This window comes from Parasteatoda tepidariorum, chromosome 6 (assembly GCF_982258835.1).
Source record: "Parasteatoda tepidariorum strain Cologne lab strain chromosome 6, Ptep-v5.0, whole genome shotgun sequence".
Lineage (NCBI taxonomy): Eukaryota > Metazoa > Arthropoda > Arachnida > Araneae > Theridiidae > Parasteatoda > Parasteatoda tepidariorum.
Window position 1 is genome coordinate 74,553,004 of NC_141760.1, and position 69,634 is coordinate 74,622,637.

The following is a 69,634-nucleotide window of genomic DNA, read 5'->3' on the forward strand; positions in this document are numbered from 1 at the left end:
ACTTAGTTTCGCCCCACATATTCAAAAAATACGGAGATACATTCATTACGGTTCCCTCTATACAGTCTTTCTACAAAACTATTGCATTGGAGCTCTGTTACAATGGTTTCTATTCTCAAAATTTATAGGTAGAGTTTGCATGACGTGAACTTAGTAAACTTCAATAAATAATCAAATTATTTAGTATAATTTGAGAATTTTTTAATTTTTATTCTTATGTGTGTGCAGACAATACAGTTAAAGGAATTTCGATTTATTATTTAAAAATTTTTGGATAATTTTTTCTTTCAAAATCTGATAGTTAAAGTTTCCAGATTATGTAAATTAGAGACTAAATCTTAATAATTAATTTTTTGATTTACTGACCTAATGCTATAGCGCCTTTAAATTGCACAAAAGAGAATAAAGAGAAACCTCATGATAGTGACTTGACTATATCTTAAACTAGTTATAGAAATTGTAAACTCCCCTTTAACAAGAAATTTTTTATAAGACACATGTCAGCTGAAAGTACTGGTTAAACTATAGCATGTATCTTTAGGAAACCACGAAGGGGATAAAATCAATAAAAAAGATTGCAATTAGGTACTTGCACTTCAAGAAGAAGACCTCCCGTACCCACACATGTGGCCCATGACGTCAGCTCCAGCTAATCTTAATCAGAAAAATATCATATTAAAGTTGAGCTAAGTTTCTCTACATAAGTTAGAATGTTAGCTAACGATAAATTAATTAAATACGCAGCCGTATCGTATATCGAATTAGTTGACATATAATTCTTTCTATCCAGAATATTCCCCCGTGCTTCCCTAAAAATATAGACTGATGGTAGCAGAGGTGAGGGAGGAATTTCCGGTAGTGGAGTGTATATTCCAACTCCTATGGGTGCCATTGAATACAAGATCAAAAATCCCAACAACAGTTCAGTTTTTAGGTCTGAGCTTATTGCTATCAGAAAGGGCTTGAAAATTTGCTGCTCGGGCAGATTATTTTCAAGATATTTGGATATTGACTGATAGTCGTGCCTCAATCCAGCATATCTCTAATTGGGATATTATTGGAGATCAGACCAGCCTTGATATTTTAGACCTAATTGACAGACCAATTCATCCAACCATTCTATACACTTTCAGTGGATTCCCTCACATGTTGGGGTTGATGGGAATGAGAAGGCTGACTTCCTGGCCAAATCCGCTGCCTGCCGAAGAAGACACTGATCATTGTGGGAAGCTTACCTTTAGTGAAATTTTTTCCTTGGCAAAAATGAAATTAAACAAGACCATAAGAACTCCTCCCAACCACTCTTGGTATTTTGCAAAAAAACCGGGAGAATCTTTCAATCTTAGACCGAGAAACCATCAAACTGCCTCTTCACGCTTCTTGAGTGGCCACACTAGATCCAAATTTCGAGTGTCGGGTTCTAGATTTGGTTCCTAGGTGACGCACAAGGTGTATTTAATAAATCTACATGTACACCCCTGCTGGAAGCCATTTTTATGTACTTTTGAAAGAGTTGCATCACAAAAGATATTTTCACGCTACGTAAGTACTTTTTTTGGTATTAGAATATTATATTGTGACAAAGTAATTATGTTTAAACAAATAAAAATTATTAACCAAATATGTAAGTGGACACCTAAATTAACATTTCAATAAAAAAGAATTAGTTTTGTTAATTAACTAGCAATGTTGTTAACAAATGAAGCTGAAATGGCGTCTTGGGGACGATTGTAGCAATAAGTAAATGGACGATTGTAACAGCTAAAAATAAATAATCTTATGTTTACAAACCATTACTTAACTCTTTAAGAACCACCAATAGTTTCCTATATCATTTATATTATGTTGCATGTGCATTTTTTTATTTGTCACCTTTCACAGCATAAATTAAAATTTTTAACCCCTTAAAGTTAAAAGCTTAACCCTTTAGGTCTCTGCTCATTATTATTTTTACTCCTAAAATATCACTACTATTTTGATCAATAAAAAAATATATCACAACTATGATAATGTGTATAATTAACTATGTTTTAGTTGAATTTATGAACTGTTACAATGGACCTCGTAAGTGGGGACAATTGTAACAAGTGCACGACTCAAAAATTGTTAATAACTAATATAATAACATTTAAAATAAGGTATTTATTTTTTTTCTGGTAGAGGATAGTCTACTTTACTCGTCTGTCAACTAATACTAATAATATATTGGATTTTTTGTTAGTTAAAAATAATTAAGTAAAAAATGTTACAATTGACCCCACTCTCCCCTACTTCTAATTATCAAAATTACCTGAATTCTATGTAATGTTACGTTTTCACGTCATTATTGTCTAGAATTGCATTAAAATAAGTTCAGAAGCAGCTATTTCATCAAAATTTATTGATTTGGTGACTAAATTGACGAGCTAGACAATTGCAAGGGAAATTTTGAATCACATTCGGCAAATTTGTGCAAAAAAAACAAAACATTTTAAGTGAAAATTTCGTAAATATCCGAAAAATACAAATATTCCGTTTTAGGAAATAAATTACCATAACAAAAATTGCTCTTTTTGCTACAAATACATTATTTTAAAAATGTTATTCGTTCAGTTTGGCAAGCTTCATAATGAGTCAAGGAAAAAAAATCAGAACAGCGCTTTCAAGAAAGGCAATCAAAAAAGTGCATATACCAGAGAATTCTTTTAAAAAAAGTTAGAGACAAACTAAAAAAGTATGATTTACACGACCTAACAGCAAATTTTGTAGCAAAATAATTATAAAATAAATTATTTTTAATTTCAGAACTGCTTTGTATAAAACAGAATATTTTCACAGTTTTCAGTAATTTTATTGACTGAACATTGAACAACTCATAACAGTTAATTGACCAATACATATAGAAATTTTTTATATTACAGTTGCATGGAGAAAATAACCAGTATTAATTGATAAGTAAAATTGTTAATTGAGTTTCTTGTTCTTAAAATGACAGAATTTCTCATAAGTACTGAATCTTGCTGGTAAGGCTATATGGCTGAGCCATTTATTTAATTAGTGGAAACCTTGAAACCGGGAAGATGAAGAACTAAACAGTTTTATGAAAAATTGCCTACAAAAATTTGACGATGATCGATAAAATTAGAATTTCGTTCTGTATATAAATTCAGACAATAAAACATTACACATATTAACACATGTTGATTTAAATTTATTTTAACATACTTTTGATGTTGTACTTTAATTTAATTATACATGCTTTGCTGCACATGAGTGCATGAAAGCTAGGTTCTAGAAGAATTATTCATTTTCAGGTGCAATAATATAAACTTGTGAACAATGTTGAAGAAAACTCAAATTTTAGAAAGGCTAATAATGATCAATGTTGAAAACTAAATAATCTGGAAAACTAAGTTTCATAGGATCAAGCGGATTTCTATTTTTGGATTTTATTTTGGATGCTTGAATTAGATGTCTATTTTCTTCCCTTTCCTGAAAAATACAAAAAGAGAGGTTTGTTACTTAAATATAATAAGGATAATGAAAAATAATATAACATAAAATATATTTTTTTTAAAAAGTATATTTTTAACTGTTCTGTTTATTTATATGATTTGATACTCTCAGTTTCTTATGAAACATTTTTAAGTAATAAATATCAAAAGAGCTTTTATTAGATCTTCATAAGAAACTGCAACTGCAGTTGAGAGAAGCTTAACCATGTTAATTAATAATTAAAATTAAGAGTGATTTGATAAAAAAAGCATAATAATTAAAAACAAAAATGCTTTTCTAAAACTAAAAAGGATGATCGTAGATCTCTTCTGTCTACCGATACAAGTGTAGGGCTAATAATCCTGCGTGTCCCAGAGGCTTGTGCCATTGAGTTAAAAATTTCTTGAACTCTCGTGCAATTGCTGTTGTAAAGACGCGTTAAATGTTTTAGAATACTTTAATCTGGTTGTATGAGTTAACTAATGTATTAAACCAAGAGGAACGTATGGCAGAATTCATCAAAAGTTTGTTGATTAGAAGCAACCTTAGACGTTAAAATCTTTAATAAACCTTATTTTCGAATGGTCAGTGAATTAAAACTATTTCAACTTACCACATGCTTTCTCACATTCTTCTTCAGTGTTGAATTTATTTCCATTTCCTCCACATCCACCATAAACAAATTGTTTGCATTTTCCTAAGTCTGCATCGTAGGCATATTTATGAAAAAGGGCCATGCACATTCCTGTCTCTGCTGGTAAACTGCACACATCCTCTTCACTTTTAGCTGTCAATAGAAGTAGAAAAATAAAACCTCATGTTTAGATTAAAGAACAGTAGCTAATTTCGCTTAAATATGTCAATACATGATGATTGGATTCGGGGCCCCCCTCTGATGCAGGGGCATACTGGGCAGTTGCCTGAGCCCCTACATCAGAGGGGGGCCCCAAATCGAATATAAAGTTTATTTTACGTTTCCTTCCTCAATGAACTTTTTTTACAAAAAAAAAATATCAGTACCGTGTAAAATCCGTCAGGTTTATGTTAGCTTCTTCATTAATCTATTGTATGAACACAATCTATCTGTCGTAAATCCATGGCTTTCCAGGGCTGAATTCAGCTAAGATTTCGGAATTACGATGAACAAATTTAGCCAACCAAAAGCCTGTATTTCTACATATTGCAAAATACGATATGTTTACAAAAATACAGGCTTCTGATTGGCTTCATTGAGCCATTGTAATAGCGAAAATGTAGCTGAATTCCGCCCTGATGTCAGCAATGATATGAATTTTTCGCAGCTAGATGACAATTTTAACAATTAGTAAACTACATTCAGCATGATGGACGTAGAATTGTCAGAAAATCAATAAAATGGATAAAATGATATTTCGTCTGACCTTTGGAGGGTGGGGACTTTATACCTATTTTGGGTTCTAGTCAATTTTCTTGTTATCTATAATGAGAAGATAAATGTAAATACCTCCATAAAGTTCGGTTCTTTATTAACTGAAGGGGTGAAGCAGTGGGGGTCCCCACAGAAGTTTTTGCCTCGGGCCCCAATAAGGCTAAGTCGGGCCCGGCTTCCTGGTTATGAATTCTTTTATTGTATTATTCTCAAACTGGATTATACTGTGTCTAATCAACCACTGAATTTATGCAAAACTTACGCCGATTATTGAAAGTACTCGTATTCGTGAGAACAATCATAGAAGGTACTTCACTGTGAATCGTCACTGAAGATGAATTTATATACAATAAGAGACTTTAATGTCACAAATTGAGACGTAAAAAAAGAAAAAAAAAAGGCAAAAAACCCGACTTTTTTTAGTCTATTTTTCTTTAATATGAGAAAAACAAACTATTAAGTTTGAACTTTGAAGAAAAAATGTGAGACGAATAATTTGTATTAAGAATTGCATTCATAGTTAAATAAATACTTAAATTTGTTCTTTTAATAAATTGGAAAATTTGAAATTGTGGAAAATTTGAATTGTGAAAATTTGAATTTGTGGAAATTATTGTGGAAAATTTGAAAACGATTGCAAAAATTAATCAGTGATCATTTGCCAAGAAATCTTAAATTTTCCTCGCTATTATATAAATGAATTTTTTTTGTTTATTATTATTCAGTATAATTAGTATAATTATTATTCAGTGTTTAATATTATATAGCTTATAAAAATAGCTTCAGTGACAAATTTTAAGCATATTTCTCATTGAATTCACATTAACGAAAAATCTACTTGTAATCTTACTATTAATCTAATGCGTCCAACATTGCTCCGCGTTTACCTGCTAAAAAAATTCATATTCGGGATGAAAATTAAACTTTAAAAATATCTATAATAAAAAAAAATCCTCTTTTTATTTTTTAGCCTTGAAGTTTAAAATTTCGTAACTGATGAGTGACACTTGTGGTGCATTCCTTGCGGGCTCGTGTCATTCCGTCTGACACAAAAATGTCAATTAAAACAATCATGCACCCTTAATAGTTATGCCAATAAACTAAGATTAGTTATAAGATAACAGGCATTTTTTACACACAGTAATGCACTTATTTAATTTTTATCTATCACAAAATGATTTAAAATTTAAAGCTATTGTAAAAATTTTGATTTGATGTAAACATTTCTGATTTTTTTTCTTTTTCACCTCCTATTAAAAAGAAAGCTTCAATAGGATTTTGTAAATAAAAAAAGATCTTTTTTAACATCTTTTACTGCCTTAAAATTCGGAAATTTTGAAGTATTATTATTGCAATTGCATTAAAATACCAGTCTGAAGTTTTTAATAGGAGGGAGCATAACCAAATACTTTATACTTCAACGGTTAGCAAAAATTTAAATGTTTTTTTTAATTTTTATTTCAAATTTTTGGCCTATAAATGCTTTTTTAAATTTTCAGTTCACGCTTTTTAAAATCATAAAATTTCCTGAAAAGGGCAATCGTTTGTAAAAAAAAAAGCACTTATGCATTTCGTAATAAATTAATTAATTAATCATCACACGTTTCCTTAATTGCTATAATTACAAAGAGGAAAAAAATAGATATTTTGCAATCTGAAAAGTGCATGATATTGTTCTATCATCCCCAAATATATTTTGGTGTTTATTAAAGTCAAAGACGACTTCTATTATAGCTCTATAAAAAGATATTTAATGTGTTGGAACTTTTATCAGTTAATAGTCGGTGAAAAAAAGGATTGTTTGTGCACACATAAGACGTTTGTTTCCATAGATGTTTCTGGAATAAGTAAGCGAAACTTTATTTACACTGTGATGCAAAGATCTTCTCAAGTTTCAATGCCGTCTTAAAAAGCGAGCATTCATGAAATGTTCATCCTATCCATTGCAAGCCATCAATTTTAACTGTAACTTTTTAATTGACGAACAGTTGATTACTTAAAAGTGCAACATAAACAGTTTGATTGCATGTCTACAGCGGTTTTAAATCATGAACATTTCACCGACCAAAATAAATTAAAATCGAGGTTATGAAAACTGGGTTATACTTCTTTACATGAATTGATGACAAACTGTTGCAAATAAGAGATGAATATCTTTTAAATTAATAGTTAATGTGGGCTATTATAGAAAATTGTCTCTGATGCAACGTATTTTAGAGAAAACATGATAGTTTTATTTTATTTATTTTGGTAAAAAAAACGTAACTAATAATTATCCATATTTAGTAGCTATATTTCATCTTGGAAATTAAAAATTTTAATTATTTAAAAACTTTAATTATTTAAAAAAAAAAAAATTCATATTTACATATTTTAAAATTATTTCCTAGTTTATGTCAATTTTGTTTCGGAAATATAAGAGAAAAAAGTAAAAGTTTTTTTTCTATGCTACTCTGGATTAAAGAAATTTATTTGATCAATCACTTACTTTCGGAACCATTTATTTAACATTCAAACTTTTAATAAAGTTTAAATTGCAAAAAAATAACTACTTGGTTTTAGTGCCAAACATTTTGTATTTGCTTTTTAATGACATTTCACTTAAAAATTTAATCTAAGGTTGCATTTAAATTTTTTTAAAATTAAAAATCACAAATCTTCTTACCAAAGGCAAAGAGTGCTACACAACAGATAAGTACAAAAACCTTCATGGTGATTTTTTTTAATTCTATAACTTACCAGAGAAAGAAGCTATATTTATACTACCCTTTAGAGCTCGAAGCACTCGTAAAAAATTTATTTATCATGTATAAACAAGAGCTATATGATTTGAAGCATTCTCTAAAGAAGAAGAATTCAACGTAAAATTAGATTTTGTTTTGTTTTGTTTGTATTTTTATGTTCTTACGTTATCTACAATAAAAATCTTGATTTATTGATGGTTGAGTAAAGATCATATTTTTTAAAATACTTGATCAGTTGCTACTTAATAAAATAATGATTTGCATAAGTTATAATAAATTATATTTCTGGTAAATTTGGATGCAAAAGAGTGGATGTATTTGAGAGTTTATCTTTTTAGGGGCAAGACAATTTAATACGATCTTATTAGAGAAAAAAAAATCCACATTAAAGCAAATACCTTTCGGAGATGAAATAGCATTAAATAACAAGTAATGACTGTAAGAAAAAGCTTACAATTTTTATGAAGATTAACCAGATATAGTTTATAATATTGCAAATAAAAAACTACGTAAGTGTAATGTAAGTATTATATTTTTGTCTCTATTTGCAATTAAAAAAGAACTAAAGGGGAAGTATGCTGTCTCAGGAAAACCGATTTTCAATATGTTAATGCAATGAAATAAAACTGATTTCTCACAAAAATATTTTGAATGTGCATACAGCATTTGTCTCCATTTGCAATTTAAAAAAAAACTAAAGGGAATCATAATTAAAAAAATAACGCATACAGTCTCAGAATAACTGATAAATTAATGCAATGAAATAAGACTGATTTTTTACAAAAATATTTTAAATGCGCATACAGCATTATATTTTTGTCTCTATTTGCAATTAAAAAAAAAAAAAACTAAAGGGAATCATAATTAAAAAAATAACGCATACAGTCTCAGAATAACTGATAAATTAATGCAATGAAATAAGACTGATTTTTTACAAAAATATTTTAAATGCGCATACAGCATTATATTTTTGTCTCTATTTGCAATTAAAAAAAAAAAAAACTAAAGGGAATCATAATTAAAAAAATAACGCATACAGTCTCAGAATAACTGATAAATTAATGCAATGAAATAAGACTGATTTTTTAAAAAAATATTTTAAATGCGCATACAGCATTATATTTTTGTCTCTATTTGCAATTAAAAAAAAAAAACTAAAGGGAATCATAATTAAAAAAATAACGCATACAGTCTCAGAATAACTGATAAATTAATGCAATGAAATAAGACTGATTTTTTACAAAAATATTTTAAATGCGCATACAGCATTATATTTTTGTCTCTATTTGCAATTAAAAAAAAAAAAAAACTAAAGGGAATCATAATTAAAAAAATAACGCATACAGTCTCAGAATAACTGATAAATTAATGCAATGAAATAAGACTGATTTTTTACAAAAATATTTTAAATGCGCATACAGCATTATATTTTTGTCTCTATTTGCAATTAAAAAAACAAAAAACTAAAGGGAATCATAATTAAAAAAATAACGCATACAGTCCCAGAATAACTGATTTTGAGTAAGTTAATGCAACTGATTTTTTTACAAAAATATTTTAAAAGAGGCTGCGGCAGAAGATATTTTTGTCTCCATTTGCAATTTAAAAAAAAAAAAAAAACTACATGTGACTCTGCAGTGTCATAATAATGGTTTCCATACAAAATAATACAATCTGATCAGTATTTGTTAATTGGCTATAAGGCATAAAATACCCTATTAATATTTTTTTATTTGCTTGTCAGGGATTTTGCAAGTTTTAGAGATATTCTAATATGCTTACAAAGAGAAGATAAATTCATTGATGTAAGTGAAAATGAGAAAACTATAAACACAAAACATGTAGTTACTTGTAATGTTTTGAGGCAGTCACTTGATCATTTAAATTTCAAGAATATCCATATGAAAATGAACTTAGTAATTTCACGTGTTCAGAAATGAAAAATGCCTTTCTTTACTTCTAATAAAAAGTTTACAGGTCTTTCTAATGAAGATAAAACAACGTGAGGAAATTTTTATTCTTCTAAAAACTCTTTCCTGCAGTTATTTGTATTTAAACAATTATCCATATTTAAAAACAGTGAACTTTTTACAGACAATATAATTTTTATCCGAAAATGTGATTAATATATAGAGCCCTGAAACACTAACCTGAGATTTAATACCTACTATTTATGCTTTGTTTTAAAGTTGATTAGTTTCATAAATATTTCAGAGGTCAAAGTTACTAGAAAAAAGTGCATCAAAGGTATATTATAATAACAAACTAATATATATTTGTTAATAATCTTTACAATTTGGCCTTTTTTATCCATGCAAAGCTTTTGCTTATCTTTAAAAACCATACCTCACATTCAGGGCCGGATTAACCTATAGGCACACTAGGCACGTGCCTAGGGCCTACGAAAAACTTGGGAGAAAAAAATTTGTTGACAAAAATAATTTAGCTTTAAAAACAACAAGTGCATTTTGCACAAAATTAAGAAGATACAAATAAATATATAATATTTTTCGATAATAAATTATTTTGCAGAATCTTATGATCTAATATATTACTTTTTTGCGAAATCTTGTATTATGCTGTCGAATTCCAAACTACGCAAAATGTCGTATTCAATAGACATAAGTGCGAGCGATGCCAAACGATCTTGATTCATTGTTGAACGCAAATAATTTTTTATCAATTTTAATCTGGAGAAAGATCTTTCTTCTTCTGCATTTGATCCAAGAATCGACAAATATATTCTTAATGCAATGTGTGAACGTTAGGAAAAGTATTCACTAGTTTACTTTAACATAGTTATCAATCGAACTAATCATAATGGTATTATCGATATCAACTGCAATATCGGCAGTATGTCGGTATTGCAGATAAAGTTCGATAAACAAATTTGTAAATTAAAATCCATATTAATAAAAATGTAAAAAAAAATATGCAAGGAAATTTCAGCATATATTTTGAAAAGAGGGGAGGAGTGGGGGAAGGAGGGGAGGGCCCAAAAACGGCTATGCCTAGGGCCCACGAAAGGTATAATCCGACTCTGTGCCTAGGGCCTACGAAAGGTATAATCCGGCTCTGCTCACATTCATTTCAATAATAATGAAAAGAAATACCATTCTATGCTTGAGAATTGCATTAAGGAAAATATAAATTTATTTTTATCATAGCCAATATTTTAGCCATTGCAAGATATGTCATACGGTAGAAAAATATCGACGGAAACTAATAGTTAACTGCAATATCATAACTAAAGGACACGTATTTAGATAGCATTATCCCCACCGGTAAAATAATAGGCTTTATACAACTGACTATGAGCAAGAATCACAAGTAGTATTCATGCTACAGAATTTCAAATTGAAGCGACAAATAGCTACACTTCAATAGACTAAATATCCCAAATTGGATTATTTCAGAAGAATTTTTGGGTTCATACTTTTAAAAAGACGTTTGCTCCTTAAAATACAGTCAAATTCATTCCTTTTTTTTTTCAGGTATGATTCATATATAATCAAATTGAAAGATTTCTTACATCGGAGCCACATTTTTTAAATTTTTTTTCATTTCCTATGAGCTGCACAATCAGTTTTCCCGATGAGCAGACCTAGTGCGCTCTCCAGAAGTGGTATGCACTCTTTCAGGACCACCACAATGGGTGAGATACCGTTGGCCATGTTAATTTGGACGTCTAGTTTCAGCCACACTAGATGGCAGCACCGAGACCCTATTACATTTTTTAAACTTAAATTAGCGTTATTAACGTTCAATTATATTAAACGTGGGTTCGCTGAGGTTAACCTGCCATCCACACTTGGATACTCGTTTTGCATTTTTTCCTTAATTTATTTTCTCTATGTGTCCAAACCATTGATAAAATAAAATTGTAAAGTATCGAAAAACTTTAATCATCATAATGACAAACAAACACTTATGAGACGAAATGTTAGCCTTACATCTTCTTGGAAAGTTTGAGTAAATCAAGTTTGTATGTTGTTATTTTTAATTTCATGCATGATTCCCAGAGCCCATTAATAGGACGACTTCTTCAATTTACTCATGATAAGGATTCATGCTTGAAAACGTTTGCTCGCATGAATATGTAGATCTGAATATGGAAAGAGCAGCATGCTCTAGTTTTTTTCAACTAATGGGATACCTGCAAGTGATCTCGATCCTGATTGGTTGTTGAAACATGGCATTTCTTTACGCTAGCAACTGTTTTACGTTTTCATGTTGCGTTTACGTTACGTTTCAGGCCGATGGCATTTCGTAAAGGAGTTGAAATGTCTATGGGGAGGAGGATAGTGGAAGAAGCACTTGAAGCCTTATTCCCTGGTGGTCTGTAAGAATTCCTAGAAAGTTCGAATAGTTTATTCATTACATTGAGGAATCAACAGACTTTTGAATGGCTGATGAGGTTCCTCTGTTTATTTCTCAGGTGGTTTTTATGGCGGACTGTCAAAATCTTTCAACATGCCAGAGTAATGTGGGAAAACTGGGGAAAATTAATGTGGGTAAACTGTATCCTACCATGTGATTTTCCGGCGAATAAAACTGCACCAATAACAATGGCAAACTGCGACGCCATCACTAGATATTTATACATAGTAAGAAACATACCTTTTTCTTTCAACGAATTTAGATTTTTGGTCATCAAAATATGAGAAGGGGGAGGGACACAGCATCAATTGAAAAAAATATGGTCCCGAAAGTTTAGAAAGTTTCAGCCCTTTAATGATAATTTCACTTTTTTTGCTGATTTCTTTGCTCATTTCTCCATAAATCGAGAAATTTTTAAGTGAGTTTTAAGTAAAGTTCATTTATTCAAAAATGATTTTTTGTAAAAAATAATTTTTAATTTTTATTTATTACTTTTTATTACTGTATTTCATAAGGTTCGAAAAAAAATTATAATTCCCAGGTATATAAGATTCACACCCTTTTAAACTATACAATTTTAAAGGACAAAATCCAAAATTTTTAAATCGTTTTAAAACCCCAGATTTCGATAGCTCTCCCGATTAAACTATTGGGACCACATTTTCCATATTGCGACTACCTCCATATTTAGTCGACAAAAATCCATACGAGTCTAAAAATGGTATTGATTGATGGATGTAAACTTTTGGTTCAAGAGCCAAGGTTTGGCTATACCGCACCCTAAACTAGGTTAAAATTACTGTAACTTGGTTAAAATCGGAACAACTATGTTAAAATGAGCAACTTGTCTCAAATTAAAATATCTAGTTTAAAATTTATCAACTCGGTTATAACTAGAACTAAAGGAAATTGCAAAAACCGATAAGGTAGAGTTTTAAGTTTCGATGAGGTGCGTCTCCAATTAAAAATGATAAAATCGTCTTTTAGATTTATATTTCATACACTGAGTCAGAAAGTGTTTTACTGTAAGAGACGTTTTGCAATAATTGAATTGTGGAGGTGCTTCATTTGAAATTAAATATTTGTGTGTCAAGCGGGTATGCCCCAATGCGTAGTCAGTTGATAAGAACCTGCTTTTTCATATTGTAGTTAGTGAATGGTGCAATTGGCTTAATATCTGGTTTGATCACATACAATTTGCTGTTTAGTTCAGTATTTCAGTTGATCTATTTGAGATGGGTAATAGAGTCAGTCACTAAATTTTGAATGTCAGGTAAACAGTGTGGCTTATTTGTAAGATTGTGTGTCGATTTGGCTATTGAGTCTGCTGTTTCGTTACCCTTAATACCCATATGTCCAGGAATCCAAACATATATTATTTCGTAGTTATTGTTAGTGAGTTCAATGCATTACTTTAAAATATGAGGGATAATAGAGTGAGGCTTACTGTTGGAATTTCTTATATCATCCATATAGCTTTTTGAATCAGAAAAGATAAACCATTTTTAATGCATTTGTTTTGAAAGAAATTGTAGAGCAAGAAGAATAGCGCAATATTCCGATTAAAATGCCGAAAAATTTGAAGGTAGGTTTCTCTGATATCACTCCCATGGAAAATTATACTGTTTGAAATGATGTAAAAAATTGTGCACCTTACAATTCAAAATTAATAAACAAAATAATAAAGAATGAAATCATTTTCCAATAGTTATTTTTTGGATGGTATTACCTTTGGATAAACGAATTTTATGTTTGTGAGCTAAAGATTTTTAATTTCGTTAAAAAGTCCTAGAGATGTAGCGTAATACGCAAAAAATTAAATTAAAATTAAACGATCCAAACTTTGGACCGCACTCCTGAACAGCCTATTGGAGCCGTTTTTCCCAGATTTTGGGGGTCACATATCCGAATCCGTCTATAAAAAAGGTATATTTATTCAGAGAAAGTACGTTTTTGTTTCTGATTACGTAATTTAATTAATAGTTAGAGCTAATTAACTGCATATTTGAGGTGTTTTGAACCATTAAAATTGATACTTAGTCGGTGAAAATCCGATTATTAGAAGAAAAGTTATTTAGGGTTATATAGTTTTATTTTGAGCACTGAACATCATTTTAACTTATTTCCGACTTAGAATTGTAAGCCTTTGTATTTAAAAAACAAATAGTCCATCAGGCAAGTTATCTTCCTCCTTGCAAGAGAATAATTCTTCTGATATTTTTAAGATGAAAGTTAAGCAAAGAAGATAAAGCTCCATAAAGGGAAAAGGACCGTCACAGCCTGGCTGGTAGGGCATTGGACGTCCGAAAAGTAGTGAGCTCAATCCCCGCTGGTCGAAGACTCCCTGTGTACAAAATGGTGACCGGTGCAAGCTAAATACGTGGGGATCACAAATCCCCAGGGCTCGAAAAACCACCCGTCCGCCCGTCCTCGGCGGTCAAAAATTCCCTGCGGACAACAAATTTCTCGAATCCGACGTCCGCGCGGACGGCCATTTTCCCGTTAATATTAGTGATACATTTTCAATTTTTTTTACCTTACAAGAGTCTAGCGCCTCACTTCTAAAGTGACCCTCTAATCTTGAAATACAGCAACATACTGCGCTCTTTGGAATTGATGTTTTCTCTGTCTGGGAGTACTGCAGTGGTTGAAAGATTTTCAGCAATGAGCTTACAAAAAAACACATTACGTACTGGTCTTAAACAAGAAGCGTTAAACGCAATTATGAACATCCACCTAAATGGAAAACCCCTTTCATATTTCTGTGCAGAAACCTCTGTAAATCATTGACTTGATTGTGGAACTGGCTAACGTCATATTTGTTTCATTTAAAAAACGAAGTACCCTCTGATAAATTGACATTCCAGATAACTTGACCATTGTCATTTAAATTATTTCATTAAAGAAATACTAGGTTTTGCTATTAGTAACCTAGTATTTGTAATCCTAGTAACTACCAATTCATTGTTTAATCTATATAAATGTTTGTAATAAATAAGAGAAAATTATATTTTTATTTAGTTAGAAGCTACGGGTTAGTTTCAAAGGAGGACGGGTACATTGTTGGACAAGCCGTCCTCGGGGACGGGTAAAATTTCTGACTTTCTTCGAGCCCTGCAAATCCCCCTAAGTTCCCATAACAAATTAATTCCTCTTGGGGATACTGGAACGGAGATTGATCGTTCAGGTCAAAATTACGATCTGCGGATGGATGGATTGTGTGTGAATGTGTCCTCTGTAAAACCGGATATGACGTATGTATGTTCTCTCCAGATCATCCTCAGGGATGTTTTTCCAGATCGTCGCCAATAACCCAATGTGCAGCTCGAGTGAGACATAAATAAAAGTACTGTACCGTACTATGGAGGAAAAAACGATTTTGTTTAATAGAATATATTTTTCTGAAAAGTAATATTTATACGGATATTTGGCGATAATGCAGACAATTGTGGATTATGCAGTTCTTCGCATCTTTGCGCAGTTTATAGAACCCTAATTGATAATTCTTAAATAAAAATATTTTTGCTCGAAATCATTTTTTTAAAGAGTTTTAGAATTACGAGCAAGTGTGAAATGAACATTAAGAGCTCTAATCTTTCAATGTAGTCAGCACAAATTAAATAGCATGCTTAACCATCTCATTCACATGGGCCTCATATGATGATATATGTATATTTTTCGCTTCGCAATGCTATTCAGGATCACATTTACGCTGTAATCTGAATGTAGCCCTCATTTGGAGATTTCAAACAGTTTTTGGCCAGTCATCTGGAACACCAGATGGCAGGCAATTCAAGGAAATTAAAAAAATGTGTTCTCATCGGAAGTCAATGGAAGATTCAAGAAAAAAATTGGAAATTTAATACGAATAAAAGGAAATTTAATTCAATTTAAATATTTTGGAGGATATATTACAGTACTGGAAAGGCTAGCATTATTTTACGTTTTCTTATAACTTATAACTGAAGTTTGAACATTAAGTTTTTGCATGATTAAAATATATTATTTATAAAATATACCACAACAACATATGTCATCACTTGGACACGAAAGCACCAATTTCTGACCATGTGGGACAAAAATTTCCAATCCTGAGATACTAAATGGGTTTGTAGCAGATCTAAATATCTTTCATAATTCGTATGAAAAATTCATGCATGATAGGGTAAAATCAACTCCTCGTCATCATTTAGATTGCATTTTAATCTTTTAGTTCAAAAGCTAATTTGCACTATGTTTATAATAATAAAAATCATTAAAAAAAGTCAGTGACAATTGTCTTTATTGACATTCATAACACTTTTTTTACACAAACTTTTTCTTCTAAATTTTATCATCCAATGACAAAAAAATTCTTCTTTTCTTTCCTGTTGACGCATTTAAGCTGTAAAAGAAAATTTAAGCAAATATAGGAATAAGTTGTAAAACTTACAAGTTAAGCAAAATTCGCGAAAGAAGTAATTTAGTTAAAAATAACCACAGGTTTTTAATACAAAAGTGTAAATTTTCTTTATTGATTCACTCAAAGTATGCAATAAATGTATGAAGTATGTATGGATTATGTATGAAATGCATGAAATAATATTTTGCGTAATGAAGGGGCTTTTCTGTTATATATACACTTTGTCGAAATATTTAATGACAGCTTTGCATAAATATGGCTGAATTTCGTTTATACAGTTCTCAATTCCATTTTTCAAAGCATGGTTGGTCATGAACTTGTTGACATCAACCTTATACTTAAAGAATAGCATTAAATTGCATGATCTGGGCGGTTAATTCTGATCTCAAAAACGGACAATTATACAACCACTCAATGGTGAGAACATGTTATTCTTCAGTGTAGCATTTCATTTATGATATTACACTGATTAATCATGATGGCTCAGGGGATTGAGCGCTTGCATCTTGATAAGGTGGCCTGGTTTCGAATTGCAATGATGATTGGCTGATATTAAATTCTTTTCCCGGCTCACACCTACGGATAGTAAACGGATCATGGGTCAGAATCCCCTTGTCATCGGGCTAACTGTGCTAGGTTTTCGTGACACAAAAATGTGGGTTAGTGTCCACCAAAAGCATTCCATGAAAGCTAGCTCATCGCTCTTTCATGGAAAGCTCGCGTATGGGAATCGCATGCGGAGAAAATGAAACCCAAAAGGGTCATTCTCTTTGCATGCACGAAAAAAAAATCGCGTATGCGAATTCGGAGATGCGAAAGAGAACATGACTGTTGAGTTTTTCACCTGTAAATATATTTTACTAATCAAGTTCTCGTTCGTATTACTGAATTCGCAAATATTTAGCATATAGTGTAAACTAAAGATGCAGTGCAGTCCATAAATATCAACAAATTCATATCTACCAAATCATTCCCACTGTCAGCATTTTTTTTGCATGCGGAAAAAATTAGTATGCGATTAAGAACTATAAATGGTCGAAAATATTTACCCGCAAAAAACTCGCCGTCAATTAGGTCTCACAAAAAAATCGCATCCATTAAGATTTGATCTTACGCAGGCTATCCGTGTGATGTAAAATCGTTATTGAAGGCTAGAATTTCTATCATCACTAACCATTTCTACTTTGCACCCAGTGACCACTGAGACATCGATTTAAATTGGCTTACTTAATATAATATACAACGCATTTGTTGAATTTCTTTCTTTTTTTATTCATAGAAATAATAGGAAAAATAAACTTTACCGCAAGCGTCTTGACATTCTTTTTCAGTCACAAAATTATTTCCATTTCCTTGGCATCCTCCATAAACAAACTGCTTGCATCCCCCAGATGCTTTATCGAAAAAGAATCGTCTGGCGGCTGCTCTACAAGGTCCGGTCTCTGAAGGCAAGCTGCACACATCGTCAGCACCTTCACAAAATTTTAAAATACAATTAATTAAAGTAATTTTTATTCCAAAAATACTGAGTTATACTGGGTGACTCAAAAATACTGCTACCTGAAAAAATTAATTCACGATAAATGGAAAATTTGCTTTGCTTAAGAAACCATTTCCTTTCCCCGAGCGTAAAAATTATTTACTAAGTTCATCAACAGATGGCGCATCTAATAAAACTACAAAACTATGTTTTTGTTGCTTGTCAGACCATTCCAAATAAAATATTTTCAAGAATGTCTGTTAAGTTTTCGCCTGACTGACGCACGCGATTGTTAGAAATGGTAGTTATTGTGAAAATAATATTTTATAATTTATCTCAGATAGCATAGTAAGATAAACTTTACAAATTTTGAATTTTGTGACAAATAATAGTAATTATATAAATTTTCTGGTTTCGTATTAAAAAATGTTAGTCTAAAGTGCGTCCGATCCATTCTTTATTTTATTTATTTACTCATTTATTGAATTTTAAAAAAAATGAAACTCTAATGCATGCGTCGTAGGCTAATTTGAAAATGTGATTTTTGCAAACTGCTGACTTTACATGTTAAATATATTGCAATGAGCTTTGTAGATGCCTTGCAAAGCAAATACCCCGATTTTCTAACTAGTTTACGGCAGATATACCTGTCAAACTCAGATCTGTTAAGTTTCAACCTACGAAACTGAAACTTACAATAGTATGGAAAACCAGTGTACTACGAGATATTTATAATAGGATTTAAGAGATTAAGTACTCTCATTTTCATTCTAATAAGTACTCATATTTTCAAATAAAACTACATAAGTCATAATCTTAGAATTAGATTTGTTGTTGTAAATATGACCTCAAAAAACAGATTTATGGATTTTTTTCTAATTTAAATTCTTGTTTGTTTATGGGAGAATTTTTTTTATAATTTATTTCAAAAATATTTTATGTTTTTCTTGAAAATATTTTCTTCATCTTTTAAGAGCAGTTTAAGAGATTGTTTCAGGACAATGGTTGACCACTATTGGACCACGATTACAGATTAAAAACCGGGCAGAAAATAATATTTTTTTCAGTCATAAAATGCACAAATACATTATTCATAAAATATTTTTAGTTTGTAGATAACAATGTGTGAAAATTAAAATAAAAACCCAATAAGGGAAATGAGTTTTTTTTCAGGACCTCGATAAAAAGTTTCACAAGTCCCATCTAAAATTTCTTCCAGACCCCTGGTTTAGAACAATTTTAATACTATATTATATTTATTCAATTTTTTAGTTAATTTATTATTTTATACAATGAAAAATTAGTGTTGTACTTATACGTTTAGTATCGTACTAGTATAAGGGAAAATTAACGGTCACCACTGGCCTCAGAATTACTAAATATAACAAATAGCGATTAAAAAATTGTGTGCCAGTCGCCATCCGATTGCCAATTTTCGTCGAAAATGCATCTCATGCATTTCATTATTTTTTAAAAGTAAATATGGAATTATTATGAATATTTTATAAAATTTGAAAATTGTTTTATTTTACATTTACTTTTAAAATTTTTTATTCATTTTAAAAGTGAACATTGTAAACATTAAACCATATTTTGAGAAATACTTCTAAAGAAATGTCTGACAATATTAAGATAAACTTTTTTTTTTAATCGCTTAAGATTTTCAATTTTTAAAACGGAGTGGCCTCTGCTAGTAGTAAAATTTTCTAGTTTTACCCTATAAATACCAAAAAAGTTAATTTGGCACATTTTATTTTAATTAATATTAAAATAAATAGTTACATAAATTTTTTTTAAAAACTTACCACAAACAGCAACAAAGAGTGCCAATGCGCAGAGAAGAATAATTGACTTCATGTTGTCCTTGATTGTTCTAGAAATGAACTTAAGATGGTAACTAGCTTCCCTCTTTTATATTGATTTGAGCCCTGTAAACTGCTAAAGTTATGATAAATACGTGGTTATAGAGCAGCTGAATTGCAGCTTTGCATGTATAAACAATGTTTAAATATCTATGGTCAATTTTATGACTTCGTTATAAATAATGCAATCAGGAAACATATAATGCGATCATTTTATGGTGACATTTATAGTTATAAATAATGTTATAATATTTAAATGCCTATTTTAAATCATGCAAATACATTTTCCTAAAAGTACATTCATTTTATTTCAACGGTCACCACTTATTTCAAAATTCCAATCGTATTCTACACAGTCCTCAGACTGGAATGTTAGTTATTATTTCTAGCAAAAGAATTTTAAGAGCTTCCGTACTTTGTTTGAAGTTTTGATTCATTTATCATAAAAACTGTAAAATGCATAAGGCTAAGTTCTCTGTCATACCAAAGCAGGCATACTGAATAATCTCAAAGCATTTCATGTCTATCGGTATTAATAAGTTAACTGAAAAAGGAATTTAAACCATGGGCTTCAAAGATGACCAATTTCTTCTATAGTGGACAGTGAAACTAAAATACGCAAGTAAAAAAAATTTCAATTTTAAACATAAACAAGTAATATATCATTTTTTTTAAAAAGTCAATTCCTACTTAGATCAAAAAAGAAATTTTTTATTTTAGTTACCTTTAATTAAATAATTAAAATTTTTTTCTCCCATATAAAACTAAAATTAATTAATTAAATTTAATTAATTAATGAATATTTGAAAAAATTGTATTAACATCAAGTGTCATAGACTAGGAGCTTAAAAAAATTTATTTGAACTTGAGTGGATGAATAAAAAGTATTTTATCAACGATTGAAAATTTGAACAAGATATATAAATATATATATAGGGAGAGTGTGAACTAATAGTAGGAATTGAAAAAAAGAAATTTTTCTCGTTTGCTGAATATTTTCAATAAAATTAATTATTTTTATTTTTTTAGCTAAATTTAAATCAGCAACGATCAGGAAAATTTCTTTTATTTGTTTGATACATAGAGTTCCTACATATGCCAATGACGTTCATAGTTTCATTCTGTGTCAAATATACCTTACGAAATATTGTGAAGTATGCACAAACCTTGTGATGCCTCTAACCTTCTAAGAGTTTACAATATTACTGATTACTGGTTGAGAGGGGGGGTTCCTACATATGCCAATGACGTTCATAGTTTCATTCTGTGTCAAATATGCCTTACGAAATATTGTGAAGTATGCACAAACCTTGTGATGCCTCTAATCTTCTAAGAGTTTACAATATTACTGATTACTGCGCAATTTCAGTTGTTTCAAATTGGAAAGTTTGTATATATCTCTTAACCATTGAGTTTTCTAACCTTCTTTGATTGCCGAGGAAAGAACGTAAGAGGCAGAAACGAAAAATCGAAGCAGGTACAGATAAAAGCGATTAACTGAAAACTACTAAATATAGTACTAAAACAATTGATAATTACGCCTATAATAAAGAGTTTGTCTGTCTGTGTGGGTAGGTGTGTCTTATAAGTTCAGATAAATTTGTTCTATCATCCTGAAATATTAACAATGGCTGCAAGGAACAAATTTAGCCCGGGATTCTAAAATTCATTCGAATTTTTTTGTTCGTTCGCTCGATTGAGTCGATAGCCATGTGAAAAATGGAATTTTTTTCATTGATTTAGAATTCGCTATTGATAAAAATGACTGCAGATGGGTTTTTTTAAATTTCAAATATTGCAACAGTGATACTTGCTAGTTTTTAACTCACATTAAAAAAAGAAATTTTTTGCACGCTTTTTAACATTTAATTAATTTTTATTTGTTATGCGGAAAATTCACTAATTTGCCTACTTTATTCTCACTTTATTCAACGGCAAAGCAAAAACGACAAAAACTTTATGGGTTACCTTATATCCGAGTTCAAATACATTTTAACTATAATGATAAAATCTTGCACTATTTCTTATTTTATTTGTCTGGAATGCGCTTAGCAGGAAAAAAATATATAAAGTAAATATTTTGTGACTGCTAAAAACTCATAACAGTTTTTTTTCTCAATAATATTATTATTCGATTAAAATAATGTGTGCTTTTAAGGTGCAGTCAAAAGTGCCGTCTATAATGTATATAAATCATGCCTGGGGCTGTAAAGAAGCAAATTAAGTTATAAAATTGGGCAATGTAACAGTAAATTGCCATATTTTCAAACGTCGTCATAGCGATGTTTTTTTTAAAAAAAAGTTTTCTCATTGCACATCGTTAGTATTATATCTTACTACAAATATCGAGCATACGATAAATATCAGAAACTATAAAAAGCCGATCACTATCGACATCGATAAAAATGGAATAGAATATTAATGTGAGTGTTGATAATCGGTAGGGCCGCAAGTTTGTCGCGGGAAAAAAGACCCGAAATTAGCGGGAAGTTTTGAAAATTACGCAGATTCATAAAAAAAATTACGATATAAATGATGCAAAAGACTGAAATTACGCAAATAATGAAAAAAGCTTACAAAATACACAACAAAAGTAGTTCTTTTAATTTCAAGCAATGTTAATATTTTTATTGAAATGAGCAGCATTTTGGTACAGGGTATTGTACATTGTCAGAATATTCTCTTATTCTTCGTCTTTCATCACTTAATACATTTTTATACTTAGAAAGCTATCTTTCTGCGTCTACGCTGTTTGTAAGCACCGACAAACATCGAATTGCCACTTTTGGATAGGGTTCCGTCTTTGATTTCCAAAGCTCCATCAATCTTCCTTCCTCAACATGCAATTATTTCACCGTTGCTTTGTAAGAAGTAATTGCTGTGAAAACTCAAACATTCTACATTCAAACTACTAGTTATCTACAAAAGCCTTTTCTCCTTCTCATCTAAGAAGCTGATCCCTATTTAAGAAATCACAAGAAGCCCCCCCCCCAGGAAAAATTGCCTGGATATGTAGAAAGGCAGTAGAAATTTCATTGCCCAGTGCAATAGTCTGTGTAACAATTTTTCTGTCAAAGATTTGACTTATAACATTTTCCTTCTTTTATGATTGCAATTTCTTTTGCACTCTTACTGACATCAGGAAGTTAATCCTATCAGTTTATTACCCTCTCTAAGTGTACAAAGACCACCTTATGTGACAAGATTGTGATTATCTCTTATCTCTCACCTATGTTCTTCTCATTTTGCTACTGATTCGCTCCTCTAAATATCTAATCAATTTTACACGTTCAATTTAAGGCTTCAGGAAAGTAAAAAATTCTGTTGAATAAAAATAATAAATAAAAAATGAAAAAAAAAAATTCAAATTTTAAACAATTTTCTCGCAAATCAAAACATATTAAGAAAGAGGACAATTTCGCGGAAATTTGCGCCGCGACAGACCTGCAGCCCTAACCATAGTTATCCTCGTGATTGGCAAACTCAGTCAACTGAGCCAATTACTACGAACAGCTCAATGATTGAAAACTCTGTTGAGAGCCACGCAGCCACATTTTTTTAAACTTAAATTAGCGTTATTAACGTGCAATTATATTAAACGTGCATTCGCTGAGGTTGACCTCCCATCCACACTTGGATACTCGTTTCGTGTTTTTTCTTTCATTCATTTTCTCTACTTCTCTACGTGTTCAAACCATTGATAAAATAAAATTGTAAGGTATCCAAAAACTTTAATCATGATAATGACGTACCAGTGTGGGGGAATTAGTTATCGACTATGTCAACCTTCATCTATCAAAAGGTACCTCATGATTGAATCAAGTTAACATGTCTTATATACTAGTGAATTGGTATTTATTATTTACATTGGTAGTTACACCACATTACTCCCCTTCCAGAATTTTATCTGTGATAGAATTCGATGAACAGATACCAGTAGTTGATTAATGCTGTTTTATTTATTAACTTCAATTTTTACTCATTATATATTTTTTTTCTTCCAAGCATTTCGCTCGTTATTTTTTTTTATAGCTTTTTCGCTATTTTTTCCCATCATTTTTTTCTAGCTTTTCGCTATTATTATTTTTTTTCTAGCTTTTCGCTATTATTATTTTTTTTCTAGCATTTCGCTCATAATTATTTATTAACCGGGAGACTTTATTTACTTCACCGGATTTTTTTTTAAGCATATCAACTGTTTAATGTGGATTCATCCATCAATATTGACAATTTCTTATCACGTCCGTAGGTCACCAATGTGGGGGAATTAGTTATCGACTATGTCAACCTTCATCTATCAAAAGGTACCTCATGATAGAATCAAGTTAACATGTCTTATATACTAGTGAATTGGTATTTATTATTTATAGTGGTAGTTACACCACACCAGCACTAACGAGATGAACAATTGTCTTATATCTGCTCGGAAAGTTTTAGTAAATCAGGTTTGCATGTTATTGAATTTGATTTTAAGCATGATTCCAAAATTTCATTATTACGACGACTTCTCCAATTTACTTATGATAAGGTTTATGCCTGAAAATGATTGTTCGCATTAATATGTGCATCTGAATATGGAAAGAGCAGCATGCGCCAGTTTTTGCAGCTAATGGTATACCTGCAACTGACTTTGTGGGTATTTTGATCCTGATTGGTTGGTGAGCATTTGTTTACGTTAGTAGCTGTTTTTTCCCCATTCAATTTCGAGTAATCCAATTGAAAAACTTGAACTGTCGCCTGTATAAGGTCTTCTGTCTGAGGGACAGATCCGAAGTCGTATTATTTTGTGACACTCGAACATTCCTTGATCTTCCAGAAATAATCACCAGACGAGTAATATTAATTTTTGCAAATCGAGTGTTTGATCCAATCAAGGTTTATTAAGTTCTATTAGTACTATTAAGATCTGTAACGCGTAATCCTAACTATAGTCTTAAGAACTCTTCATGTAGAAAACAAACAAAATCAAAAACGTATAATAACAGAACAGATAAATACCTTTAAATTAGGGATGCAAAAATATATATAGGAAAACAATACCATGATGACTTATAATCAATTTTATACTGATGACAACCAAACTAATATGAAAATAATGCTGAAAACTGGATCCTACCATATGATATTCTGGCCAATAAAAATGCACCAAAAACAATAGGAAACTGCGACACCATAACTAGATTTTTATATATAGTAAGAAACACCCCTTTTTTCCCCAACGAGTTTAGATTTTTGGTCATCAAAATAAGAGAAGGGGGAGGGGCACAGCCGCAATCGGAAAAAATATGGTCTCGAAAGTTTAAAAAGTTTGAGCCCATTAATGATAATTTCACTTTTTTTGCTCATTTCTCCATATATAGGGAACTTCTTAAGCGAGTTTGAAAATTTTGAATAAAGTTTGTTTATTCAAAAAAAAAAAAAAAATTGTTAAAAATAATTTTAAATTTTTATTTATTACTTTTTATTATTGCTTTTCATAAGGTTCGAAAAAAAATTATAATTGCAAGGTAATATGAGATTTACACCCTTTTAAACAATACAATTTTAAAGGACAAAATACAAAATTATTGAATAGTTTTAAAACCCCAGATTCCGACAGCTTTCACTATTAAACAATTGGTACCACATAATCCGAATTGAGATAGCCTCCATATTTAATAGACAAAAATCCATACGAGTCTAAAAAAGGTATTGATTGATTGATGGATGGATGTAAGCTTGTGGCGTAAGAGCTTGGCTACACCGCACCCCAAACTAGGTTAAAATTACTGTAATTTGGTTAAAATCAGAACAACTAGGTTAAAATGAGCAACTTGTCCCAAATTAAAATATCTGGTTTAAAATTGGTCAACTCGGTTATAACTAGAACTAAATCAAATTGTAAAACACGATAAGGTTGAGTTTTAAGTTTGGATGAGGTGTGTCACCAAGTAAAAATGGTGAAGTCGAGAGATCGCAGTTAAAGCAGGATTTGAGGATTTTTGATTTAAATCGGATTTTTTTCATTTTTATTCAAGTACACTGTGCGAACTTTAATTTATGATTAAAAAATTTTATGAATGTTTAATCAAAATTAAATTAATTTTAAAACTATATTATAACAATATTTCAGAAGCTCTAACTTACTAAAATAATTTTTCATTATAATACATAGCTTTGAATGCGTAGCAACCATTTTGAAACAAATGATTGAAATTTAGTGCATGATTGAAAAACGAAATGTATGATTGAAAGACTAGATGAAATATAGAATTTAAGGAATATTTCAGGGGTCTGTCTAGGTTTTTCTGAGAGGTACCTGACCTTCTGAGAGGTAATTTGTGAATATTAAAAATTATATTAAAAAATCAACGCAAACATGGTAAAAATATGGATTTATCGTTTCTTACGAGACACAAAGATAAAATTTGAAGAAAAAAGTATTTGTGAAATTATTCCACCGTTTTTCCTAAAATTGAATTTGTTAAGGTACCGCTAAACGGTAGTAAATTTGGCTTGACCAGACCTCTGTACTTTAACTATTAAAACAAAGCTTCAATTAGCAAACCATAATTTTAATTTAAAATTGCAATTTTTCTTTTTTTCTCTTGATTTTTAAAATGACAAAATAAATGTAACAGATTGTGTTTAGAAATGTAGTCATTCATCAAAAAATAAATAAATGTTTAATCTTCATATTTTTATATCAAAATATACATTTTAATATCAAAATAGAAAGTTAAGCTAAAAAAATTTTTAAAAAAAAATCTATGTACTCATTGAAATTTTTCTTCACAAAATTCCTTTATAGAAAATCAGAATATGTCAAAGATACTGTAAACATATTATGAGAAAAAAATACCAGTTAATAACCCTGCTGCTTCAAATAGACTTTGAAAGGGAAGAATGACACTATATCAGGAAAAAACTATCTGAATTCATCAGCCTATTTTCTTCTTTTTTTTCTTCCTATTTTTGGCATAGTAGGGTAATTTCTTTTTGATATAACCTCATGCTTCAGAAATAAACATTTTCCACTGATAAAATATAATGTAGATTTTAATTCCACTCTTTCTCATTCAAAAGGTAGAATTTTAATTAACATTATTTGCATTATAATTTAAAAAAATTTCGTGTTTATTAATTACTTTCTACAGCTTTGCAACACTATATTAAGACAGCATTAAATGTTTACTTTAATCTTTAATTTCAATCTCAAGAATCAAAAGATTTTTAAAAATGTAATTTCAAATGTGTTGGAATTTAACACACATCAAGAAAGAAAGTAATTTTGTTAACACTAAAATTAATTAATGCAGCAATTTATTTAAAATAAATTTTAAAACTAAGAAAAGAAGATAATAGAAGTATCAATAACTTAAAACACTGTTTTTTAACTTTTAAAATCAATATATATATATATATATATATATATATATATATATATATATATATATATATATATATATATATATATATATATATATATATATATATATATATATATATATATATATATATATATATATATATAAATTGATTTAAATCAATGATTTTTTTAAAAAATTATTTTATTTAATCAATGATTTAAATCGTGATTTAAATCAAGCTGATTTAAGTCAATAAACCCTGAGTTAAAGTACTGTCGTCCTTTGGATTTAAATTTCATACACTGAGTCAGAAAGTGTTTTACTGTAAAAGACTTTCAGCAATAATTGCATTGTGGAGGTGCTTCATTTAAAATTAAATATTTGCGTTAATCGGGTGTGCCCAATTCGTAGTATGTTGATAAGAACCTGGGTTTTCATATTGTAGTTAGTGAATGGTGCAATTGGTTTGATATCTGGTTAGATCTCATGCAATTTGCTGTTTATTTCAGTATTTCAGTTATTACAGCCTATTACGCAGACGATACTAGTATTATTATAAAATCCAGAAACCCAAACCTTGCTCTGATGAAACTACAAGAACTCAGTTATGAAATAGAAGAATGGTGCAGAAATTAGAAAACAGCAGTCAATGCCGAAAAATCTGAGATTATAGTCATACAAAAAAGAAGAATCAAAATACTTCCTCAATGCAAACCAAAGCTTTTTGATATTCAAATTCCAATAGTAAATAAAACAAAGTACCTCGGACTCACCATTAACAGCAAACTCACTTGGACCGACCGCATAAAAAATGCAATAGACAAAGCCAATACAGCAATAAATGCAATTCAACCACTTATCTACAACCGGAATGTTTCACTTAAAAACAAAAAACTGCTATACACTTCCATGATCCGACCCATTCTAACATATGCTTCTCCTGCTTGGGCCACAATTCCAGACCATCTAATGAAGAAACTGAACCAGTGCCAAAACAAAATACTCCGTAAAATCACCTGTGCCAGATGGTTCATTAGAAACTCAAACATCCACAAAGATCTCAAAATCCCGACTCTCTCTCAGCATATTTACAAATTTAATGCAGATTTTTATGACAAAGCTATCAACTGTAATACAGCTAACTTCAATGAAACATTTAAATTTGAAAACTTTATAAAAGACAAGAACCTTAGACCAATAGCTGCACACTTCACCTTTGACGCCTCATACCGAAACTATCAACATAAGTAAAAATCTCCAACTCTAACATCAATAGTTCATAGCAATAGTTCAAAACATCAACAGATTATAATCTCAACTGCTTCAACTACAATACCAGACTTGAAATCTGAACCTAGTACCAAATGTTGACAATAGATTCACAGCCATCTTTTCTATAGCCTTGAAATCCAAACCTGCTACCTCATGTGGACAATAAATACACAGCCATCTTTACTATAGCAAGTTGCTTAGAATTATTTTCACTTTCTTTTCAGTTAAACAAGCAAAGTGCTTGCTTTACAATATCAGTCACCCCAGAGACTCTGTATACAAACTGCTTATATTTTTAATTTTTCTGTAATTTCACGATGAATGGGATGTGGGTCTTCTGCACGGCCCAGGTGCCCAGCTTTTGTTAAATAAAGTAAGTAAGTATTTCAGTTGATCTAACTGAGATGGGCAATAGAGTCTGTCACAAAATTTTGAATGTCAGGTAAACAGTGTGGCTTATTTGTAAGATTGTGTGTCGATTTGACTATTGAGTCTGCTGTTTCGTTACCCTTAATACCCATATGCCCTGGATTCCAAACAAATATTATTTCGTAGTTATTGTTAGTGAGTTCAATGTGTAACTTTAAAATATGAGGAACAGTGGAGTGAGGTTTACTGTTGGAATTTTTCATAGCATCGATACAGCTTTTTGAATCGGAAAAGAGAAATCCTTTTTAGTGCATTTGTTTTGAAAAAAATTGCAGAGCAAGAAGAATGACGCAATATTCCGAGAAAAATACAGAAAATTTTGAATGTAGATTTCTCTGATATCACTCCCATGTAAAATTATATTCTTTAAAAAGATGTAAAAAATTGTGAACCTTACAATTCAAAATTATTAAACAAAATAATAAGGAATAAAAACATTTACTAAAAATTATTTTTTTAAATGGTATTACCTTTGGATAAACGAATTTAATAATTGTGCTCTACAAGATTTCAATTTCGTTAAAAACTCCTAGAGATATGACTCAATACGCGAAAAATAAAATTAACGTTAAATAATCCAAACTTTGGACCGCACTCCTGACCAACCTGTTGGAGCCGTTTTTCCCAGATTGTGGTTACACCCGATATTTTGGGGGTCAGAAATCTGAATCCGTCGATAAAAAAAGTGTATTTATTCAGAGAAAGTACTTTTTTGTTTCTGATTCCGTAATTTAGATAATAGTTAGCTCTAATTAACTGCATATATTTCAGGTATTTTGAATCATTAAAATTGATACTTAGTCGGTTAAAATTCGATTATTAGAAGAAAATTTATTTAGGGTTAAATAGTTTTATTTAGAGCACTGAACATCATTTTAACTTATTTCCTACTTAGAATTACCCTTTATATTTAAAAAAACAATTGGACCATCGGGCAAGTTATCTCTTCCTCCTTGCAAAAGAATAATTCTTCTGCTATTTTTAAGATGAAGGTTAAGAAAAGAAGATGAAGCTCCATAAAGGAAAAAGGGCAGACACAGCCTGGCTGGTAGGGCGTTGGGTGTCCGAGAGGTTGTGAGTTCAATCCCCGCCGGTCGAAGACTCCCTGCATACAAAATGGTGACCGTTGCAAGCTAAATATGTGGGGGTCACAAAGCCCTCCAAGTTCCCATATAGCAAGTTAATACCTCTTGGGGATACTGGAACGGAGATTGATCGTTCAGGTCAAAATTGCGATATGCGGATGGATGGATTGTGTGCGAATGCGTCCTCTCTGTAAGACCGGATGTGATGTTGTCTCCAGATCATTCTCAGTGAAGTTTTTCCAGACCATCGCCAATAACCCATTGTGCAGCTCTAGTGTGACATAAATAAAAGTACTGTATCGTACCATGGAGGAAAAAACGATTCTGATTAATGGAAGATATTTATCTGTAAAGTAAAATCAATACGGATATTTGGCGATAATGCAGACAATTGTGAATTATGCAGTTTTTCGCATCTCTGCGCAATTTATAGGATCCTAATTGATAATTCTTTAAAAAGAAATATTTTTGCTCGAAATCATTTTTTAAGGAGTTTTAGAATTACGAACAAACTTTTTTGACTTCCAGAAATAGTTGCAGAGGGAAATAAGCGAAAAGTGAAATTAACATTAAGAGGGCTAAACTTTCAATGTAGCCTGCACAAATTAATTAGCATGTGTGAGGAAACTTTATTGCTTCCTTCATTAGCCGTATAGGGTTGTATAGTGGAATATATGAATGTTCATTTGGGCCAATATTGAATGAATAAAACAAATACGTTTCCAGGAAATAATGTACAAATCGTTGAATGTAAATTTAGATTTTATTAAGCATAATTTGAAAATTAGAAAATGGCCATTTCTTCATAAAAAAATAAGAAATCCCCTAAAGGGATGAAATAACAATACTCTCTATTGAGAGATCATAAAGGCAGAACAACATTTCTGACGGTTAGAAAATTGAGACTGGGAGGCCCCCAAAGGGCTCCCAGCCTCCACAAATTTGAAATTAAAAGTGAATATATTTATTCTCAACGGGCAGAGAAAGAGTATGGGTAGGAGATCCAAAATTTGGCGATTTATCATAATATATCATAGCCAAAAACAAAGCCAACTAGCATATCCACATGGGTTTAAAGGAACACCTTGGCGATCACGAGTCGCCAACAAATTTATGTGAATTATTATAACCATGCAACCGAAACATTTAGCCGTTGGAAAATTAGAATAAAAAGTTATAAATAGATTTTTTTGTTTTCGATTAGAGGCGACAGTGAATTAATATGCCTGCATAATAATGAAATAAAAAGAAAGTATCCGTTACATTGATCTGGAAGAGAAGAAATAAATATTTTATGTTCGTTTAAAAAGATTAAGTTTTTGATTTATTTTAAAAATAATTCTATTAATAAAAATAAGCTTAAGTAATGAAGGATATTTTAAAAAGATAGGAAATAAATATGTAATGCCAAGTTCTGGCATCACAGCATGTTTAACCATCTCATGTATATGAGTCTCATTTGATGATATATGTATATTTTTCGCTTCAAGATGTTATTCAAATTCGCATTTTTGCTTTAATTTGAATGTAGCCCTAATTTGGAGATTTCAAATAGTTTTTGGTCTGCCATCTGGTGGCAATTGAAGATAGTTAAAATAATGTGAAGATAGTTCAATGGCAGATTCAAGAAAAAAAAGTGGAAGTTTGATACTAATAAAAGGAAATTTAATATATTATAAATTTAATTTTGGAGAATTTATTACATTACGGGAAAGGGGTGGCACTATTTTATGTCCTCTTACAACTTATAAATGAAGTTTGAACATTCAGTTTTTCCATGATTAAAATTATATTTATAAAATATACTACAGCAGCATATGTCCTCACTTGAACACGAAGGCAACAATTTTTGACTATATGGGACAAAAATTTCCAATCCTGAGATACTAAATGGGTTTGTAGCACATCATAATGTTTTTTAAAATTCATATGAAAAATGCATGCATGATAGGGTTAAAATCAACTCCTCGTCATCATTTAGGTAGCACCTTAATCTTTTAGTTCAAAAGCTAATTTGCGCTTTGTTTATAAAAATAAAAATAATTGAAAAAAAATCAATGACAATTGTCTTTATTGACATTTATAACAATTTTTCTACACAGACTTTTTCTTTTAAACTTTATCATCCAATGAAAAAAAAATTCTTCTTTTTTTCCTGTTGACTCATTCAAGCTGTGAAAGAAAATTTAAGCAAATATTGGTATAAATTTAGACAAATATAGGAATAAGTTGTATATCTTACAAGCTAAGCAAAATTTGCGCAAAAAGTAATTTTGTTAAAAATAACCACTGGTTTTTAATAAAAAAGTGTACATTTTCTTTATTGACTCACTTAAAGTATGTAATAAAGGATTATGTATAAAATACCTGAAATAATATTTTGTGTAATATATACTCTTCTGCTATATATACACTTTGCCGGAATATTTAGTGACCGTTTTGCGTAAATCTGGCTGAATTTCGTTTATACGATTCTTAATTCCGTTTTTCAAAGCATAGTTAGTCATGTACTTGTTGACATTAACCTTATACTTAAAGAATAGCATTAAATTGCATGATCTGGGCTGTCAATTCTGATCACTAAAACGGAAAATTATACGACCACTCAACGGTGAGAACACGTTGTTCTTCCGTGTAGCATTTCATTTATGATATTACACTGACTTGAGCCGTGATGGCTCAGGGGATTGAACGCTTGCATCCTGATGAAGTAGCCTAGTTTCGAATTGCAATGATGATTAGTTGATATGGAATTCTTTTCACGGCTCAGACCGACAGATGGTAAACGGATCATGGGCTAGAATCCCCTTGCCATTGGGCTAACTGTACTAGGTTTTCATGGCTTTTCTATTTTCATTAAATAAAAATGCGGGTAAGTGTCTGTCAAAAGTCCTCCATGAAAGTTAGTTCATCGTTCGTTCATGGAAAACTCGCATATCGAAATCGCATGCGGAGATAATGCTCCCCAAAAGGGCCATTCTCACTGCATCCGAATCACGTATGCAAATTCGGAGATGCGAAAGAGAACATGACTGTTGAGTTTTTCAAGTGTCAACAAATTTTTTAGCATATAGTGTGAACTTTAAAAGTAAATATGCAGTGGTAGTTCATAAACGTAACCATCAACAAACTCATATCTACCAAATCATTCACGCAGCCAGAAAAAATTAACATCCTCATAAGAACTAAAATGGTAGAAAATATTTACCCGCAGAAAACTCGCAGTCAATCAGGTCTCACAAAAAAATCGCATCCAGTAAAATTTGAACTTTTTCAGGTTATTCGTGTGATGTAAAATCGTCATTGAAGGCTAGAATGTCTATCATCACTCCCCATTTCTATTTTGTACCCAGTGACCACTGATACATCTATTTAAATTTTCTTACTTAATATAATATACAGTACATTTGTTGAATTTCTTTCTTTTTTTATACTCGGAAATAATAGGAAAAATAAACTTTACCGCAAGCGTCTTGACATTCTTTTTCAGTCACAAAATTATTTTCATTTCCTTGGCATCCTCCATAAATAAACTGCTTGCATTCCCCAGATGCTTTATCGAAAAAGTAACGTTTGAAGTAGGCTCTACAAAGTCCGGTCTCGGAGGGCAAGCTGCACACATCGTCAGCACCTTCACAAAATTTTAAAATACAATTAATTAAAATGAATCTTTATTTTAAAAATGCTGAGTCATACTGTGTGACTAAAAAATGACTACTACCTGAAAAATTAATTCAAGATAAATGGAAAATTTGCTTTGCTTAAGAAACCATTTCCTTTCCCCGAGCGTTAAAATTATTTACAAAGTTCATCAACAGATGACGAAACTAATAAAACGACAAAACTAAGTTTTTGTTGTATTTCAGATCATTCCAAATAAAATATTTTCAAGAATGTCTGCTTAGTTTTCCCCTGACTGCCGCACGCTATTGTTAGAAATGGTAGCTATTTTGAAAATGATATTCTATAATTTATCTCAGGTGGCAAACTAAGACAAACTTTACAAATTTTGAAATTTGTGACAAGTAATAATAATCTATATATAAAAATGAATGTTGTCTGTGTGTATGTCATTTATAGACTCCTAAACCATCCAACAGAAAGTTATGAAATTTGGCATACAGATAGTTTCAAGCACGAAGAAGGTCGCTGTCAACATTAAAACATTCAACGACAATTCTTTCTAATAGAATGACCGAAAAACGAAATGGAATTTTCTGATTGGTTAAGCCTTAGCCATTCTTTTAAGTTTAACGAATCAATTTTCACATAACTGCTAGCTTAGAGCTCTATTTGATCAAAAATTAGTTTATTGCACGTATTTAAATATATAATTATTTATTTTATATGTCAGAAGGCTCCTATACTATCAGAGCTGAACTATCGCAAGATACCGTGATGTTAGTATTAGCGCGAGAGTTTGAAGACTATTTGGATACCTAAAATTATTGATATGCGTGGTTGTGCCAAAGAACTTATACGCTTCGCGTAAAGAAGGGAAACTTCCTATACTATCAATGTTAAGTCAAAGAACTTATACGCTTCGCGTAAAGAAGGGAAACTTCCTATACTATCAATGTTAAGTTGTAAGGATTTTTCTCCCAACTTAGGCGCTGAAGGTGTAATGCAGGAAAACCATCGTTAAGAGCGATTGAAGAACGGGCGCAGATCATTTGATTTTCACCCAATGCACTCATATTTTCTCCGTTAATTATAATCGGATTCGATTTTGCTTTTAAATTTTTTTCAGTTCACAAATTTAGCAGGATTATAATTTATTTTAAAGTAGTAAATATTTATTTAACTAAAGTAATTTATATTAAAAAGTAAAAATTCATTAAAACTTTAAAAAATTGAGTAAAATTTATTTCCCCTTGAAAAAAAAAACTTTTTCACTTTGTTAATTTTTCCATGTGTGTATATGTATAAGAAATGTGCTACATATAAATAAAATTTTTTTAATTATATATATACTTAGAGTTTTAAAAAAATAAACAAGATACTTGTTGCAGTACTTGTTTTATCTTTATTAAACTTATCTAAAAATATTCTTTTTGGTTATATATTTTAAGAATATACTTTTCAATAAAATAAAAATTACCCAAATAAAATTGTATACATTTTATACAGTAAATAAATATTTGAGCAAGTTTATGAAATAAAATAACATAAAATTAAAAAGATGCAATATTGGTTCATTGGAACTGCACTAGGAACAAGTCTGCATTATTTTTGATACATAATCTTTAATTTTAGAATGTCTTGAACACAATCTACATCTGTTGTGTAGTCAGTCTGTCAGTATCAACATTCAGTAACGATACAATTCTGCTGGCCTCTAATCATTTCTTGCACCTAATATAAAAAAAAAAAAAAAAAAAAATCACACAGTAAGATTAAAGTGCTAATATGACATAAGAATGCTGTCTAATTCGAGAACGGGACTTAGAATGTATGGCATTAATAAATTATATGTATTATTTTTCTTAAGTATTAATATTTTATTAAATAGTTTTAAAAAAGTAGGCAGTGTTTAAGGAAAATATTTAGAAAGGAAATTTAATAACAAAACAATTCATTGGGTGATTAAATAACAAAATCAATTAAATTTATGTTCTACTGGCAGTATCATCTTCATAGCATGCAGGGGCCCAGGGTACAAAAATATTTTAGACCTATAATGTGTCGTAATGCTTAAAAACAAACTAAAAAACTTCACATACAAAAAATAAATCATTTTCAAGATACAGTCTCTGACCAAATTATTAGACGCACTTTAAGATTCTATCTAAAATTATAATTATCAGGTAATACTATACAGCTTTATTGTTTTTACGAAGCTGAAACTGGTTTCCACTTCTTTATGTTAGTGTATCAGTTGGTTAACAATGAAATGAAATACGTTAAAAATAAATACAAATAGGAGGTGAATGAAAAATCTCCAGAATAAAAATCCATTTGTATGCTTAATTATAAAAGTGCTAACATGTATATTAATACTTTTATAATTAAATACATTATATTAATAAATTAACGCGCATGTTTAATTATAAAAGTATAGTATGTAAACTCGTGCAAATCATATCATTATTAAAAAACTACAGTGCGTCTATTAATTTGACCTAATTATTATAATATAGTACCTGATTCAATAAATAATCTGTATTTTTATTACATTTTGTCGAATTTATATTACATATCACCTAATTTAACCAATTGATACACAAACGTAAACAAGTACAAACCGGTTTCAGTAGCGTAAATACAATAAAGCTGTGTAGTATCACCTGAGTAATTAAGATTTTACATAGAATCTCATAGTGCGTCTAATAATTTGGCCGGAGACTGTATAATGCAATAATTTTAACTAATTTTAATTACCACAAAAACTCAAATAAAGTACTTTTAAACTATGCATAGTTTTAAAAAAAATTGATACGCTAACCAGTTGTAATCCTCATATAATAAAATAAGAAAAATAGTTTTCGGTTGACTTTTTAAGTTTTCTTGGTGATAAACTACTCCAATTATTGGTGTTTGATAAGCAATCACCATTTGTAGAAAAAAATGCACACTCTATAAAAAAAAATTTTTTTTTAATATATAAGGTAATGTTTTTAGTCTTAAATTCTTTTTAATGCAATTTTTCAAAAAAGTACGATTCTCTAGGGCCCCCTGAGAAAATGGGGTCCCCGGGCATTGCCCTGTGTGCCTATAAGTAAAGGACTGGACATTCAGAGCTAACAGATAAATAAAATATATATATCTATTATAAACCACTCGATAAATATTATATGAATAAAAAGTAACACTTTTTACACTTAACACTATTTAAATAATTTCATGTATGTAATGAACTTTCAAAAATTTAAAATGTCAGATTTATAGATCTTTTTCACATTTCTTGAAAAACATTTAAATTTTTACTTAGTTATATACATAAATTTCATTTGTAAATATTTAATTCCGACCGAAGAAGATAAACGCACTTATGGAATTATACAGAATTTAAAAACCAAATGAAATTAAATTAAAGTCAGACACTATAAATTAGTCACACATTTAGTTACAATTCTAAGTCAGTCTTATCTAATAGGTTCATATAATCAATCATTGAAAAATAATTTACCGAAATCTTCGAAAATGCTTAACTATTTACTTACATTTCGATATTTTGAGGAAAGCGAAACAATTTCAAATTTGGATAACCGCTCTATTTACATTGCACTAAGCACATCTATCATAATTCTTTGCTTTGCGCACAGAAGAATCACTGAAAAATATTGAAAGAAAAAAAGAGGTTTACAATCTTTATGAAAAATAAAAACAAGGAGAAAAAAATCAACAAAAGATAGGTTATACAAAGTGCACTTACTTGTGAGGGATAATTGTCAAATTAACGTCCGCCATTGATTGATTTCTCATGTACTTCTCTCTCCAAACTCTCCTTCCAAAACTAAGGATGATATTGCGCATGCGCTGCACTGCGCCCCTGGAGACAAACTTCTCCGCCGTACCAATACCTCCTAGAAAGGAATCAAGTCCCACAACGGGTTACTATAGGCGATGATGACGTAGTAGAGTTAGGCCCAGAGGGAAACCAGTCAGGGTAGCTATTTTTACGAAAAACTCCGAATCTGATCAAACGAGTCATTGGCGATATTCTGAAGTATTATAACCTGTGTCGGCATTCAGCCAATTGGCGAATATTTTTGATTTGAATTTGTAAACAACCGTCGGTGTTCTGATGTCAACGTTCTTCGTAAAATTTATATTTATTCTACAAATGTTATAAATGTCAGCATTAATTTAATTCTTAGTGTTATGAATAATTGCATATGAGTGCTGTGTACCAAACTGCAGAGGATTTTACAAAGTTGATGGTACAAAAGTATGAAATTTTGGATTTCCCAATACGTAAGAAATGGCTTGCCGCCATGCCAAGAGATTTTGAAGTTGCAAAGAATTCTAAAGTGAGTAATATTTGTATGTAAAGTGAGTAATATTTTTATTTTTAAAAATTTAATTATGCTTCTTTATTATATTTTTACTAAGAGTAAATTATTTTAAATTGTGGATAAATTATTTATAATAATTAAGTTGTTCTTATCAATCATATCGCAAACTATTGTAATATATAGTTATTTTTATAGAGTTTTATTTTATAAAAATATTAATAATTTTAGTATTTTATTAAATTTTTGCTCAAACTTTAAACATTTTTGTTTGACCATAATATATTGTAACTGCTTAAAGCAAAATTTTTTTTATTTGATTATGAAATTTAAATCTATTAATTTTTCTACAAAAATCTATTAATTTTTCTACAAAAATCTATTAATTTTTCATACATGAATATAGTATGTACTATTTATTTTAAATGCACATATAAATATTGTATTCATTTTGTTATAGGTATGTGAGATGCATTTCAAGGAAAATGACATTAGAAAAGAGATATTAAATGACATTAGAATTATTTTTAAATGTTACTGAAAGTTAAACATATATCAGTAAAATTTATGTTTACATTTTATTTATCATTTTTTGAATTTGCTATTTAATAAAATATTTATTATCTAAGGTTGCTTACTTTATTTTAGTTTATCAGTGTGACGGGTAAAAATTATACTTTTTTAAATGTTACTGAAAGTTTAACATATTTCAGTAAATACATTTTATTTATCATTTTTTGAATTTGCTACTTAATAAAATATTTGTTATCTAAGGTTGCTTACTTTATTTTAGTTTATCAGTGTGATGGGTAAAAATTATACTTTTTTAAATGTTACTGAAAGTTTTAACATATTTCAGTAAAATTTGTGTTTACATTTTATTTATCGTTTTTTGAATTTGCTATTTAATAAAATATTTGTTATCTAAGGTTGCTTACTTTATTTTAGTTTATCAGTGTGATGGGTAAAAATTATACTTTTTTAAATGTTACTGAAAGTTTTAACATATTTCAGTAAAATTTGTGTTTACATTTTATTTATCGTTTTTTGAATTTGCTATTTAATAAAATATTTGTTATCTAAGGTTGCTTACTTTATTTTAGTTTTTTAGTGTGATGGGTAAAAATTATACTTTTTTAAATGTTACTGGAAGTTTTGACATATTTCAGTAAAATTTGTGTTTACATTTTATTTATCGTTTTTTGAATTTGCTATTTAATAAAATATTTGTTACCTAAGGTTGCTTACTTTAATTTTAGTTTATCACTTCTAACAATCACACTTCCACAGGAAAAAAATACAAATTATAATCATGCTTTTGATATGTTTTTTTTTCTATCTAAACCTTGTTTGAAGACTGCATTTGATTTTCTAAATTTTTTTAAGCTCATTTTATGTCATTGTTTATAAACAATTTCTATTTTATTTCGTATGCTCTAGTTCTAATAACATGCAAAACATAATCATTAAAATCCAAAATAATCATCTACTAAAAATGTAAGTATCATATTATAAAAATTAGACCCCTTTCTTAGTTTTATGTCAAAACTATAATAATAATAAATGTGTAAAATCCCTTTAAAAATATATTTCTTTGTTTTTAATCCATACATTTTATAACAAAAAGTTAGATAAAATTTTCCAATTTATAAAATAAAACTGATATTTAATGCTTAAAAATATATATTTTTTCATTCACACAACAGTTATTTTTGTTAGAATTGATTTATTGTTAATCATTTCTGAAAACAAATAAATATATTAAGCATTTTTACACAATTTAAGAACATTTAATCTAGACAGAAAAAAATAATAATAATAATTTGTAGAAAGTAAAAAATTAGTAGAAGAGTAACGAAAAAGTGTCGAGAAACAGAAGGAAAAAAAAAAACCCGTCATTGTCGGAAGTGATCAGCAAATCTGGGCCTAACTGTATGAGTACGGCCAATACCATCTAGGAGGTATTGGCCGTACACGAATCGCTGTCATTGTGCCAAATTTTGTTACGACTTTCGCGAGTTTCCCATCTTTACACTTATACAATCTTTGGTTGTGCGGCAGTAAATTGCACAAACAGTTACAAAAAAGTATTTCGTTTGTTCAGATTTCCTTCAAATGTGAAAAGAAAGAAGACATGGATAATAAATTGCAGAAGATACAACTGGCAGCCTGGAAGAGGAGCTCGCTTATGTGAGGTAAATACTCATTTATTTATAATTTATTAGATTTATTTACCTATGTATGTAGTATAGAAACGATATTAAGTTGTTAGAATTTGTTTTTAAATGCTTGTTTTCGTCTATTTTTTTAAAAAACAAATAAACGAATAACTTGCAGGGTTACTTGAATTGTACAGTTTTAACTATGTTCCAAATATAGGAATATTCATTGAAAATTGCATTTTTTAAGTATATATTTATTTAAAATATGAATTTTAAACAACATTTATTGATTTTTTTAGCAATTTTAAGTGCTTATGTGCAATAAAACTAATAAATAAAGGCAAGAGATTGGCTGAATAAGCATTCGCCAAACTTATTTCGGAATCGAAAATGTTTTGCATTCACTTTTAAGTATTTCTTCTTGTTAAAAACAAATATTTACCTGTTTTTTATTGTATTCCTTTAAATTTCACTAAGATGAAGTAGTTATTTTCTAAATCTTGCTTAATTTAACTTTGTTTTTTAGTTAGATATGGTAATATATCGCCTAAAGTTCAAGCGATTTGTTTGCATTTATCATAAGAAATTATTCAATATGCGATCTTTCATCTATTTTTGGATCTACTAATGCTTTTTTTCTTTAAAATTCTTGTGTTAAATTGCTGAAATAATTAGTTTCTCTGTTAGAAAATTTCATGGCAGTATGTTTAAAAATTGTAAACTCTAAATTTCTCTAATGTGATTTAATTTAAGTATGAAAAAAAAAACGTATTCTAACTATTCTTGCATGTTCATTTTGAAGAATTTCAACTAGAAATAAATAGAAAAGATGGTCACAATAAATTAAGACCTGGTGCTATTCTAACAATTTTTAATTTTCAAAATTCCGAAAAAATTCCTCAAAAAAAAAAAAAGACTGAAAGAAGTAGGCTGTCCAAAGCCTGGATCAGATTTAGATAAGCTTGAATCTAGTATAAGTATAAATTTACTAATTCTTCTCCATTTACTTAGTTTTTATTATTAAAGAACCAAAAACGTGTAAAAACTATTTCTATCTAGCAATGAATAACATATAGATATATTTTTTTAGAATTGTATTCCTTATTTATGTATTACTTATTTAAATAAATGTTATGAAAATGTGATTTGAAAAAAGATATTTATTTAAATAAATTATTTAAAAATTTATCATGCGTCATTTCTTCTCCTCCTCATAAAACTCTTGTCTATCTATCTTATTATATAAAACGCTAATACGTACGTATGTATGTATGTATCAATAAAACCGATGATATTTCTTTTCTCGCGCTGGCAACAGTTTTCATTTTTAATTGATTGGATTCGGCGCGCAAGAGCACGTAGTGAGCAACCAGATAACAATAACCAGAGTGAGCATTATCAGGTTGTTCAATTCAGATTCATGCACTAAAAACATGACAATATTTAATTCAAACTCAATTAGGAATTAATTAATTAATTGAAGTGAGAATGCTTTAAAAGGCCGCTGTTGAATTGATATTTTTCTACTGGGAGCTACCTAAACGTCTAAAAAACGTTTAAGTGTTTGTATTGAATGCATTGAATTTTTTTATACTTCGCGTTTATTTATGCATTGAATTTTCACGATTTAAAATGCAGAATATTAGTGAAGCAATATTTGATAATTTATTTTGCTAATATGTTTCTTATTTAGCTAATGTTTTGATTTTTTCACCATGTACAATCTAAATAGCTAATATACTTTTTTAAAAGCCAATAAGAACATTGGTAGAATTCTTCCACATAAGTACAATACTATGTCTTTGATGATAAAATACTATGTCTTTGATAATAATATATTATGTCTTTGTGCTAGAACATTGTGTTCATTGGCGAGCGAGCGCAGCGAGCCATGGTTCACGGCGTGAACCACATAGGATTGCGTAGCAATTCTCGGGGGTTGGCGAGCGCCAGCGAGCAGGGGGCGAAGCCTCCTAGAATTATATAAAACGCTAATACGTACGTATGCATCAATAAAACCGATGATATTTCTTTTCTCGCGTTGGCAACAATTTTCATTTTTAATTGATATGCTTCGGCGCGCAAGAGCACGTAGTGAGCATCATATGGCTAATCTACATTATGTAAAACGCTAATACGTTTTAATTGATAGGCTTCGGCGCGCAAGAGCACGTAGTGAGCATCATATGTCTAATCGGGTGAATTCTCACCGAATTATCAAAAAAATTCTCACAAAATTATCTTCATCGAAGCCGAAGCTTTACATCCGGCGCTCAGTACTATTTCATATTGTTTTACAACACATGGTTTTAGCCCTCTGGTGGGAAAGACTTTAAAACAAAACTTACAACAGTTACTTTTCTCAACAACTGAAATTTAGAATAGTGCGATTAAGAAAAATATGTGAACTGTTTGCAATTTTAAATTAATATTGAAATGCACAGGTTTAGAATTTTCTACAGTGAAAAGTTTTCGGAACTTCAGTGTTCAAAAAAGTATACAAAAGCTAGACGTTAAGAACTTATCGAATGAGCGAGCAAAGCGAGCATCGGATTGCGAAGCAATCCGAAATGAACTGCGAAAGCAGTTCCCGGGGTTGGCGAGCGCTAGCGAGCAGGGGGCGAAGCCTCCTAGTTTCTATATATACTATTAATTATATTTATATAATAATAATGCCTGAAAATCTGAATTCGTCTTGTCCTTTTATGCTTCAAAGAAAATTCAATGTCTCAATTAAAAACATTAATTTTAAATCAATTCATGATTTTAAAACAAAATTTATTGCTTCTTATGATTGTAGACATTTACATTTAGAATATTGCATGAGAAATTCATTTGTTTTGATTTTGAAAACATACTTAAAAATAATTGAGGTCAAAACATGCTTTTTTTCCATTTCAATTTTGTTTAAAAAAATCTGAAAAGAAATTTAGAAAACCCAGATCTAACTGAAATACAAAATTTAGTACGAAATTTACTTTGAAATTATTTATAAAGAAAAATTGATGCAATTGGCATATAGCACATGCACAGTTTTTTTTATTTAAACCTTTAAATCGGTTATAAAATTTGCCGTGAACTTGTATAAGCATAAGAAAAAAGTTTCCGACAAACAATATTAATCGTCGCGCGCTTTTCTTTCCCGATTATCCCATAGTTGAGGTTAACGTCGTTTGTAGCGATAAGTCGCCAAATCTTGTAGCTCTTCAATATTGCAAGAAATTGCAGGAATATTGCTTTTGCTCCAAAATAAATGATAAGTCGGCATTGAATTCAATGAACATTACGTGTAGCACATGTGGTCTACGTCGCCAAATTTATACTTTGTCTGATACCACGTGTTTCTATTTTATTTATATTAATTCTTTTAAACGTGTTTATAGAAAGTTACCTATTTAAAACCAATGGTAATTAAATAGAAACAAAATATTTATGTAATCAAAAGCGAAAATTAATGGGAAAGTGGTACTAATTCGTTGAAGAGAGGCATAAGAAATTGGCGCCAATGCGGCTTAATTACGCCAATCATGATTAATTAATTTAGATAATATATGCATATTGAAATTAAAAAAAAGTGCGCGGAGTCCCTCCGTGCGGAAGAAGTTAAACTTCGCAAACTATGACGTTAATTGTAGAAGAATCAGCAGTCGTAAAAAGATCACTAGTTCTATTCAACGACTCTTTTTCCTGCTCCGCTCGCTTCCGTGCTCTGTAATAACGGTAATATTGTGCATTTTTCCCTCGTGGACCTCTTGAACCAGTGGAAGTGCTTGTGGTTGCCTCATCGTCTAGCCCTGGAAAATGTATTTGTATTAATAATGTATGTGAATGCGTCATAATGTAATTTCAGAAGAGAAAACCCAACAATCAATTGATATTCACAAGAGACGTACCTTGACATAACCTTAAATCCGTCGCATTGTCCGTGGGATTGTTTTCACTCATTTTTTACAATTGTTATCCACTAAATTTGAAAATATAAAATACTACCCTATTAAATTATATGTGTATCAAATCAAACTTAAAAAATATTTGTAGAAAAACAATTCGCGATCGCAACGCTCGAGTACGCCGTCTAGCGGGAGCCTGTAAATATCAGGCATTAATTTATCACGTTTTCATTTAGTTCCATCAAAATCATTGACTGAATAAGACGCCATTTTTTAGCAGCAAATAAGGAACAAAATTTCCCTAATGAAAAGGCCGAAGAACTTGAAAAAAATCTCCAGAATATTAGTAAATCTTTCAGGAACAGAACACGCCAAACATTTGAAGAAAAATTCCTTAATAATTTTTAATTTCCATTATCAACAAACTTGCAACTGATGACTTCCGATTTCGGATACTGTTACAGATGTGTGTATAAAGGTAAAATGCATTTCTTCTGTCTTCAATTCATTACGAATTAAAGTGAAGTCAACATTGCTTTCGTTATTCCAGTGAATAAATATGAATTCAGAACATACAGAATTGTAATAGTTATAGCATATTCTTCTTCGTTATGGAATAGTATATATTTCTGTATCCATATAATTCGGAAAACAACAATAAAAAATTATCCAAGTTACTTGAAATAGTGCCATTTGTGCTGATTCTTAAATAATTTTAATCGTTTTCTTGGTAAGTATTTTTTAGTTTTGAAAGAATAAGTTCAACTAGAATTCAGCTATTCTGTTTTTAGTTACATATTCAAATTCATATCAATTATAAAATTTTGCTGTGTAGTATGTTATCTAAAAGTAATGAAGGGATAAACTATGTATCTATTATTTGAGAATAAAGTTTTCAAACAAGGAACTTATCATTTTGGAATTCTCCGGGAATTATAAATCAGGTAAGTGCAATGATTTTTACAATAAAAAATTTGCTTGTAAATATTTTTTTTTCATTTGATGATGATTCTCTACAGAATGGTTTCTTACGTCTGATTAAGAACTATAAGAATAATAAAAAAAGAAACAATATGAAAGTTTTTATTTCAATGTAAAGAATTCTTAAAATCGTTTTTTTATCCTAAGAATTCTTTATTTTCCGTTTTTTAGTTTATAATTTTTTGATAAAAATTGTTCTCAAAATACTTTTTTTGAAAAATTAAATGGTATAACATTATGTGTTTATGTATACTTCTTGTATATTCCAATGTTTGAAGTAATATGATTCAGAAAAGTATGGAATAAAAATTCGGTACTTACGTATTAACGCCACCGCCGCTACAGATTTGGCGGTTTTTAAGTGCCGCCAATCTACACTTAAAATTTTTGCGACAATTCCTTAAAATAAAACACTTTATTTAAAATCAAAATGGTCAATCGGATTTCGGTGGAAAATGAGCCGATATAGAGTTTAGCATAGATTCAAAACAATCATATCGCCATATGAACTCTGATAAATAAGATTCCAAATGAAATAACATTTCCAAAACGTACGTTCACCAAGATAAAGTTTCACGTTGTGGGAATTGGTACATTTTCGTTTTTTCGGTAAAATATTTCCCTCCTGAAAAAATAAAATTGCATCTTGTTTTGTTTTTGGCAAATCCCAAAGAAGAATTTTCGCAGCACTAAAAATGGCGACATAGAATTGATTTTTTGTTTTTGTTTCGTCAGCATTCTTTATTTTACGTTTCTTAGTTTCCAAATAATGATTTTTATTGAAACTTGAAATTTTTTGATAAAAATTGTTGTCATTCCTTAATTGAAATTACTGTTTGATATACATACTTAGTTAGAAAAGAAATAATGTTTCTAATTTAAATTCTTGTTTGTTTATGGGAGAATTATTTCGAAATTTATTTTGAAAGTATTTTATGTTTTTCTCGAAAACATTTTTATTTTTTCGAGCAGTTTAAGAGATTGTTTTAGGACAAAGGTTGACCACTAATGGACCATGATTACAGATGAAAAACCGGACTGAATTTTTTTTTAAAATCATGAAATGCACAAATACATTATTCATAAAATACTTTTTGTCTGTAAATAGCAATGATCCGGGTCCCATCTAAAATTTCTTCCAGACCCATGATTTAGAACAATTTTGATACTATTTTATATTTCTTCAAATTTTTAGTTAATTAATTATTTTGCACAGTGAAAAATGAGTGTTGTACTTATACGTTTAATATCATACTAGTATAAAGCAAAATTAGCGATCACCACTGGCCGCAGAATAACTAAATACAACAAATAGCGATTTAAAAATTGTCTGCCATTCGCCATACGATCACCAATTTTCGTCGAAAATGCATCTCATGCATTTAATTATTTTGTTTTAAAAAATAAATATGGAATTATTATGAATATTTTATAAAATTTAAAAATTGTTTTATTTTACATTTGTTTTTAAAATTTTTTTATTAATTTCAAAAGTGAACATTCTAACGTTATACCATATTTTGGGAAATATTTCTAAAGAAATGCCTGACAATATTTAGATAAACTTTTTTTTTTAATCGCTTAAGATTTTCAATTTTTAAAAAGGAATGGCCTCTATCAGTAGTAAAATTTTCTAGTTTTACCCTATAAATACCAAAAGGTTAATTTGGTTCATTTTATTCTAATTAGTATTAAAATAAATAGTTGCATAAGTTTTTTTTTTTCGAAACTTACCACAAACAGCAACAAAGAGTGCCAATGCGCAGAGAAGAATAATTGACTTCATGTTGTCCTTGATTGTTCTAGAAATGAACTTTAGACGGCCACTAGCTTCCTTCCTTTATATTAATCTGAAAGCTGTACTTGCTAAAGCTATGATAAATACGTGGTTATCGAGCAGCTGAATTGCAGCTTTGCAAGTGTAAACAATGTTGTTTAAATATCTGTGGTCAAATTTCATGACTTCGTTTTAGATAATGCAGTCAGGAGACATATTATGCAATCATCTTATGTTTACAGTTATAGTTATAAATAATGCTAGAATAGTTAAATGCTTATTTTAAATTATGCAAATAGATTCTACTAAAAGTACATTAAGTTTATTTCAAAATTCCAATCGTATTCTATACAGTCCTCAGACTGGAATGTTAGTTACTATTTCTAGCAAAAGAATTTTAAAAGCTTCCGTACTTTGTTTGAAGTTTTGATTCATTTATCATAAAAACTGTAAAATGTATAACGCTAAGTTCTCTGTCATACCAAAGTAGGTATATTGAATAATCTCAATGCGTTTCATGTCTATTGGTATTAATATGTTAACTGAAAAAAGAATTTAAATCATGGGCTTCAAAGATGTCCAATTTCTCGTGGAGTGGACAGTGGAACTAAAATACGCAAGTAAAAGAATTCTCAATTTTAAACAACAAACAAGAAATATATAAAAGATTTTTTTCTAAGTCAATTCCTGCCTAGGTCAACAAAGAAATTTTTTTATTTTAGTTACCTTTAATTAAATAATTAAAAAAATTTTCTCCCATATAAAACTAAAATTAATTAATTAAATTTAATTAATGAACTAATATTTGAAAAAACTGCATTAGCATCAAGTGTCATCCACTGTAAGTTTAAAAAAAATGTTTTTTAACTTGAGTGGATGAATAAAAAGTATTTTATTATCGATTGAAAATTTAACAAGATATATAAATATAGGGAGAGTATGAACTAATAGTAGGAATTGAGAAGAAAAAAAAAGGCACGCGGTATCAGAAAATTGTAAAAGTATAAATTCGGTGACGTGGACCACTGTTGCCATGTGATGACCCAACATTGAGAATTTGAACAAAATATAGGGAGAGTATGAACTAATAGTAGGAATTGAGAAGAAAAAAAAAGGCACGCGGTATCAGAAAATTGTAAAAGTATAAATTCGGTGACGTGGACCACTGTTGCCATGTGATGACCCAACATTGAGAATTTGAACAAAATATAGGGAGAGTATGAACTAATAGTAGGAATTGAGAAGAAAAAAAAAGGCACGCGGTATCAGAAAATTGTAAAAGTATAAATTCGGTGACGTGGACCACTGTTGCCATGTGATGACCCAACATTGAGAATTTGAACAAAATATAGGGAGAGTATGAACTAATAGTAGGAATTGAGAAGAAAAAAAAAGGCACGCGGTATCAGAAAATTGTAAAAGTATAAATTCGGTGACGTGGACCACTGTTGCCATGTGATGACCCAACATTGAGAATTTGAACAAAATATAGGGAGAGTATGAACTAATAGTAGGAATTGAGAAGAAAAAAAAAGGCACGCGGTATCAGAAAATTGTAAAAGTATAAATTCGGTGACGTGGACCACTGTTGCCATGTGATGACCCAACATTGAGAATTTGAACAAAATATAGGGAGAGTATGAACTAATAGTAGGAATTGAGAAGAAAAAAAAAGGCACGCGGTATCAGAAAATTGTAAAAGTATAAATTCGGTGACGTGGACCACTGTTGCCATGTGATGACCCAACATTGAGAATTTGAACAAAATATAGGGAGAGTATGAACTAATAGTAGGAATTGAGAAGAAAAAAAAAGGCACGCGGTATCAGAAAATTGTAAAAGTATAAATTCGGTGACGTGGACCACTGTTGCCATGTGATGACCCAACATTGAGAATTTGAACAAAATATAGGGAGAGTGTGAACTAATAGTAGGAATTGAAAAAAGAAATTTTTCACACTTGCTAAATATTTTCAATAAAATAAATTATTTTTTAACTAAATTTAAATCAGCAACGATCAGGGAAATTTCTTTTATTTGCCTGATATATTGAAGGGGGTTCCTACATATGCCAATGACGTTCATAGTTTAAATTCTACGTCAAATATGCCTTGCAAAATATTTTCAAGCATGCACAAACCTTGTGATGTCTCTAACCTTATGACAGTTTAGAATATTACTGTGCAATTTCAGTCGTTTCAAATTGGAAAGTTTGTATATATCCCTGAGCCATTGAGTTTTCGAACCCTTTTTAATTTGTTTGGATGTGCCGCGCGGAAAGAACGTAAAAGGCAGAAACGAAAAATTAAAGCAGGTGCGAATACAAGCGATTAACTTAAAACTATTAAATACTTCTAAAACAATTGATAATTACATCTAAAATAATAAAATAAAGAGTTTGTCTGTCTGTGTGCTTAGGTGTGTATTATAATTCCAGAAACATTTGTACATTTACAGTTGCTACTCGAACATTTACAGTTGCTACAAGGAACAAATTTAGCCCCTGAATCTAAAATTCATTCGAATTTTTCAGTTAGTTCGTTCGATTCAGCTGATAACCGTATGAAAAATGAAATTTTTTCATTGATTTCGAATTCACTACTGATAAAAATGACTGCTGATTTTTGTAAATTTCAAATATTTCAAAGATTACATCAGTGATACTTGCTAGTTTATAACATACATTAAAAAAAAGAAATTTTTTGCACGTTTTTTAATATTTAATAAATTTTTATTCGTTATGCGGAAAATTCACTAATTTGCTTACTTTATTATCACTTTATTCAACGGCAAAGTAAAAAACGACAAAAACTTTATGGTTTACCTTATACCCGAGTTAAATACATTTTAACTATAATAAAAAAATCCTGCACTATTTTTCAATTTTTATTTGTCTGGATTGCGCTTGCCAGAAAAAAATGATAAAATAGATATTTTGTAACTGCTAAAAACTCGTAACAGTTTTTTTAAAGAATATTATTACTCGATTAAAATAATGTGCGCTTTTAAGGTGTAGTTAAAAGTGTCGTCTATAATGTAAATAAATCATGATGGGCTGAAAAGAAACTAATTAAGTATAAAATTGGGCAATGTAACACTAAATTTTCCTATTTTCAAACGTCGTCATATCGATGTTTTTTTTTAAAAAAAAGTATTCTCATTGTACATCGTTAGTATTATATCTTACTACAAATATCGAGTAATACGATAAATATAGGAAACTATAAAACGCCGATACTATCGACAAAAATCGAATAGAATATTAACGAGAGTGTTGATAATGGGTAATGAAAATACTGATGTTTGTAAATCAGTTAATTCGGAAGTAAATAATTATAAATTGCCTCATACTGATATTTTCTGTTGATATATCGTGATATTAAAAAATTCAGATATCGCTCAGTGCTATATAGAGAATTTTTTCCGACTATACCGTTTCAACGATAATCTTAAATCGACTCACGGAAAGTAACAATGCTTATTGCGCAAAACAAAAGGATGAGATGGTTCATGATATAGACTCGGTTCGACCGTTAAAGTGGCTTTATAATTTCCGAAGTCTCTTTTCAAAAGAATTTTTATAAAGTAATTTTATCGATGTTTTCTGATATACAGATGGATGACAAAATAATACGAACACCTGTGAAAAAGTGTGACTTATTTCACACCTGCAGTACAGCCGCGCCACCTGCAACAGAAGTCTGCCACCTAGTGAGCGTGAAGAGAAAGCTATCAGGCTCTCAACATTAGTCACCTGTGTTGCATGAGTTTATCTGACTAGCTTTTATATGGTGAAATGTTTGACCTGTCAGAATTCCAAAGAGGGATGATTGTTGGGACGCAGTTAAATGGAGTATCGGTGACAGAAACAGCAAACCTTTTGGGGTTTGCAAGAAGTACTGTATCAGCCGTTATGACAGCATACATGAAAGAAGGTAAGACGAAGTCTTCAAAGAAAAACAGTGGCCGAAAGTCAAAGCTTGATGATAGGGATAGACATGTCTTGCAGCGCGCAGTAGCTCGAAAACACAAGCAATCGTTATCCGAGATAACACCAGACATAAACAGTCATCTTCAGGACCCCGTTTCAACAAGAACTGTTCAAAGAGAACTTCATGCAGCGAACATTTATGGGAGAGTGGCAATTCGTAAACCCTTGGTGACAGCAACCAATGCTTTCAAGCGCCGTCAGTGGTGCAGAGGTCACATAGGCTGATCCCCACAGCAGTGGCAGCAAGTAATATGGTCCGATAAATCATCCTTCACCTTATTTCAGACCACCGGACGCGTTTATGTCTGGAGATCACCCAATGAAGCGTTTGATCCTGAATGCCTCTTACCAACTGTGAAACATGGAGGTGGCTCCATTATGGTTTGGGGGGCGATATCTTGGCGTGGTCTTGGGCCACTAGTACGTCTGCATGGAGGAATCAAATCTAATGACTACCTAAGCGTTCTAGCTGACCATGTTCATCCTTTTGTACAGACTGTATTCCTTGGAGAGCGACCGATTTTTCAAGACGACAACGCCCCTTATCCACACCGCTAGGTGCGTTCAAACATGGTTCGAAGAGCATGACAATGAAGTTGAGCATCTCGCCTGACCCCCTGAGTCTCCGGACTTAAATATTATTGAACATTTGTGGCACTATTTGGAGTCTAAACTTCGTTCCCGATTCCCACCTCCATCAAATCTTTTGGAATTAGAGGCCGCTTTGCAAGAGGAATGGCTTAATATTCCTTTAAACGGTGTCCATGACCTTTATGCATCGATCCCACGTCGTATTAAATCTGTAATTCAGTCAAAGGCTGGTCCAAGTCCCTATTAATAAAGATTTTCTGATATTTCACAGGTGTTCGTATTATTTTGTCACCCATCTGTATATCGTGATGCTAGAAAAAAATACAGATATCGCTCAGAACTATCCATAGAATGTTCTTCGACTTGACTGTTTCAATGATAATCTTAAATCTACTCACCCAATACAACAATGCTTATTGCACTAAAGAAAACGATGGGATGTTTCATGGCAATTTAGTCCAAATTCTTTACTGTATAGTAAATGTTGCTTCTTTGCAGCATTTAAGTATAATTTTTTTTTACAGAGTTCTAATTTTGTTAATGAAGGAGGGAAATTTATTCAGGAGAAATAAACAAATTCATTTAAGAAAAATTTATTTATTATTTAGAGAATATGGCCATACTTAGAAATAGTGAAATAAAAAAAAGGAAATCCCTCAAAGGGACAAGAAGAATAATTTTCTTAATATCCAGAATTTCTGTGTAACGTTATAAATTCACCAGCTGGGACTGAGAGGCCGGAAGACCCCAGTCTGTTCGCAAAATAATTCGAAATTAGGACTAAGTGAATTGTTCCCAACTGACAGCAATAAATTTAATTTTCAAAAAATTACACATTTTTTTGTGTGTCCCAGCAGGATATATGTGATGCCACAATAGACATTACAAACTTTTTAGCTTTTGAAATTTCCTTAATTTACTAAATTTATTTTTTTAATCATTTTTAATTGAATTTTAATTAAACTAACTATTTAATTTTTATTATATTTTATAAAAAGCTATAATAAATATTTCATCCTTTTCTTAACAATCAATGTAACGGCTAACTTTTTTATTTTAATACAAATGTAAAACTCATTAATTCACCGTCATGAGTAAATCGAAAATAAAATCAATTTATAACTCTTTATTTCTTACCACAAAAATATTTCGGTTGCATGGTTATACTAATTCTCACAGTCTTTTTGGCGATTAGCCTTCGTCAAATTATTTTCAAATCTAATATTAATAAAGGGGGGTTGGCTTTATTTTTTGGCTACGTTGGCGATTTATCTTTCGATAAATCGCCAACCATGGATCTCTTACCATGCTCCTAACTGTTCGTTAAGAATAATTCACTAAACTTTAATTTGTAATTAATGGCAATCGGACTGGAAGGTTTCGGCCTATATAATTTTCGAAGTCTACTTTTAAAATAATTTTTATAAAGTAGTATCATCGATGTTTTCTGGTGATATCGTGATAGTAAAAAAGTCAGATATCGCTCAGAACTATGTGGAGAATGTTTTCGAATTGCACCTTTTCAACGATAATCTTAAATCTACTCATCCAATATGCTTATTGCACAAAAGAAAACGATGAGATGTTCCATGGACTTGACTGTCCATTAGTTTAAAGTGGCTTAACTTTATTTCACTTCAAAATGCAACTTTTCCTGTTTTTTATACTATAAATCATCTCATTAATTTCGTCTTATAAAATTTTTATCCTTGGTTCGATTGATTGATGGAATTTTGTCAAGAAATTACAAGTGTGTTCTGCCATTTGGAAAACTTTTAATAAAAATTTTCAAGAATAGGACAGAACTTAATGGACATTTCATCTTCCTTATGAAAGCTATTAAATTCACGAAGTAAGGTCAGTGTGCCTAAATGCGACATGATTTTGTTTAAGTTTGTCGCATTTAGGTCAAACTTGACCTTATATTAGATTTTTTTCAGCAAAAATGGCTGAAGTATTACGACATCAGTTCTAGACAAATTTTTCTTGTGGAAATTGAATTATTATCTGCAACTTAAGCAAAGATATTTCACTGTTACATTTAAGGCATTTTTGTCGCATTTAAGGTAATCAACCGTTAATTGCGATTCTCAAGGTACTTAAATGCGACAGTGCATTTTTATAAAGTTTTAATTCACTTGCTTTTGTGCCTGCAACAATGAAATCTTACTATCGAAATTTCAAATCCTCTTCCACTAGCTAGAATGCTCCATGCCTGATGATATTACAGGTTCAAATCGTTTCTTGAAGAATGCAAGCAGCATTTATTGCCATTTTATAGCAAAATTGAGTTTATCGTCCATCAAAATTGGGACCATTTTAAATCTACCTATAGTGTACTTAAAAGTCAAATAGAGCTCTGATCTGGATGACTATGGAAGTTCCCATTGTTTTTTGACTGTTACTTGAAGAATTTATCACAATATTATCGTAGAAAGGAATTTATCACCATTCAAAATTATGACCACTTTAAAATTAGTTAGAATTCTACAATTTTAAATACAACTCTATGTTGGATAACATTAGAAGCTTCAGTCAGTAGTACGCCTTTTAATTTAGAAAAAACGATTTTTCAGAATAGTCCAACACTTTAGCTCTTTTAATTATTGATTCTTCCAAATTGTAAGATTATTGTAGATTAAATATTTTTGTAGGAATTTGTTTAAAGTATTTATGAAATATTATTTATATTTCTTTTCTTTAAAACTGTTCGAAATATTTCTTATCAAAACCCAGCACTTATATATGTAACACTGCTGTACACAATGTTTATTGTTTACATAGCATTAATGGACAACTACGAAAATCAACAATTTTTTATTTTTTAATTGATGAAAAATTTTACATTTTTGTTGCATTGCTTGTCAACGTGAGCATGTCTTGATGGCTCATTGATTATCATCGTAGTTATTATTTTTCTGAAAATAAAGAACAAAATTACAAAACAGTGTAAAAATTGATTTAAAAAAAATCAAAACATGTGAAAAATCTCAACAATTTCTTTAATCTTTAAGATAGAGAAAAAGATTTGAGACATAAATAAATAAATAATTAATTATTAGCTAAAAGAAATGTAATTCGAAAAATATAATTCTATAATCAGTCTATCGTTCTTGAATAACGTAAATAAGTTTCGGTTTGGAGGTATTCGGTTCCAAAATTTCGGTTTGGTTTGTTTTGCAACAGTTTGATGCTGTATAGATAATTCTAACAGCTTATTGTGTCAATTAAAAAAAATAATAAATAAATAAATTAAATAAATGAACAATATCAATATCTTCAAATAATTTTATCTTATTTCATCAGTGGCGTTAAATGACTAATTCCAAAGAATGTGTGAGTTTTTCCTTTCAACTCTGTTGCACTTTGAAGATTGGGAATAGACTAAGAATTCCCAGAAGATTGAAAATCGGCTAAGTCAGACAGTTAGATAAACTGGTCGCTGTGGTGGGCTGATTTGTATAAATAGTCAACATTTGCAGTGCAAGAGGAAAACAGCTATATGTATTTTGCATTTACATTAATTACATTGGAGAACAAATTTTTTTCTATTGTATGGGAGTTTTAACGGATTTCAAATACGTTCGAATCGCCGATTTCGACTCTTGTTGTCTCAGGGTATAGGTATAGAGTACTCGCCTCCCAATGATACGGATCGGGAGCTTATGTCAGTGATGGTTGATCTGTACGAATTCCTCACCCGGCTGGCACCGACTATAGTGCCGATGTAAAATATCCCTAGTGGTAGACGGATGATGGGTTCGAGTCCCCTTGCCGTCAGACTAACCTTGAATGGTTTTCCTCTTCGCGTAAAGCAAATGCGGGTTAGTTCCATCAAAAAGTTCTCCACGAAAACAAAATTTATCCCAACACTTGATCCCTGAGTTTCCTTGTCTTCTGGATTGAGTTCAAAATTACAAGGCTACAGAGTTAAACCACATGTGCATAAATTATTCTAACAGCCTACAATACTAACCTTACCGGAATGCTATGAAACATAGAAATATTTTACAAGTCTTTCAAGTAAATCTGGATGAGAAACACCAACGTCAAAATATAAATTTTATTTATATTTTAATAGGCTTAAACTCAAAATATTATTCATTGTAGAATGTTTGTGAATGATCAGAGACGAACTGGTGTATAAATTATGCTAACAGTCTATAATACTAACCTTACACTCAAGTATTTCACCGGTCGCTTGAGTAAATTTGGTTGAGAAACACTAACCTAGTATAATCTGCTCTCAGACCAGCAATATAAGATTAGAATTGATCCAGATTCTTACCACACTTATTTTGACACTCCTCCAACGACTTGAAATTGTTTCCATTGGCCCCGCATCCTCCATAAGTGAACCCACGGCATTTACCTTGACTTTTATCATATCCAAATCTTGGCATTGCAGCCCTGCACATACCTGTCGTGATGGGGTCATTGCAGGCATCATCAGCTCCTCGAGCTACGTAAAAATTATAATAAAAAAGTAAATTTGTAAATGTATAATAAAGTACTTAAATATGAAATTAAACTAGAGTCAGTACTGGTAATGATAGAATTTTCACGTTCCAAAAATTATTTGAGATCTGCTCAACCCATTTTCGGTTAAAGGTGCGTAAACGCACCTTTATAAATATTTTCTAACGCACGATATAAATATTTTCTTTAATTTACACTGTGACGTATATTTTTCACAAATTTCTTTCTCCTGCTATTGTCAAAGGTTCTGGAAACATCTATTTAGTATTAGTTATTCAGTTTGGAGTAAACACTTTCTGTTGAGAAATTTTTAAGTTTCGACAGTTTTTTTTAAAAAAACTTGAAACGATTAGTTATTAGTTAGCTTATAATTCTGTGCGCATGTATAATTATTCCATTTGAGATTTATCATACGTTTTTATGATGGAGTAAAGTTGCAAGTTCTACAAATAAGATAAAAATAAAACAAATGTCCTAGAAAACTAGTGTGCAACTAAATGATTTGTTCATTGATTTAGCCAATCGTACTTATACATACCGCATTATTTCGTAAATAAAATAATTATTTTTCATCTACGAGAGTGTTATCGTGTCTTAATGAATGTAATTTAAGTATATTTCAATTTAAATAATACGATATTTTATAAAATTTTTATGCTTGGCTTAAAATTGTTAAATCAATTGTGTAGTTGAGAGTTGAAGATTAAAATCGAGTCACTCGAAAATGGCCCACGTTATAAAAATTTAATTGAAGTAAAATGTTTAGAAAATGCTTTCTGCTAAAATACCGAACATAAAGAGCTGTAGAATACGTAGCCAAAATTGTTAAGCTTCTTAAAATATCTCAGTAGTACCTTTAATGTCGTCCTAACATCTTAATGGGGAAATTAATTTGTTAATTACCTGGCCACGTGTGATTCACAGAACTTCATTTTGTAGTGAATCGTATTTTTTATTTATCTAAGCTGCTTATTCCATTAATTTAATGATAGCGGTATCAAAGTTAGGGATATGCGATTGAAGTCCCGTTTACTATTATACTATAAATGCATTAAATCACATATCTTGAATAATTTATTTTAAGCAAATTATTCAGTAATTTTAAACAAATAAGCGTTTAAAAATAAATTTGATAGAAGTACGCCTAAACTATACCCTAAAATATGCGAAGACTAAACTTTGGAATCAATAAATAAAAAATATATTTTCAAACAATTTCGAGTAGGAAAGAAACGCTAACCTGTTTGAAATAATAGTCCTAGTAACTATTTAAATTTTGATTCTTGGTGCCAGAGTACATTCCATTTTCACTTTCAACTTTTGAAATTTCAATAGCAAAACGGATTTTTTTTATGTCCTTAAAATTGTTAAGGCTATCAGTAAAAAAATTGCACTGCATTTTTTTTTGGAAAGCAGTGGCGACTATTTATTCTTTTTTCAATCTAAGCACCTAGTCCTTTATCTTGCTTAAAACTTATTTTAATATCGCGGGAAGTAATTTAATATACTGTGCTATTAAAGGAATAATCCCAAGAAACTGAATCGAAAAGATAACTTAATTGACTGAAAAAATAATAAAAAAAGTAGACATGTTCAATAATTAACGTCACAAGTCATTCACGCTTGACGAGTCTTGAGAATGGGTGCTTATACTTGAAAGCTCGAAACATGTCGACTTTTATTTCGATCATTATTTTGATAAGGATTTTATGGTCGTAAAAGTAAACATATGCATTTTAATATTTTAACTGGACTCATGTGGTCTTTAAAAAAGTAAGGGAACCGTAACATCAATATCGTAACAATGAAGTTGTCTTTAACTTTAAAATTTTGAGATCAGATATTTTGAGTTAATGAAATAGAATCTTTTATATTTTGAGCTTTTATGCCATCATTTCAGTATCTTAAGGACCTTACAAACTCTGTTTAAAAGGAGAGTATCGTATCAGATATTTATAAGAAAGCAAAAAAAATCATAGTAGTAGTATTTGATGATAAATGTAACTTATCGTAATTAAAGAGCATGTTGTGCGACGTTTCATGGAGAATTAGCGAAAATAAGTTTCAGAATGTATCGAAACATCAGGATGATATTTGCAAATCATCTTCATCCAAAGAAAACCATGTAACCTAAATATCTGGCAGAATGGAGCAATTTTTTAAACAATGAATAATTCAATATGTAACATATTATTTCAATATGTTATTCTTAAAAATAACATATTTCAATGTTTTTAAAATGCCACTTAACATTCAGTAATTCTTCAGTTGTAGAAAAAAGAAATATAGTAAATTGTATAAAATCCTTGTAAATGTGCATTAGAATTACTGTGCAATCTACATTTCTTTCAGGCACCTTTTTTTTTTTGTTTGTTTAAACTTTCTTACCTAGAAGACTCCAATAAAGCTGTAAAAATAATTATCCCTAAAATACTGTATATAGTTATAAGTATAAATCGCTAGTATAAATCAAGTAAAAACTACGCGAAAAATCCAAATAATGTCAGATGAAAAGTTTATGTATTTAAATTCTAAAAGCTTAAGAAATGATAAATATTTTATAAACCGATTCAAATTTTCGTTTCAAAGGAGATTAAAAAGAAAAAAATATCTTTACTTTTTGGTCAAAAATCAGCTGAAAAATTGTCTATTGCCTAGAAACTTCGAGATATTTTCCATTAACTATTAATAAATAAACCTCTCCGTGCAATCACAAAAAATTATTTCTATTTTTTTTTTTTTTTTTTTTAAATCTGAACTTGGTCGCCTAGCAACGGAGTAAAGTTAAGTTTTCCTCTCTTGAATAAGTCTATGGCGGTGTTTCCCAAATTTATGACCTTTTTGTACTCTTTCTGAATTTTTCGTAACGCTGTGTACCACTAATAAAAAAAATGAATGTATTTTTTACTATAAAAAAGATTGCACAAAGGTTAAAAATCACAACTGGCTGTTGACACCACTAATTATTAACTGCTAACTCTGCAAAAAATAGCCAATGGAAATATTCGTAAATCTTCATGGCTAGCTTTGTTTTTAAATTTTTTTTTTTAAATTTTCGTTAGTTGCAAAATATTTCGCATTAGAATGGGTACCCACGCTAAATTGTTCCAGTACCCCTGGGGGTACGCGTACCACACTTTGGAAAACACTGGTCTATGGATTATCTTAAAATATTCATTTGTGACGGCGACTTGGCTTGGCTGTTTTTTGGGGCTCTATCGCCAAATATATAAAATTTATTATACCCCCAATTTATGATCCAATCTTTTCGAAATTTTGTCTATTTTGAGGGCCAGGAATCCATATGTAAAAATAAATATATGTTTATTTAGAGAAAGTGCGTTTTTGCGTCTGATTTCGTAACTTAATTAATAGTTAGCACTAATTAATTAGCATATTTGAAGTCACCCCCAGAAACCATTAAAATTGACACTTGAAAATCCAATCATAAAAATGAAAACTATTCAGGTTGATATATATATATATATATTTTTGCCCACTGTAGAATCTTACTACAAAAATATTGTATTGGAGTTCTGTTCCAATAATTCCTAATAACAGAATTTGCATTACCTGAATTTAGTAAACTTCAATAAATAATCAAATTATCTAGTATATTTTGAAATTTTTATTTTTCTGTGCGTGCAGACAGCACAATTAAAAGAAGTTTCATTCAATAATTAATTAAAGGTTTCAGTATAATTTCTTTTGAAAATGCGATAGTTAAAGTTTCAATATTATATTAATTAGAATCGAAATCCTAATCATAAATTTTTTGATTTACTCACCCATTGATATAATGCAAATTGCGCAAAAGAGAAGGAAAAGATACTTCATGATAGTTACTTGGCTATACCTTGAACTGGTTATGAAATTGTGAAGTCCACTTTTATAAGAAAGATTTTTATAAGGCATACGACAGCTGAAAGTACTGATTGACGATGACACATATCTTTAAGAAACCTCGAAGGGGATAAAAGTAATGAAAAATATTGTAATTGAATTTTGATTTATTTGAACAGTTTTGAAACTGGTCCATAAAATCAATTTACGAACCTTTTCGAAAGACTTTTATTACTTGAACCACAACATTATGCTTACTTCTAAAATTGGTAAACTGCAAAAATTTAAAAGTAAAAAAGTTTCAAATATTGTGAATCTTTTTTCTTCTTTTATGCATACAGAGTTATTCTGTATTCTTTAATATTTGATAGGGCAGAGGATAATGATTGAGAATAGCAAAACATTCTATGATTCGAAAACGCCTGATCGCACATCTATTAAGAACTGAGTGTTCAAGCGCAAGCATTTGGAATGGTACTTCTATTTATCTGAATTATCTTAATTTTACTTTTTTATGTAATTATTGTCTATAATTGCATTAAAATAAGTCGAGAAATAGCTATTTTATCGTAATTTAATAATGTGGTGACTAAATTGACGAGTTAGATAGGTTGGTCATTAAAACAAAATTTCCAAATAGCTGTTAGGGAAATCTTGTCGGGCAATCGGCAAATATATATACAGAAAAAAAGCTTAAGTAAAAACTCAGCAAATATCAGAATTATCAATAATCCGTTTTCGGAAATAAATTACCATAACAATTTCCAAATTGCTGTTAAGGAAATCTTGTCCGGCAATCGGCAAATATATATACAGAAAAAAAAAGCTTAAATAAAAATTCTACAAATATCAGAAAATTATTAATATTCCGTTTTCGAAAATAAATTACCATAACAAAATTTGTTGTTTCACTGTTGCCAAAGGCGAGGATTTTTTATACAAATTTTGAAAAAAAATTTAGTCGTTCAGTTATGCAGACTTTGTAGTGGGACTAAAAAAAAATCAGTACAAAAAAATCAGAACGTATTTCGGAACGTGTGCATAAACCAGGCAATTTTTAAAAAGGTCGAATTGGGTATAATATGAAAAAAACACAACTACTTCGATTTAGTAGGAACAACATATGACGCAATGCTAAACGAATGGAACTTAGTTGTTGTTTATTTAGTTATTGTTATTACTAGTTGTTGTTATTTGTTTTAGTTGTTGTTGTTTATTTAGTTGTATTTAGTTTCAATAACTTTTCTTTATAATGCAATAAAATCTGGCGAGCAGCTATTTAAACGATAGAACACTTCGTTTGTTTATTAGTGGCTTGAAGTTAGGCTCGCAGAAAATGCCGTTCATGGGTTAAATTTAGTAGGAACAACACAACCTGTGACGTAGGCTATATTATACCCAATTACAAACTAAAAAAGCATGAATTACTCTATAATTATAAAAATTGCAAATTATACAGCAAAATAATAATAAAATATACATTGTGAATTTCGGAATTGCTCTATTTAGAACACACATTGCTTCATTTAGAAGTGCAACCTAACCTTTTTATATTCATGGACCTGTCAACGTTTGATAATTTTACCGAAGAAAACCTGAGTTAGGAACGATAAAAAACTAAAAATTGAACAGTTTAATAAAAAATTCTATAAAATTAGAATTTAGTTCGGTAAATGAATTCAATCAATGAAATGAAACACATATTTATTTAAATTTATTTTAACATACATGGAGTTAATTCAAATTAGGCATTAATTTAATTATACATACTTTGCTTCGTAAGAACAAAGAAAGCTATGTTCTAGAATAATTAATCCAGTCACATTTTGAAAAACATTTTCATTAGCAATTTTCAAGAACTTGATAAATAAATAAGCTAATAATAAACTATGTTAAAAACGAAATAATCTAGAGAACTAAGTTTCATACAATCAATCAGGTTTCGATTTTTGGATATTTCGGATACTTGAATCAGATTTCTATTTTCTGCCTTTTCCTGAAAAATACAAAAAAAAAGGAAATTTGTTTCTTAAATATAATAATGATAATAATAAATAATTCAATGCATAACATTAATTTAAAAAAAAAAACTCTTCTAGAATTGATTATATTTATAAACCATATTTAAATGGTAAGTATTAAAAGAGCTTTTATTGGATCTTCATATGTAGCTGCAACATTGACGTAATATAGTGAGTGTTTCGTAATTAACACTTTATATTCAAGCAACTAATATTCAATTTTAGAATGCTCGTCAAAAACGTAAACACACATTAGATGTCTCAAAATAATATTCAGAGAGGAAGAAAGAAGAAAGCTATCGAAATCAGTCGAATCACAATTGGAGAAGACGGATGTAAAAAACCTGTTTTTCTTTTCTTTTGACATTAGTACATAATCTTTCTTTCTTTCTTTCTTTTTTTTTTTTTTTTTTTTTTTTTTTTTTTTTGTTGTTGTTGTTGTTCCCCTCTGCAGAGGATCAAAATTGTGATGGCATGTCTTCGGATCATCCTCAGGGATGTTTCCCAAACCGTCGCCAATAGCCCATTGTGCAGCTCAAGTTTGACGTAAATGAACTACAACAACAACTAACTACAGCTTTTCTTTTGAAACGTGACATTTCTAATAATCATCTTTCAACTGTTCTCTGTTTTGTCCAGCAATGAAATAGATTTTGTACAGCTACCTTCCTCGATTGTGATTTGTCAGATTGCGACATCTTTTTTTTCTTTTTCTCGCTGTATTGAAATATGTATATTGGACACCCTGCCCTATCGATAATAATTAGTTATGTAATTTGAGCCTTTTTATAAATTCACTAATTATGTTTTTTTTTCTCATATTTTTTTTCTTAAACGCATGCGTTTAGAATAATTGGTTAAATGATAATATAAGAGAGGTGGCAAACAAAAATTAATATTGATAAATTGACGTTTTAACCACACAAAATCATCAGAATTTATCTCTCTTAGCTTTTTAATCGCTGTAATGAATATTTACAGATTTTTAACGAATAATGTAGTTATCAGAAGAGAAACGTCGCCATTTTAGTTAATAACTAGGAGGCTTCGCCCCCTGCTCGCTGGCGCTCGCCAACCTCCGGAACTGCTTTCGCAGTTCATTTCGGATTGCTTCGCAATTCGATGCTCGCTTTGCTCGCTCATTGGATACGTTCTTAACGTCTAGCTTTTGTATATTTTTTTGAACACTGAAGTTCCGAAAACTTTTCACTGTAGAAAATTCTAAACCTGTGCATTTCAATATTAATTTGAAATTGTTTTAACAGTTCACATATTTTTCTTAATCACACTATTCTAAATTTCAGTTGTTGAGAAAAGTAACTGTTGTAAGTTTTGTTTTAAAGTCTTTCCCATCAGAGGGCTAAAACCATGAGTTGTAAAACAATATGAAATAGTACTGAACGCCGGATGTAAAGCATCGGCTTCGATGAAGATAATTTTGTGAGAATTTTTTTGATAATTCGGTGAGAATTCACTCGATTAGACAAATGATGCTCACTACGTGCTCTTGCGCGCCGAAGCCTATCAATTAAAACATATTAGCGTTTTATATAATATAGATTAGCCATATGATGCTCACTACGTGCTCTTGCGCGCCGAAGCCTATCAATTAAAAATGAAAACTGTTGCCAACGCGGGAAAAGAAATATCATCGGTTTTATTGATACATACGTATTAGCGTTTTATATAATATAGATTATTTGATAATAGAAACCCAGAAAGCACGTGACCTCACGGCAACCTTGTGTCGGAGTTTCTTTCTATTGTCACGAAAATATTTGTACTAAAAACTTCTTTTCAAATAAAGCAAAAATATTGCTGTTTCAAACCTTTCATCCTAAAAGGATTAAAAATAATTTTTAAAGCTTTTTTTAAAATGTACTGTCACTTAAGTAAAATGGTCATTTTGGTCCATAATGAAGTTTTAGCTGACGCTACCCTAGCGATAGGATCAAATTGCATTGTCCATTAAAATTTCACTTAGGTGGAATTTATCTGAGAATACAAGACTTTTCAAAAAGAAACCCTATAATTACCTAGATTTAAGATTATTTTCACCTTGAGACTAGCTTTATTAAAGGATTTTTTTCACTCTTGAAAACCCTAAGTCAACCTAGATTTAAGGTTTTTATATAGAAGACTGTTTTCCAAGGTATTGGATTAGGGCAGTGGTCGGCAAACTTATTAGCCAAAGAGCCAAATATGAACATTACAACAATTTTTAAAAAAATTGGGAGCCAAATCTACTTGTTTAGTAAACTTTTATTACACTAGATAAGTAGTATACTAAACAAAACTGAATATCATACTTAATAAGTATTTATTAATGCGAACAATGTGCTTGCATCTTGCATCTCCTTGGAAAGTTTGAGTAAGTCAGGTTTGTATGCTGTTGTTTTTAATTTTAGGCATGATTCCAAGCTCTCATCAATAAGACGACTTCTCAGTTTACTCTTAATAATGTTCATGCTTGAAAAAGATTGTTTGCATATATATGTAGAACCGAAAAGGGAAAGAACAGCAAACGCGAGCTTTTGCAGCTGATCGTCGTAAGAGTCAGGAATACTAATTCCAAGCGTTGAATATGATCATGTCTTCCTTCTCCAGGTCATTCAAAGCAGACCACTTGTGTTGTGAACTAAGATAAAAAAATTTCTTCTTCAATATTTCCAATTTAAGGGGTCTAAGGGGTGTTTCGGTTCAAAATTTTCGAATTTTTGAAAAAAATATATGTTATTCTCTGTTTTATTCTGAACATTTTGACACCAAATTTATGATGATACACAAAATATTTCCGAAGTTATAACAAAAATACTGAAACGCACTTTCTCGAAACAGTAAGTGCCACGCCCCTTTCCCAAACATCGTCTGCAAACTTTCACAGTTTTGTTTTCATTGCCGCGTGTTTTTGCTTTCTTATCCGTCATAATTTCTTAATATCACGTGATAATTATATTTTTAAACATATTATGATCAAGCAGTATTTCTACATCTCAACTCTTCTCACAATCAGTCTTTCGATTGTTGCTTTGTTGATTAAAATTAGCGTCATTAGCGTGAACTTTTTGTTATCATAGATGGATAATTCAAAATCAGTACGGTCAGGAAAGAGAGTGAAAAAAAGAAAGTTTCACGGTAATATGTATGTAAAAAAGTCTGTAGATACTGAAAATAATAAAACAAAATTTGTTAAAAAAGATATAGAACTTAGTGCAAAGAGCAAAAAGTTGCAATCGCAGTCTTGCTCTAGGCGATCTAGCATAAAGAAAATTTCTGAAAATTTTAAAGGCTATCGTTTAGTGGATATAAATTTATTGTTTTCTGCAATTGCAGAAAAAACTGTGTGCTCTATTTGTTATGGTAAAATAGAGCTGTGTGAGAAATCTCAACGTGGACTGTCTTCTACTTTTGAAATCACTTGTAAAAGTTGCTCCAACATTTCATCTTTCACAACATCAGAAAAGGTTGGTATTAAAAAAAATGCACTGGAAATTAATAGAAGGGCAATTTTGGCTATGCGAACCATCGGTCATGGACTGACTGGTCTACAGACTTTCTGTCAATTTATGTGTCTTCCCACTCCTGTAGAACAGAAAACCTACGATGCTATTAATAAAAAAATTGCTCAGTGTGCAGAGGAAGTTGCTCTAGAAAGCATGAACAATGCTGCACAAGAAGAAAAGGTTTTGTCTCAATTAGAGAAATTTACAGTAAGTGGAGACGGAACATGGAAGACGAGGGGTCATACTTCTCTTATTGGTGTTTGCTCACTTATCGTAGCAGAAACAGGAAAGGTTGTTGACGTAGAGGTCATGTCTTCTTTTTGTAAAGGGTGCAGCTCATATAAAGGCCCTAAATTTGGTCCTACATATGACAAGTGGATGCTTCGCCATAAAACCAGCTGTCGAAAGAATCACTCTGGGTCAGCTGGTAAAATGGAAGTTGAGGGAATGCTGAGGATTTTTAAAAGGTCTGAGACAAAGCATGGAGTAAAGTATCTAAATTATATAGGAGATGGAGACTGTAAAACTTTCACTGCTATTTCAGATGCTTTGCCATATGGAAATGACTTGCCTGTTGAGAAAATCGAATGCGTTGGCCATATTCAGAAGAGGCTAGGAACACGTTTGAGAAAACTGAAGGCGAATCTTGGCCGGCAGAAGTTAAAAGATGGAAAAACAATTGGAGGAAAAGGAAGATTGACTGATGCTTTAGTTTTAAAGTTAACAACCTATTACGGCAATGCTATTCGAAAGCATTCAAACAGTGTAGTAGAGATGCGTAAAGCTGTTTGGGCAGTATGGGCTCACCACCGCAGTGCAGACGATGAACCCATGCATATGTTTTGTCCTCAAGGAGAAGACTCGTGGTGTTCGTATAATCGCGCTGTTCATAACAATACTGTCAACGTCTTCAAGCATAAAAACTCGGTTTCTAAAGTGGTAATGGATAAAATAAAACCCATATTTGCCGATCTTTGCCACCCCAAACTCTTAAAAAAGTGCTTGGGAGGAAGGACTCAAAATGCAAACGAGTCTTTTAATTCGGTAATTTGGAAATATTGTCCAAAAGTATTTGGAAGTGGTGTAACTGTAGCTAAAATAGCTACACATTTTGCTGCGCTAGCCTTCAATGATGGTATGCAGTCTTTCTTGTCTCTCATGGAAAAACTAGAAGTAAAAATTGACAGAAGAAATTGTGTTGAGTTTTTCCGCAAAGATAATAAAAACAAGCACACTGCTGAAAATCGCAAAAAAGCTTCCACGTTAGAAGCTCGTAGAGCCAAACGAATGAAAATAGTACATTCTAACGAAATGTATAAATTAAAAGAAGGAAAAATGTATGAATCTGGAGGGTTTTAATTTTTAAAAAAGTATTTATTATTATTTCTAAATAAGTATTTTTAAATAAGGTCATAATTTGAAAAATTGAATTTATATTTCATAAATAGTGTAAAATAATTTGCATTTTTACTAAATATTTCGTATCAATTGAAGTATTTTAAGAGTATTAAAATTTATATGTTTAAATATATTTTAATAAAAATGTGCATTTTATAATTTAAATTAATTTTACCAGTTTAATATGAATTTAGATAATTTAGCTTTTGTTTTCTAAATCTTGCTTTCTGTAAATTAGGGCTGGACGATATAGAAATTTCTTAAATCGATATAATCAACCCTTTTATATCACGATATTAGGTTATATCGATTTAACAATCTAAACGACAAAACTAAGAAATAAATCCACAGTACCCCTTCCTTTATTCAAATGTATTGTTGCTTTTTTCTTAACTCACTTACAGTCAACTCCTAGTTCACAGAAATTTTGACAAAGTTGTTCTGATTATGAATAATTTTTTGCAGATATTCAAAAGCTTATTTAAATACTACAATTTACTAATTTTATTCTGCAACTTTTCACTAAAGGTATTGGAGAATATTGTTTACCTTTTTCTTTTGCAAATACAAAATAAGAAATAACATAATATATGAATGAATTTTTAAAAGAAGTAATATTTTTAAATGTTTCACTATAAAATAAAACTGCAACATCGAAAACCTTTCAATTTTATTATTGTAAAAACACAATTAATAAAAATTGTGGCATTGACAAAATCTTCCAGAGCAGTGACTTCATTTCCCTCCAGTATTAGGTGTTTTTTTTGCTGGATAGTCTTTTAATAACTTGCACAATGGCAACTGGTTTTCTAAAAACCTTATGCACTATTTTGAGGTGCTCCACCAACGTGTGGGATATGCACTTGGCAGCTTTCTCACTTCTATCTGCAACAGTTCTTGAGCATTTTTAAAGTCTCTCGACATCTTCCAACTATGGGCAATAGTGTTTTGCAGCTTCTTCACCCTAACTACTGCTTTTTGCAGTAGTGAGTTTTGCAAAGCTCTATTCACACCTATATTTATGCTGTGTCCGAAGCAGGGCATATGTTGTATGTTTAATGCAGAAATCGCTTTCAAAATATTTGAGCCATTGTCTGTCGTACAACAGTTGATCTCTTATATGTTTATATCCCAATCTAATAATTGTTCTTTTAATACCTCATTTATATTGTCAGATGTATGATTTACATCAAAATGCGGACAACTGAGTCAAGGGGATTTTAAGTTCCAATTTTTGTCTACATAGTGTGCTGTAATAGCAATACTATATAATATATATTCAAAATTTGAAATTCATATTTTTTTTCTAAGCAATGAATCAAACTATCTTACTTGATTTTATGAAGTGTATTACTATTTATAATTTGTAGTAAGTGGACAATTTTTAAAAGTATCAGGAATATAGTGCTGGAGAACTTTAAATGGTATTCAGACTTTTTATTATTTCCAAAGTAATTTTAATAATAATAATAAAGATTTTATTTAGTATTCAGCATCGCCAACGACGAAAAAAATGAAAAAAATATTTTTGAACAACCAGTATAATCAAAAACTGTAAATATTTTTAACTTCTACAACATGTTATAGCTTTGATAAAAAAGTTTGGATGAATTTCAACAGAAATAGCATGTATTTTCACAAAAATATAAACATTTTTATATTTTTTTTACTTATGTTCATTGCTATCTGTTTGTTTCAACTAAATGATTTTTTCTGAAAAAGGAGGGTGCAATTTTCTCTAGTTACCAAAACAGCAATTATGTGTTTGGGACACAGAATTTAAAATTTAATGAAGTGAACATATTTTGTGATAGATTCACCCCCCCCTTCCCGGCAATGACAAAAAAGAAGTATACCAGATGCAATTTCCTTTTATTCCAAATTTAATTTTTTAGTAAAATACGTTTAAGGTAAGATTTTCCATATCAGCTCCAAAGTAATCGCTAAGCATCGGTGACTTACGGCAGCAGCACGCAAGAAACTAAATAAAAACTACACCACAAAAAAAAGGCTAATTTGAAAGTTAAAACTCGTTAACTTCCCCTTTTAATATTTTTTTACAATTGATTCCAAGTAAAACAAAACTGCAATTTCAGTTGACGCAAGAAAACAGGTACCGAACAATACGAAAATAGACCCGTAATGCACGTGCCTTAAAAAGATAAATCTCTAAACTTAATATTATGCACGCGAGAAACTACAAAAAAATAATAATAAATTTAAAAAAAAAAAAAAAAACATCACGATACACGTCTTATTCGAAAGGTGAAATCTTTTAACTGCGCATGCATTATGGGCCTATTTCCAAACGATATGGAAATAGCCCCGCCCCGTAATGCGCCATAAAAAGATAAATCTCCCAACATTTATAAAAAACACGCGAGAAATTAACGAAAAAGAATAATAATAAATAAAAAGATCACAAAAAAAGGCAGTTAAGAAAGATAAAATTAGTAAATTTCCTAAACGTTTTTTTACAATTTATTCCAATTAAAACAAAACACCAATTTTATTTAGCGACTTCAGTTAGCGCGAGCAAACAGAAACCGAACGGTAACGAAAGAATTAATGTAACATACACGCTGAAAGAAACCCCGGTAAGATATTTAAAGATATTACGGAAAGAAACTCCTTAATGCAATGTGCCTTAAAAAAGACAAATCTCTAAATTTTATACGAGTATTACACGCGCGAGACACTGCAAAATGATAATAAATAAAAACATCACAGGAAGAGTTTAATTCGAAAGGTGAAACTCGTTAACTCCTTCCGGGCAAGTCACTAAATATTTTTTAACAATTTATTTTAAGTAAATCAAAACACCAATTTTATTTGGCGTTTTCAGTGAGTGCGAGCAAGCAGGTAGCGAACGATACAAAAATTACCCCGTAATTCATGTGCCATAAAAGATAAATCTCTCAATTATATAATAAATATTTTTAATAAGGATTTTAAATATAATATTTGAGAAATATTAATTTTTTAACGCTATATTTGTAAGAAATTTCTTTAAATAGTTTGAAATGATTAGTTTAAAAACAAAATTCTCAATGCAAAAGAGAAAAAATATAACACCTATTTCAGAAATCAGGATATGTAAAATTGAAGATGGGAATTTTCCTTCCTGCACGAGCAAGATATCCTAAAATCGGAATTCT

General features: G+C 30.3%; 3 protein-coding genes and 2 long non-coding RNA genes across 5 annotated transcripts; 2 read left to right on the forward strand and 3 right to left on the reverse strand.

Moving 5' to 3' along the window:
- Positions 1–3,358: 3,358 nt before the first annotated feature.
- LOC122273995 (carboxypeptidase inhibitor SmCI) lies at positions 3,359–46,765 on the reverse strand. Its single transcript, XM_087166894.1, has 8 exons — positions 46,608–46,765; positions 33,344–33,516; positions 19,694–19,796; positions 17,708–17,880; positions 15,109–15,169; positions 5,145–5,210; positions 4,088–4,261; positions 3,359–3,471 (listed from the first exon to the last, which is right to left on the reverse strand). The coding sequence occupies exons 1-8, from the start codon at positions 46,657–46,659 to the stop codon at positions 3,455–3,457; spliced, it is 819 nt and encodes a 272-aa protein (XP_087023020.1). The 5' UTR covers positions 46,660–46,765; the 3' UTR covers positions 3,359–3,454.
- Positions 35,103–37,400, reverse strand: LOC147808125 (uncharacterized). The gene is made up of 3 exons (XR_015434732.1): positions 37,261–37,400; positions 37,049–37,158; positions 35,103–35,240 (listed from the first exon to the last, which is right to left on the reverse strand). It is a non-coding gene; the product is annotated as an uncharacterized LOC147808125 (long non-coding RNA).
- LOC147808126 (uncharacterized) lies at positions 37,584–38,531 on the forward strand. The gene is made up of 2 exons (XR_015434731.1): positions 37,584–37,858; positions 38,301–38,531. It is a non-coding gene; the product is annotated as an uncharacterized LOC147808126 (long non-coding RNA).
- A 7,269-nt stretch (positions 46,766–54,034) lies between the features above and the next one.
- LOC139425144 (kunitz-like toxin PcKuz1) lies at positions 54,035–59,660 on the reverse strand. The gene is made up of 3 exons (XM_087166050.1): positions 59,500–59,660; positions 55,521–55,694; positions 54,035–54,150 (listed from the first exon to the last, which is right to left on the reverse strand). Exons 1-3 carry the CDS (start codon positions 59,624–59,626, stop codon positions 54,143–54,145), a joined length of 309 nt encoding a protein of 102 aa, XP_087022176.1. The 5' UTR covers positions 59,627–59,660; the 3' UTR covers positions 54,035–54,142.
- A 5,055-nt stretch (positions 59,661–64,715) lies between these two features.
- LOC147808127 (uncharacterized) lies at positions 64,716–66,548 on the forward strand. The gene has a single exon (XM_087166896.1). It carries the CDS (start codon positions 64,716–64,718, stop codon positions 66,435–66,437), a length of 1,722 nt encoding a protein of 573 aa, XP_087023022.1. The 3' UTR covers positions 66,438–66,548.
- The last annotated feature ends 3,086 nt before the right edge of the window (positions 66,549–69,634 follow it).

Excerpts from the sequence above, each read along its gene's own strand:
- LOC147808127 (XM_087166896.1), top strand. The coding sequence starts at position 64,716 with ATGTATGTAAAAAAGTCTGTAGATACTGAAAATAATAAAACAAAATTT.
- LOC122273995 (XM_087166894.1), bottom strand. The coding sequence starts at position 46,659 with ATGAAGTCAATTATTCTTCTCTGCGCATTGGCACTCTTTGTTGCTGTT. Across the intron at positions 17,881-19,693 it reads ACTCTTTGTTGCTGTTTGTG|GTGCTGACGATGTGTGCAGC; the intron begins GTAAGTTTTTAA and ends AATTTTGTGAAG. Across the intron at positions 15,170-17,707 it reads GTCAAGACGCTTGCGGTAAA|TATCCCCAAGAGGAATTAAT; the intron begins GTTTATTTTTCC and ends TCTCCGTTCCAG.
- LOC139425144 (XM_087166050.1), bottom strand. The coding sequence starts at position 59,626 with ATGCCTTATAAAAATCTTTCTTATAAAAGTGGACTTCACAATTTCATA. Across the intron at positions 55,695-59,499 it reads AATTTGCATTATATCAATGG|CTCGAGGAGCTGATGATGCC; the intron begins GTGAGTAAATCA and ends ATTTTTACGTAG.